The sequence below is a fragment of the Ipomoea nil genome, unplaced genomic scaffold (genome assembly GCF_001879475.1).
Source record: "Ipomoea nil cultivar Tokyo-kokei standard unplaced genomic scaffold, Asagao_1.1 scaffold0982, whole genome shotgun sequence".
Taxonomy (NCBI): Eukaryota; Viridiplantae; Streptophyta; class Magnoliopsida; order Solanales; family Convolvulaceae; genus Ipomoea; species Ipomoea nil.
Window position 1 is genome coordinate 400,330 of NW_017617410.1, and position 72,089 is coordinate 472,418.

At 37.2% G+C, this 72,089-nt stretch overlaps 3 protein-coding genes and 1 long non-coding RNA gene across 8 annotated transcripts in view; 3 read left to right on the forward strand and 1 right to left on the reverse strand.

Annotated features, from left to right (window-relative positions):
* Positions 1-90, forward strand: part of LOC109179984 — a 320-nt gene extending 230 nt beyond the window's left edge. The window contains exon 2 of the long non-coding RNA XR_002054031.1: positions 1-90. This exon is cut by the window's left edge and continues 137 nt beyond it. This is a non-coding gene — a long non-coding RNA (uncharacterized LOC109179984).
* A 3,887-nt stretch (positions 91-3,977) lies between these two features.
* Positions 3,978-7,073, reverse strand: LOC109179992. The gene is made up of 6 exons (XM_019329471.1): positions 6,214-7,073; positions 5,853-6,015; positions 5,541-5,717; positions 5,366-5,449; positions 4,766-4,847; positions 3,978-4,628 (listed from the first exon to the last, which is right to left on the reverse strand). Exons 1-6 carry the CDS (start codon positions 6,537-6,539, stop codon positions 4,189-4,191), a joined length of 1,272 nt encoding a protein of 423 aa, XP_019185016.1. The 5' UTR covers positions 6,540-7,073; the 3' UTR covers positions 3,978-4,188.
* Positions 7,074-27,375: 20,302 nt separating this feature from the next.
* LOC109179994 (U3 small nucleolar ribonucleoprotein protein MPP10-like) lies at positions 27,376-35,364 on the forward strand. 2 transcript variants are annotated; one of them, XM_019329472.1, is made up of 14 exons: positions 27,376-27,584; positions 29,748-30,414; positions 30,524-30,585; positions 31,990-32,098; positions 32,245-32,355; positions 32,453-32,590; positions 32,850-32,918; positions 33,095-33,136; positions 33,253-33,321; positions 33,749-33,820; positions 33,924-33,977; positions 34,084-34,225; positions 34,895-34,948; positions 35,072-35,364. In XM_019329472.1, exons 2-14 carry the CDS (start codon positions 29,761-29,763, stop codon positions 35,098-35,100), a joined length of 1,605 nt encoding a protein of 534 aa, XP_019185017.1. In that variant the 5' UTR covers positions 27,376-27,584; positions 29,748-29,760; the 3' UTR covers positions 35,101-35,364. The 2 variants fall into 2 exon arrangements, with proteins under 2 accessions (XP_019185017.1, XP_019185018.1); XM_019329473.1 differs by having other exon boundaries at positions 35,075-35,364.
* A 13,597-nt stretch (positions 35,365-48,961) lies between these two features.
* LOC109179986 (DExH-box ATP-dependent RNA helicase DExH12-like) lies at positions 48,962-57,418 on the forward strand. Of its 4 annotated transcripts, none has more exons than XM_019329460.1 (5): positions 48,962-49,143; positions 49,846-49,891; positions 49,993-52,973; positions 53,516-53,905; positions 54,009-57,418. In XM_019329460.1, the coding sequence occupies exons 3-5, from the start codon at positions 50,019-50,021 to the stop codon at positions 57,186-57,188; spliced, it is 6,525 nt and encodes a 2,174-aa protein (XP_019185005.1). In that variant the 5' UTR covers positions 48,962-49,143; positions 49,846-49,891; positions 49,993-50,018; the 3' UTR covers positions 57,189-57,418. The 4 variants fall into 4 exon arrangements, with proteins under 4 accessions (XP_019185005.1, XP_019185006.1, XP_019185004.1 ...); XM_019329461.1 differs by having other exon boundaries at positions 49,999-52,973; XM_019329459.1 differs by lacking the exon at positions 49,846-49,891 and having other exon boundaries at positions 49,999-52,973.
* The last annotated feature ends 14,671 nt before the right edge of the window (positions 57,419-72,089 follow it).

Consider the following 72,089-nt stretch of genomic DNA (forward strand, 5'->3'; position numbering starts at 1 on the left):
AGCTAGAGAAAGTAGTTTTTATGTCAGACGGCAAGAAATGGCTTGCCATTCCATTGAACTTTGTTGTAAACGTTCCTATTTATGTTTAATGAATTAGTTATGATGAGAATATAGATTGTGTTGTATTCAATCATAATGTCTGAGAGTACAGAGAGCGAATATATAGATACTAGATAGAATCCTAGTCTAACACGAATAATATAGTCTTAGTCTAATATGGATAACATAGTCCTAGTCTAATATAGATAACATAGTCCTAATACTCCCCCCCTCAAGCACAAGGTTGGCTAGCCAAAACATTGAGCTTGTCACGGAGAGAATTAAAACGAATAGACGAAAGAGACTTGGTGAAGATATCTGCTAGTTGATCCTTGGTTTAAATAAAGGGCACATCTAACTCCTTTTTGGCTACTTTATCGCGAATAAAATGATAATCAATCTCAATGTGCTTCGTGCGGGCATGAAACACTGGATTGGCACATAAGTAGCTCCCAAATTATCACACCATAGTCGAGGAGGAGACGCGGGTGGGATGCCGATCTCGTGTGGCAGAGAAACAAGCCATGTAACCTCAGCAGATACATCAGCCAGACCCTTGTATTCTGCTTCAATTGAAGAACGTCCTACTGTTCGTTGCTTCCGACAAACCCAAGATATAAGATTACTCCCCAAGAACACAGCAAAACCACTAGTAGACTTGTGATCATTCGGATCGCCAGCCCAATCTGAGTCAGAATAGGCGTGAATATCCATCGACGCAGACCGAGAAATACGCAGACCAAAATGCAGGGTGCCTTTGACATATCGTAGGACTCTTTTTAGAGAGGCCCAGTCCGTAGTAGTGGGGGCATACATATGTTGACACAAGAGATTAACAGCATAAGACAGATCAGACGACTTACCGTAAGATATTGGAGAGCACCAGCAAGACTTCTGTATTGTGTTGGATCGGCATAGGGAGTGGCAACATCGTTGGCGGTTTTCGCGGTAGAGACTGGCGTGACCACTGGCTTACAGTCCACCATGCCAGCACGTTTGAGAATATCCTTCATGTACCGTTGTTGAGATAAAAGCATACCACCAGATAACAGGACAGTTTCAATTCCCAAAAAGAAAGAAGGCACACCCATATCACGAACTTTAAACTCAAGTGCCAATTTATTAATAAGAGCAGTAACACGGTCTGAGTCAGAACCCATAATCAAAATGTCATCAACATACACCAAGAAATAAAGACGAACATTATCACGAGAATAGATAAAAAGAGACACATCAATCTTTGAAGGCGCAAAGCCCACAGAGACTAGAAAATCATGTAGCCTTGTGAACCATGCACGTAGAGCTCGTTTGAGACCATAGAGAGATTTTTTAAGCAAACACACATGATCAGGTAATGACTGATCCTCATAACCACGTGGTTGGCGCATGTAAACAATCTCAGCTAGCTCGCCATTCAAAAAAGCATTGTGAATATCCAATTGGCGAATAGACCACCCACGCGATACGGCTAAAGATAAGTGAAGACGTACCGTAGTGGGTTTAACCACAGGACTAAATATCTCAAAAAAGTCCTCTCCAGCAACCTGATTAAAACCCTTGGCCACCAATCGTGCTTTATGACGTTCTATTGAACCATCGGCCTTCAGTTTGGTTCTGAAAACCCACTTGCAACCAACAACATTCATACCTGGTTGAGAAGGAACAAAACGCCATGTATGATTATGAACCCAGGCATTGAACTCTGCGTCCATTGCATCATGCCACTCAGGAAACTTCACCGCCTGAGAGTAACAGGTAGGCTCAGACACCACGGTGGAAGTAGTGGTTAAGGCAACATGTTGATGCGGACCCGAGCTACGAGTGTTCATGCCATGCGACCGAGGAGGCGGAGTGGATCGCCGAGGACGCCCGCGCGGTCTGCCGCGCTGCTCAACTGCTGGTCCGAGACAGTCCGCTCACTCGATGCGGACTGCTCGTGACCAGCACCGTCACCATGGCCAAAAGCCAACACGGGCTCATCAATCTGCCGAGTGCCATCAACAAAGGTGGCCGAGACATCATTCCCTCGGCTCGTCACAACCGGTGCGGTGGCCCACGGTTCGGACCGTGGCTTAGGAACCTGCGAGGCAATAGGAGAAATAAAAGGAAACACAGCCTCATCGAACCGCACATGGCGACAGATAAAGACCTTGTTAGTGTTAGTATCTAAACAACGATAGCCACGATAAGACGGGGGGTAACCCAGAAAGACACACGAAGATGAACGAAATTGTAGCTTATTTTGATTATATGGACGCAAAACAGGAAAGCACAAACAACCAAATACCCGCAAGTAAGAGTAGGATGGGTGAGAACGATGCAAACGAAAGTGTGGTGACTCGTCAGACAAAACACGAGTGGACATTTTATTTATAAGATAGACAGCAGTCTCAAAAGCATAGTCCCATAAACGAGAAGGAACAGATGCTTGAGCCAGTCCTGTCTCAACAACATGACGATGCCTGCGCTCCACCCGTCCATTCTGTTCATGAGTATAGGCACAAGATTGCCTGTGACGAATACCTAGAGAAGAAAGGGTGGAACCAAGCTTCTTATATTCTCCCCCTAAATCAGATTGAAAAGAAATAACCTTGCGAGAAAAACAACGTTCAACAAGTGACCGAAACTTATCAAATATGCCATATAATTCAGATTTTGCACGCATCGGATAATACCATATATACCGTGTGTAATCATCCATAAACAACACAAAATATTTAAAGCCATTCGCAGAAAGTAACGGCGCAAGGCCCCAAATATCATAATATATTAATTCTAAAGGATGTGTACTAGTAGTTTCAACACGAGATAATGGAAAACGGGATGATTTTCTCAATTGACAAGAGGAACAAACATTGGGAAGATCTTTCGAATTAAAAGTACTTACAGACGAAGACTCTAAAATTTTGCGTAAGACTCGAGAGTGCGGATGCTCCAATCGCATATGCCAGACAAAAGAGGAACGCGCAGCAACGAATGCAGCTGGAGCAGGAGATGACGCAGGCCAGGAGTACAGGCCATCAGATGCATGCCCTTTAAATAGGACTTTCTTGGTCAAAATGTCTTTCACAAAGAAACAAAGTGGGTGAAACTCAAAGAAAACATTATTATCTTTGGCAAAACGTTGGACAGATAATAATGCACTAGAAAGATTAGGAACATGAAAAACATCATTTAACTTAAAAGACCTAGAATTAGTGGCTAACGAAGCTGAACCAACATTAACAATAGGCAAACATGTACCACTGCCAACACGAAGAGTCTCAGGACCATCATAACCCGTCGCAGAGGTCAACAATGAAGGATCGGGCGTAGCATGGTTGGTAGCACCAGTATCAGGAAACCACTCATATGGACCACCCGAGTTATCACCAGAAACGGCTATATTCGCCTGAGGAGCCGGGGAGGGTGAAAAACGCTGAGAACCCGGAGCCCCTAAATATCGCCGTAAACAATTGGCTCCCGTGTGACCGAAACGTTTACAAATTTGACACGGATCATCATAGCGCCAAAAACAATTAACTCCCGTGTGACCGAAACGTTTACAAATTTGACACGGTTCATCATAGCGCCATAAACAATTAGCTCCCGTGTGACTGAAACCTTTACAAATTTGACACGGTTCCGTCGCCGCCGAACAAGTGCTCATTGTAATTATGGAATCACATCAACCAACAATTGTAATTAGCGACACTCTGATACCAGATGAGAATATAGATTATTTTGTATTCAATCAATCATAATGTCCGAGAGTACAGAGAGTGAATATATAGATACTTGATAGAATCCTAGTCTAACACGAATATATAGTCTTAGTCTAATATGGATAACATAGTCCTAGTCTAATGTAGATAACATAGTCCTAATAGTTATTTCCAAAAAAAAAGGAAAAAAAATATTATGAGCTTTAAAAAAGTTTAAACTAAAATTTGTGATGATGAGTACTAGGAATCTACCATGGTTCTTTCATTAATTCTTTAGTGAATACAACCTATGGGATACATTCTCCTTGTCTAACTTGAGTAAGTTAAAATTATATGAGCCTTACTAGAGTAAGTTGGACTGGAATTCCCCTACCTACCATTATTACACCCCCTCCACTCCTGTTAAACTTTACATACAACAAACTCAATCCATGCAACCATGGCTTCAGCACCGCTTCCCAATCCCCGCGAACCTTCGCCCAACGCCAAATATAACGGCTTTAGTCAAAAGCCCGCGGTCAAGACTACAAGCCAGGGCGATCGCTCCACCAACAAGGAGCAATTTTGGCACGTTCCTCCCTGCTGCAGGCTTCTGTGGTGTATCCAGGTTCTCGACCTCCGCTAAACTCTTCTCTCCCTCCAATGACCTCAGCTTGTCGACGCTGAATTGGGTGTTGATTTGGGCCATGGATGCAGCGCGCGAAAGTGGAGCTTCCGAGGCTCTGTGCTTCTGGTATGCGCGTAGAGCAGGGTCTATCTTCTTCACAGCTCCCCACATGCCTTGTCGAACGCCAAGTTTAGCGATTTCCCAAGGAATGCCCATGTCTTCGTGATGAAAGAGTAGCACCTCGCATGCTGTCAGTCGCCCATCTATCTTCGATTCAACTGTATGAATTTTAAATAAAAGTTAGGATTTCAGATAACAAAAACCAACAGCTGTTATATTTAGAAAGTTTGTGTTAGACCGTAAAATAGACAAGGCTATAAATATACAGATACTTAATGACCGTGTCATAGCCTACCTGGACGAATGCACCAACTTGAATAATATACATCAACACGCCTTGGTTTATTACGCCGTGGCACGGATGAGCAAGGAACGCCCTGAAATATCATCAATCATATATTATATCATTAGAATTATGAATATATTTGGTCCATACACGAGACAAGTAACAAAAATGCATCACACAGACCGCCAGAAAGTGCAAGCAAGTCATGACACACCAAAAGTTCAAATCTTAACTATTTGTCTGTTTCAATAAACTTAACACTACTAGCAGACCGCCAACCTATGGATGTGCAAATAACTGGAACACATCGGTTTAAGATTTGATTAGCAAAATAATGTCTATTTCTGCCCGCATTTCACACCATTAAAACATTAAACATGACTAAAAGGGAAGATATTCTCTACTTTTTCGAAACCGAATGGAACAAGAGGCCAGACACCTTGGCTTCACTGTGTCAGACTATTTATCCACCAATTTGCTATGAAAAATATACTCCGTAACACTTTGTTAAAAAGTTGCTAAAACACTGTCATAATATCGGAAGAAAATTGCAGTCATAGCTGCAAAGAAAACCATACTTGGTTCAAATCTCAACATCAATTTGCTTACCTTGGTGACACAGTAATATGCTTGTCCTGACTTCCAAATTCGACGGCCAATGATGTATTCTCTATCACTACAGAAGAACGGAAACTGCGAAAAAAGGGAAAAGAAAAGACTAAGAAAATCCGCATCAATCAATAGAGTTAGAGCAAAAAAGACCATAGTCTATCGACTATCATACCTTGCGAACCCACTGAACCATCATGGTTCCAGTAGTGGGACATTCCTCCAAGGTTTCAGCATGTAAGAGCATGTCATCCCACTTTAGCCTAAATTCATCATCCCAAAAGAAATCCCTCACCATTTCTGGCGTGACGTCCTCATATACACTTCTACTGCGATACTGGGGAAGTCCACTCTACAATTTTACATTAAAAAGGCAATACAATTTAGATAACAGAAGACAAAAGGTGCTAGTTATTGAATTCCAGAACATATATAATCTTCTATACATTTTACTCCTAATTTCCTTTCATAGAAAGGGTGATTATACCTGAAGGTCTCGGCGCCAAGCTTGATAAGTCATGTTAGGTGTTGACCGATCCATCATTTGAATCCAAGCAGGGCCTCCATCGTTCTCTTCTACTAGTTGGGATAACTGATGAAGGTCATTATCATCAACAAGAACCGATTTTTCACTTTTTGGCTGCAATGAACTGGAAAAACAAATACAATCAGAACAAGCAAACTCAATTACTGCTAATCCCTATAGCCTCAAACCATAACTAACAGTGTAGTTTCTGAGATATGCTGAGAAAATGACTATTCCTATATGCAAAAATCTAAGCCCGGCTCAACAAATTGTCCTCCAAACGATTAAAAAACACAAAATAGTGAAGAAATTTTGAACCTACCACTGGTGAGGAATCGGAGCTGAAGTTTCCGCCTCAGAATTCCAAGAAACGCAGCTGGGCAATTGCGATTTCATGGAAGTTAAACCAGTCAACACGTTTTGCAAGCTAATCCGGGAAGAAAATGTCTTTGAAGAAGACAAGAGGGTAGAGTCAAAGCAATCTTTAACGCCACTCGTATTAGCCCAACTGGGCCTCCATGACCAACCCACCAGCACCCCAACAACAATCGCAATCCAAATAGGTGCCATAAACAGCATCATCTCAATTATTACATCCCCTATTGTGGGTTTTTGCAAAATACCCAACAAAGCCGATACCAAAACCATTGTGTTTACAACAAACTTCAAGAACAACCCACCCAGAAATGAATAAACCCCCCCTCGACCTTAAAGAATCGAGGGTTTACAGGTAATTATAAAAAAGAAGAGAAAAAAGATGGAACCCTAGAGATTCACAAAACTATCCCGAGAAAGGGAAGAAAAAAAATTGATGAAGAGGAAAAAGGGCTCTAGATAAATTATGAGAAAGGGGGAAAAACGCGTGTTCAAAGAGTCGAAAGAGGATAGCAACGGTGAGGAGAGAGCGTCTTCTTCAGAATTTCGTAGGCCCTGTTTTAATCCACTTCACTCCCTTGATTTTCAAGATTTTAAAGATTCTCACCCCCAAAAAGAATTATTCTTATGCACTTCCTGGCCTGCTATTAAACAGGAAATCAAGCTTAAACAAATAAAAAATAAATATAATTGATCAGACCCAAAAAAAAAAAAAAGCTTGTGGCTTTCAATGGCGGAAATAGAGAGATAAGGTGTACGGTGGAGAGTGATTGTGGTTGTGAGAAGAGATTTCAATGTGTATATATATATAATTTGGGAAATGGACGCCTTTGTTTGCAAGCTGCGATTGCTACCTACTACTACTACTACGTAATACGTATATAGTTTGGTCTGTGTTGGCCGCGTTCTCATTTTTCACGTTTTGACTCGACTCGGTTTCCTTTGTCTGCCTCTTTGAGTTTTGACTTGTTGACGTTCTTATACTATATTTATTATATTATACGGAGTATATGTTTTACTCTTAATTTGTTTAAAGTTGAATGAGTACCTTTCAACCAAAAAAAAAGTTGAATGAGTATGATTATGTCAATTATCATGTAATGTGATAGCATCTGGATTACCATTCTAAAACTAAATAGATGGTCTACATATACTATCTTATAAAAAATCATGAATATTTCAAAAATAGTATGATTAATGTGATGCAAACTATATCTTGTTTATTTCCTTAATAAACAAGATCATTAAGACCCCGACTATTTAACATTAGGCTAGACCTTTGCTTTTTGCGCAAGGGGTCTATTTAACATTAGACTAGACCTTTGCTTTTTGCGCAATAAGGAGCCCACTCACTGTCTAGGTTAGACCTTTGCTTTTTGCGCAACAAGCCCACTCACTGTCACTGGAGAGACTCGATCCCTGATCATACTTTTCAAACTTCACATTTATGACTGGTTGAGCTGCCTATGCGAACATCAAATTCTAATTGTGGAATTATAGGAAAAGTGATATTTTTTATTCCCAAATTATTTAGAAATATTACTATTTGTCACTCACTTATATATATATATATATATATATATATATATATATATATATATATATATATTACTTTTTGTCTCTCAATTGTCTTCGAAGTAGTTTTTATTTTGTGCCTAAGCTATAGTAGGGTTGGATTTAAAAAGCCACTCTACAGATAATTGAGAGATCTAAAATGTCACTCCATATTCAATAGAATAATGAAAATTGACGACGATATAATTGAAGGATGAAACATGCTATTTTCATATACCCGGGTTGGACTTCCATTTGGAAGGTTGTGAGTTCGAGTCTCAGTGGAGGCGTTATTAGCTCTTTGTGTTTCAGTAGATTGAGAAAGTATATGAACAGATACTACAATGTAATAGAGCTAGTAGCATTCAAAAAAAAAAAAAAAAAAAAAAAAGGGACGGAAAGTGCCATTTCCCATAAATTATATGAATACGTATATAACAAATTTTTTTACAATTTGTAATATATAAATGTACACCATTCTTATAATCTATTATTGATCTTTTAAACATGTTTTTGTTATTTATAATTTGTTATAATAAAATCATTGCAGTGCATCGCAGGGGTAGAATACTAGTTTCATGAATATTGTAGGAATTGGAACTAATTGTATTCAATGTTAAGATTAAACAAATAATTAAAGAATCTAATTTGTAAATTGGCAAAAATTTGTATGAGACTTTCATGATACGGGTCAAGATAAAAATTTAATACTTATATTATTATAAAATATAATACTAATTAAGAATAACATTTTTATTACTTATATAGGGAAGTATAATACTTTTGAGGAAATGTAATACCTTTTCATTTTGATCTAAAAGTATTGCAGTTTTTCACAAAAGTATTATATTTTCTCATAAGTAACAAACACTTGTCAATATTAACTTATAAAGAAAATTGTAATATATATATATATATATATATATATATATATATATATATATATATATATATATAATTGTAATACTTTTACATCAAAATGTAAAAGTATTACATTTTTCCTTATAAGTAGGGTGAGGGTTGGGCGCCGCCACCGGTGGGCGACTGTCAGGGATGCCGAGTGGTGCGCCACGTGCGCCCCATGGCGTCCCAGCCAATGGGCTTGGCGCCTTTCGCTTCTATTGTGACGGGCTTGGGCGTGGAGGAGGATGCGGGGTAGCGTGCATGTGGCATTTTTGCGGGTGTGTTAGGATAGGTTGAGACATGGTACACATGGTTGGAGGGGAAGGAGGAGGCTTGTATTGTGTACAAGTGGACGGCATCTAGGAGCCGAAGTGTAGTATGAAAGGAGAGGGTTGGCTTGTCAGGATATCATGGTCTGGAACGCAACTAGCCAATGACCCAATGGTCTCCAGTCTTTTCCTTCTACTTACTTACCAGTGCTTGACCCTAACCACTTACAATTCTGGCAAATTATATCGTGCACCAGGGCGCCTTGGCCAAAACGATGTTGTCTCCCGTTTCTGCCGTAACTTCTAAAAAAAATCTTTGTTTTTTATGTACAGAATTGTATAGTAGAATACATACAAAACTCCTAACATAAGACACATAATCTACCATAATACATAATACACATAAAATTTTAACATAATACACATAAAGTCTTACTCTTAACAGAATACACATAAAACACAAGTGTTAAAAAAAACTGTAATGGGATTGAACTGACGGAACGGTGTCTGTCACGTCAACTCCCCACACAACTTATAAAAACGACGTCGTTTTGTGGTAGGGCGCACAATGCATTGTGCGCCCTAGTGCACGGTATAACAATTGTACAATTCTAGTCCAATCATTATGGTCCACACAAGATGTGTGAACCATATTTTGTATAATGTAAAATAATGTACATTCAGTACAAAAATAATGTACTTTTAGTATATTAAAAATATACATTGTATTCAGGTGATGTACATTATTTGTGTATTGAGTGTATATTATACTGTATAATGTACTTCTTGTTTTGACCCACACAACACCGTGTGGACCATGGTCCACACAATAATTTGTCATTCTAGTCAGCGTTTATTATTTATCCTTTGGGCTGCCAAGCTTAGGCTGCAGGTTCTTGGTGTATATTCTTTGTGGGCCTAGGGCCTGAGCAATAATATTACTATTTTTCGTACTCATTCTATATCTCCATAAAGTACACACTGTTGTGTGGATCATGGTCCAAAAATACATAACATTATTTTATCCCAAAAATTGCATTATTCTAACACATAAAGTACATTATTCTAACTCAAAATATCCTTTCAAAAAAAAAAACTCATAAAATACATTATTCTAACTCATAAAATACATTATCTTACCTCAAAAATTTCATTATTCTAACACATATAAAGTACATTATTCTAACACACAAAGCACACTATTTTAACTCATAACATATATTATCTTACCTCAGAATATTTATTATTCTAACACGCGTGTGAAGTAAATAATTTTTTAATATTAAAATGACATCGTTTTGGACCATCATCCACACAATAATTTGTCCTATATCTCTATACCTAATTTATGGTGGACTCGATCCCTACAAAATCATCAGTACTATTTTAATTAATAAATTTATTACTTATTGCTTCAAGTGTTCAACATTAACATTTTGCTGTCAAAAAGGATACAAAAGAATTCAAAGCTTTTACAATACAAACTTATTATATATTCAACACATGGGCGTTGTCCGGTCTTATATATGAGCTGTGATGATGGTCAATTCAAACCGCTTCCATTTTAAAGCTTTCTACCTAATTCAACTCAAAACAATGATCCTATTATTATTGTTATTATTTATTATGGTTAATTTATTGTGCAGTTCTGATCTAATTATACATGTTATATACCACGTAAGTTTTTCGTCAAATAATACTTTGGTTTTCTATTTTTGCATATGTTCTACCAAATGTCAAACAAAACCAATGGAATACATACATATACGTATACTATAGACGACCAAAATGGGTAGTATAAACTATATATAAAGAACAATTTGCTTTAATTTGCCCGTGCTTTTGTTGTTTCATAGACATATGAGGATATCTATCTCCCATTTTTTACGCAAAAAATAAATAAATAAATCATTTCATGAATTCTCAATGGTTATCAACAACAACAGCAACAAAAAATAATAATAATAAAAACAAAAAAAAAAAAAAAAAAACAAAAACATTATTACAAAATACAAAATTTTGTATCATACAATTATTAGAACATTGTTGAAAAACTAAAAATTTGACGAATTTTTCCAATTACTCTAAAAATGGATGGAGATTTAGGGTATTTTTAAAAAATATTTTTTGATCATTTGTAACAAGTGATAAGATAACCAAGTTGGTCATGTCAACCGAGTCCGGTCTCTACTCGATTCAAGACGTGGTGTTATGGCTTACAACAACTGAATTTTGTGATCAAAGGTTGCGGCATAGCAGGTGCTGGGAGGTAAATTGTTGGGCGTCGGTTGAGCTCAGCCCTTGCTCGAATCGAGATGTGACGTTGTGACTTACCTATGAAGGGATGTTATTAAATGGTTAATGTCCACCTACTTATCACCAATTGATTTTAAGAATAATATAACAACTAGATAACCAAAGAACTGTCAATGACTTGGTCTTGTGGTTGAGTGGCATCAAGTTGCTCTATGGAGGATTGTGAATTCGAATTTCAGTGGAAATTGACTTTTCGTAGAGAGGGCTTAACTATATGTGTGTGTGATATCGACTTCGCCGCGTCACACATGGAAAAAACGTGATTCTCTTCAATCATCAATTCATCATATAAACTTATTAAAAAAGTGTTTTGTTTTAATTGATAAGAACATGCTTTCCAGTTTCCAATGTACGACTTACAAACTAGAAAGCAATGGCCATGCGGGCATGCGGTGAGGCTAGTACAGTGTCCATTTCCTCCATCGACTCTCCGGCCTAAAATAAGCACGTTTAGTTTAAGGTTTGGAAGAAAATGCTGAAGATACCAAAATTTGTCCTTATAGCACGCAAACCAAAGTTAAGGTTCAAAAGTCTAAGATCTGATGGTCGGTAGTTACCATGAATCCATGATGAGTGTAATCAACAGAATTGACTGTTTATAAAAATAAAATAAAATAAAAACTTTTTTTTATTACAAAGGGAGGGGATACCCAAACATACAAACTACGCCTCAACCGATGTTCGAACTCAACATCTCCCACATTGGGGAGCAAACGTGATAAAAAAAAAAAAAAAACCCTCTTTACTTCACTGATTTGAGGTTTTTTTTTTTTTTTTTTTTTTTTTTTTTTTTTTTTTTTTTAAAGAGAAACGGTAGGAAATATATTAAGTAAGGTCCATGGTTAAAAGAGGACCAATGGAAGGAAAGGGGACATAAGAAAAATCTGAACAGTCACGCATAGACAAGGCTTTCCGAGCTAACAAATGGGTAACCCTGTTTGCGGACCGTTTAACAAACGTAAAGCATAAGTGTGAAAATTCAAAATTTATTTTCTTAAATTCTATTTTATAAAATCCCAAAATAATTATTTTTAATCCTTCGAAAGTTTTTCTAAAATAGGTATATGAATTAAATATTTTAAATCGTGCTTTTTATTAATTCAACACCAAATAGTAGCTTATTTCGAAAATCCTAAGTATTGAGTATATTCATGTATCAAGTTTTGATCTAAAAAGTCAATCGGAGTGAAACCTGAGGGAAACTAGCGAAATTTGAATCATTCTCGCTTTTACTTAGGAATATCCTTATAAGAAACATATTTTATCTCCAAAGATTTATAAACTCATTTTATTACCCAAGCTTGGTCTAAAATTAGAAGCCTGATATTTCTAAAGTCAAAAGATTAATTTACCCCTCTCAACCAACAATTCATTCAAATGAGCACCTAGGGTTTCGTACCTTATAAAAGCAACATTATTCACTCTTGATGAATTCAATCCCTCCATTGCCTCCTTCACTCTAAGCAATAGAAGTCTGAGAGAAGAGAAAGAGAAATCACAAGAGTGAAGAGAACACCTAGCTTGGGGTCATAGAAGATAAGCTTTTGGAGCTTGAAGCTAGAAGCTCAAGGTATAAACCATGGATTCCCAAATATATTATTTTAGCCATATGTTGATAGATTTCTTGAGATTTGATGTTTAGAAATGAATGAGAATGCATGATAATATGTTTATTGTGTGTTGAGGATGTTAGATGATTTATCCATGGTTGTTTGGAGGTGTTTTGTTGAGGTCTGAGTTGAGAAAATGGAGATGGAGTCATCTGGTGCACCACAGAGGTGCACACTGCTAGAGTCCCCCGTTTGGCCTTGCGGCCCTAGCCAACGGATCCGAGAGAGATCCGTTGGCAAGAACCGTGAGCCAACAGATTAGAGTGATGGATCCGGAAGTTATCCGTCACTCCAGCCCGTTGCTTGGCGGAGCCAAGTGGCAGGGCCTCTCAAGGCCCGCCACCAAGCTCCTCCAGGTCAAAATAGGAGAGGCCAGGCCCTTGAGGCTCAGCTATGTGTTGTTTGGGACCGGGATTCGTAGGTCAGTGAGGCTCGGACACTCGAGCTCGTAACGACATGCTAGTGTGAGTTGTATCTGTATGATTTTTGAGTAGAAGCATGTTATCCAGACAAAGTATGAAATCTAGTCCTTGAGTATTTGATTGAATGTTGAGTTCAAAATTATGAAGTATTATGTTGGCATTTGCTTACAATAATTATTTGATTAAATGTGCTAATTGCATTGCTTAGCTCATGAATAGAAGAACTGATGAGATTATTGAGATTTCTTGCATAAGTCCATGTTTTCCAAACGTTGCATTGAAAAGTCTATTTTGCCACTTTTAAGGATTTATGTACAGTATAAGGCTTAAAGTGAAACCTTAAGCTATTTTCAAATCCTTATATATATTTTGGAAAATCTATATCTATGTGCATTGAGAAGCTTGCATGATAATTAGATTTCCAATATGAGAAAGAGAAGTAGAGAAGTTATATGATATATATATATATATATATATATATATATATATATATATATATATATATATATATATATATATATATATAATCCGGCCAGTTCACGTGAGGACCTAATCTTAGGTGAGGACGTGATGACTAATCTAGATCATTAAATTAGAATGATGTATGGCTGAGATTGAAATGAACAAATCACACGGATTAAGGAAACAAATCCTTTTAAAATATTAAAATATATAAATTTATGGGTAAATTAGTCTTATTAGAGGATGTGCATTCCTATACAAAATGTTGTGCATTCCTATACAGAGTGTTGTGCATCAATAACTTTATTGTTCTGCATTAAAGACCCGCAAAAAAAAAATCCTACAGTGGACATCCCAATGTCCTACGATGCACTGAACTATGTGCAATAATGCACAACTCTCCAGCTTACGGTGCACAACTTACAACACTAGGTTGCACAATCAGCACACACAGATGCACATTCGTACTACCCAGGCATTTGTATATATACACGACCATCCAAATATATGCAATATTATACTCAAAAGAACGAGCGAAAAAAAAAATAAAAAATACTGATTAGTTTGCATGGGCGAACACTCAATCAATGATGAAGAAATCGCGGCTCCAAATTGCAACGGTGATGACCCAAGAAAATAGGAAACCAATTTGGTCAAGGATTACATATACGTTCACACTTAAAAAAATAAAAAAAGACACTACTATCCAACTTTAACAAAAAAAAAAAATCAAAAAATCAATCCATGTCATCTTAAGAACTCAAATCTGAGTCATCCAAATAAATAAAAAAAAAAAAAAAAAAAACAAACGCACAAGATTAGTCCTCACGTCCTCACCTGATCCGGACTATATATATATATATATATATATATATATATATATATATATATATATATATATATATATATATATATATATATATATATATATAGGCGGGTTCAGGTGCGGCAGTGTCTTACGGTGCGGTTATTTCTTACGGTGCGGCAACACCAATAGTTCACCAAATATGCACCATCAACGTTAGGAAATACACCACACAAAACAGAGTAAATAGAGTCCTGCATCACCAAACACACACCATTAGGTGTGAGTAAAAACACCATACACTGTTCGGAAATACACCATTGGGGGTGGTGAGTTATATGGTGTGTTTTTTTGAGTCTGTGGTGTATTTTGTGATGTTTTATTACATTTCATTGGGGTGTGTTTTTATTACACTGTTGGTGCATATTGTTAACACTGTTGGTGTATTCTGGAATTTGACCGCACCACCGCACCGTAAGACCCCGCCGCATATGAGCGCTCTTCTATATATATATATATATATATATATATATATATATATATATATATATATATATATATGCATTTAGAAACTTGCATGATATCTAGATTACTAGCATGCGAAAAAGAAGTTGCATGTGATATATATGCTATTTATATTAAGTGAGGAAAATCTATGTTTTGGAGGTTCCCGTTAGGACTATGTCTTTTCGGAAGGAAAGAGAAAGAAAGAAGTTATGAGAAAAGAAGGAAACGGTCACAGAGGACCGACAGTTTATTCTAGAAGTAACTTGGTAGAACAATCTCGAGTTGCTAGGTTCGATACTACCCGCTAGGCTTGAAATCCTAGTTAGGGGGTGTGCACACTAAATGTACGATACCTGATTCACAGAGTTTTAAGAACCACGAGTACCGGTTATGTGGGCGAGATGAGTATTAGACCGGCCAAATTTTCAAGCCCGGATAGGTCCATTCACGAGTCGTGTATTAGAAATTTAGAATATATTAGCTAGGTGTGAATAATAAATTAATAGCAACAGCCAACAAATCATATGAATTTTTATGTACTAAACACTACTAATTTTGTATTTTTGTATTGGAATAAAGGTCAAATAGGCCATTGAACTACACACAAAAATGCAATTGAGCCACCCAACTTAAAAAAAACTGCAATTAAACCATTAAACATTAAAAAAATCTTGCAATTTTTCCAAATAGCAAGTAGCCTCCTAGTAATGCAGGTAAACATCTGACATGGCGTGTTAGGTGGATATTAATAATCATTTTTATATTTTTTTTTACCCTTTTCTTCTTCCTTCCTGAGATGTCGTTGACATCAAATACTCATACCCATCTTCCGGCGACGTGAAACTCAAATCAATATCATTAACAAGTTTTTATTCTATGAGACCTGACATCTTATTTTGTTTCATAGCTTGCCAGAAAAAAAATGTCTTTGTTTTCGTCAAAGAATGAAATAGCATATTCTGACTTTGTGATGCTAACTTCGGCAACTCCATCTGAACTCGGGTGAGAAGGAAAAACATAGCTACAAAATTGCTAAAAACAACATAGCACTATAACCGTAGGGATTGGGCTTTGGCCCGTCCTGTCCTGCCAAAAGAGCGGGGCAGGCTCGAGTTTTATAAGCCCGTATTAGAGCGGGCTTTTTAGCCCGCCCTCCTTAACCTGCGAGTTAGCCCACTAGCCCGTCTATTTTTTATTGGAAAAGGGTCAAATCAGCCCCCTAAGTGAACTGGATAGTGCAATTAACCCCCCTAAGTAAAAAAAAGCTCCGTATAAGCCCCCTAAACCAGTAAAATAACTCAATTAAGTCCATTTCTTCCCTACACAGCCGGTTAATGCTTTGTTGTCGCCACGTGGATAATACTTCATACTATCTTTCTTAAGTGGAATTTTTTTTTAAGAAAATAATAAAATCACACAGATTAAATTCTTACCCTAATTCTTCTCCTCTCTATCGTCGATCTCTCTATCTCTGTTACGCTCTCTCGCTCTCTCAACTCACAATCGAATTAAAACTCTAACTCACTCTCTCAATTCAATCGATCAGTACAAGAGACAGGAACTACAAAGCTATTGATAGTTAACAACGACTTCGCTTCCGTGCAAAGAGGTAAGAATTGATTAGAGCTCGATTTGATAGTGTTTATTTTATTGCATATTGTATATTTTAGATGGTATATATGTGGAAGCATTGTGTTGTTGTGGTCCTATGTTGAAAACAGTGTGTGAATGCTTAGGTCCCTCTCTATAGTTGATAATGGAGACATGGTGTGTTGTTGTGGTCCTCAGAAGTTTTTTTTTTTTCCAGTTGTTTAATAACTCAATTGTTGTTGTTGTCCTTCTCTGAAATTTGGAAAAGAAAAAGAAAGTGAATATGTAAAAATGAATATACTATTAACAACAATCATATATGATCAGAATATCACTTTAATAAAATAGTTCTTGGTGTATTAGCATCGTATAGTATTAGGTAAAAAGTATTTAATGGTTATTGTGATTATAGATTAAACAATCTACTTTTTACAGGTTCAGTAAAGTAAAATCTATAGATTAAGCATGCCATACTACTTTAAGCTTATATAACAAAAAACTTAACTAAAGTAAGAAGCAAAGGCAGTAAAGCAACCTTGATATTCTCACATGAAGATATTTAGTTGGTAATATATATATATATATATATATATATATATATATATATATGTATGAATTTAGTTGGCAAATTAATTGCTTGGCTGAGCCTGTTAACTACTTACATATAATGAAGACTCATTTCCATATTAACAAGAACTGTAAACTATCTGCAACCAAATAAATAATTCATTAACATAAAAAATTCATCAAAGTTGGTCTATACTAAAGTTTCTGTATATTTTGTTGTTATAGGATTTGAAGTAGCTGAGTTAATACTTCATCATGGAGGTACCTTTGCAAAAAATCCTAAGTTGTCATATATAAATGGTGAAGTAGAAGTCATTGACATTGGCCCAGATAAGATTTCATTTCTTCACCTAATGAAGTATATTAAAGAACAAATATGGACAAGTAGTTTCACTTCACTTTAAGGGAGTAGAGCAGTCTTTGGAGATGCTTGAACTATTATATGATGATTGTAGTACATTAAGAGCAGTTAATTTGGCGCGTAGATGTGGTAAGGTAGACATTTATGTTGACCATGGGATTCAAGAGCTAGAACTAGTTCCTAACTTGTTTTTACCTTCCTCTTTACCTGACTACTTATTGATGTTTTTTAAAATGTGCTTACTGCATTCTGATAGGGCAGTGTAATTTGGCAGGGCTCACACTAATGTGCTTACTGCTTAGTGCTTAAAATGTGCTTACTGCTCAACAAAGGGGACTACTTACTTGGTTAATGGTGTATTTTAAACTTTGGCATTCTGTTCATGTTTACTGCTATTCATATTTATCTTAGGAACTAATAATTATTAACATTGCTAAAATTGAAAATTAGCATTCTGTTCTTGCTTACTGCTTGCTTAACATTTATCACAACTGATATTATTAACATTGCTAAAAAAATTTTGCATTCCGTGCAGGGTTAACTAAAGTGATCAAACAATTATTTCCACAAGCAGAGCATAGAAACTGTGCTCGACATATTCATGCAAATTGGAGTAAAAGGCATAGAGGCATGGTGTTCAAGAAACTATTCTGGAAATGTGCAAAGGCAACAACTACATCACAATTTGATGAAGTTGTAAAAGAATTGACTAAGAGAGACCCTAAAGCAAGTGAGGATTTGCTGAAGTACCCACCCAAGCTATGGTGTAAAGCATTCTTTCGGACGAATGCTAAATGTGATGTTGTAGACAATAACATGTCAAAAGCTTTTAATGGCACTATTTTAAAAGCAAGATCAAAGCCTATAGTGCCAATGCTTGAAGATATCCGTGTTGCCACGATGAGGAGGATTGCTGAAAAACGTAAGTCTTTGGATACATGGAAAGGAAATCATGGTCATCTCATCTTAAAGAAATTAAACCAAAATGTGTTGGATAGTGTTGGATGGCATGTCGACTTTAATGGCGTTGATGGGTTTGAGGTAAAGCAAGGAAAACATCAATTCAAGGTTAAGCTATTGGAGAGGACATGTAGCTGCAGAGCATGGGATTTGAGTGGCATACCTTGTATACATGCTGTATGTGCAATATTTGATAGGAAAAAAGATCCAGCTGATTATGTACGCCATTGCTACAGTAAGGAGATGTACCAAATGACTTATTCTCATGCACTTGAACCAATCAATGGGGAATTATTTTGACCGAGAACAGAATGTGAAGAGATTGGATCTCCTATACCAAGGAGAATGACAGGGCGCCCCAAGAAAAAAAGGAATCGTGAGGAAACAGAACCACGTCATTCTAAGACCAAACTGTCTAGGAAAGGAGGATCAATTAGTTGTTCCATGTGTAAGGAGAGTGGACATAATAAGAGATTTTGTCCAAGAAAAACAACAGAAGCTACAAGTGTGTCATTGAACGTAAGTGTTACTAGAACTTGTATTCATTTTTTACACTAATTGGCTATTGAATACTTGGATAATTGAAACTCTATTTTTGGTATTTATTATAGGGAGTTTTTTCCACTTTTGGTCCCTCGACTTCACTTGTGGTGACAAATGGGATTCACGACTTTTATTCCGGACATAACAGGTGCTCAACTTCAATATTTTTTCCACATTTGGTCCCATCCGACCAAGAACCCGGCCAACCCACCGGAATTAGACTCAACCCTTATTATGTTAAGGGTATTCTAGTCTTTTCTAACCCATGTAAAATGTAAAATGATTAAATATAAGATTTATTCCGTATTGACACCTCAATCTCGTCTCTCTCTGTTCGAATCGAAGGAGCTGCGAAGAAGGAAGAACAAAAACCCTAGCCGTTCGATTTGTCTTTGTTCGAAGAAGGTGTGCCGTGCAAGATGAATGCAAATTCTTCAACATCTAACTCGACCGGTATGTACTATGAATATGGTGAATGGATTCCTGTAATACATTGTCGTTGTGGGTATCAAATGAAGTTGCGAACTTCCTGAACGAATGAAAATCCTGGGAGAAGGTTTTGGCAATGCCCAATGGCTAGATGTAGCTCAATGGAATGGTTCGACCCTCCCATGTGTAAGAGATCGAAGAAAATAATCCCAGGTTTTCTAAGGAAGATAAATAAACATGAAGAAGAGATTCAAAAGTTGCAGCAGGAGAAGGTGAAAGCTGAAGAAAAAAATAAAGTTCAGTTACTCCGTGCTGAGCCAATACAGTGGAAGATTCATGTACTTATAATGTTTGTAGCTATCGTTGTAATCCTACTTATTTGTAACACTGACAGTAGTTTAGTGGATTTGAAGCAGTTAATGTAGTATGTTGGGCATTTAAGATTGATTAATGTTTGCTTTGTTGGAATTCAAGTTGTTTGTGATGAACTGAATTATAAGTGTATTAGTTTGCTGTGCAGTTAAGTACTTCATTCAGTTTTTAATTTCTTTGTTAATATGTGAATGGGGTAGATGGAATGGGGACTGATGAGGGATTTGGAGTGTAACACACTTGACAGATAGTGGATTGCAACCAAACTAATGATTTCATTAATATTTTTGGGCAAAATACAAGTTGAATATATCATGATCATAATCAGTTTCACATACTACCAAAATGAAATACCAAAAGAGATTATATTACCAAACATTTGACCAGTTTCAATTGACATATTGTTTCAATTGCTAGCCAAAATCTAAGTTCCCAAAAAACAGTAGTTCCCAAAAAATAGTAGTTCCCATACATATAACAGTAGTTCCCAGCTAGGTGTTTAGTCAATGGTTAATGGATCATCAGAGTTTCCAAAGAACACAAACTTGAAAGTCTTGGAAGCCCTTGTCCTTCCTGCAATACCTCTCCTTCTTAAGATGTTTTTGTTTCTTGGCATTGTCTTTTCCCTTGCCCTTGTTCTTTGGTGATTGCCCATAACAACCTTCATCTGGAACATGGTGGTCTTTAGCTGGAACAGGTTGGTCTTGATGTGGAACAGGCTGGTCTTCAAATGGTGTTGAGAAATCAAATTGATTATAGAAATCAAGATCTTCTTGAGTCATTATTTCTTACTCATTCAGTGTAACTGGCTCAACTGGAATGTTAAATAACCCAATGTTATTTCCCTCCTCATAAACTGGAACATAAACTGGATCTTCAAGTGGAATATCAACTTCAGTTGGATCTTCAAATGGAACTGGAACAACAGTTGGATCTTCATGACCTATAACATCAACTGGATCTTCAAGAACTGTAACATCAACATCAACTGGCTCTTCATGAACTGGAACATCAACTGGCTCTTCATGAACTGGAACATCAACTGGATCTTCATGAACTGGAACATCAACTGGATCTTCATGAACTGGAACTGATACTGGTACAGAAGTTGGCTTGATCACTCTTTTCCTTGGCTTCATCTAAAACCAAAAAAAAAAAAATTAAAAAAAAAATTAAGTTAGTTTATGGAATTGACTTGAGTAAAATTTCAATGTATATAGAAATACCTGTTTATGAATTAGCTTTGTCTTTTCTGGAGAACTCCTGCAATTGTGACCACTCTTCCTACATATGCTACAATGCAACTGAATGTGACTCCTAGCAACGGATAACCCATCCTTGGTGAGCTGATTCTTAGCAACTGATACCCCATCCTTGGTGACCTGATTCTTAGCAACTGATTGACCATTCTTGGTGAGCTCATCAGCTGATCTTTTCCTCAATTTCTGTGGTCTACCTGGTCTAGCAGTGTATAGTGGAGGAAGGGGAGGTTTTCTGTCAGTTAATGGCCAATGTGTAGCCCCTGCCATTGGATGTATGGATCCCTCATATATTTTCAGGTAAGTGTCCCTTGAATAACATTTGTCAACATATTCATGAACTACACCTTTCTTTAGCCAAATAGCACAAACAACATGCTTACATGGGATTCCAGTTAAATCCCATTTTCTGCAAGAACATCTTTTTCTTTGCAAATCAACCTCTTGCTGGTCCCCATACATTCCTTGGATTTCAAACAGATGATAATCACTCTGAGTTGCCCTGTAACTTGCAGCTTGTTTTTCTATCACAGCTAACTTGTCCAAGATCCTAGGGCAGATACTCTGAGTCCATTTTTTTGCAGTCTCTCTCTTCTCATATATTTTCTTCATTAACAATTTCCTGATGCTTTCTAGGCAGCCAATAATGGGTTGTTGTCTTGCTTCAGATATCACACTGTTAAAACATTCACATATGTTATTGACCAACATATCACTCTGTGATGCACATGAGAAATGTGATCTTGACCATTCTTTAGGATGTTTATCTGCTAACCACTCAAATGCATTCCCATCTAACTCCTTCAAACGTCTAAACCCTCTATTGAAATCAGTGACAGTGTATGCTCTTGCACAAGACCATAATGCATCCTTAAGTGATTTACCTTGGAACCTGCAACCTTCATATTACCATGAAGGTGTCTTACACAGAACCTGTGCTCCACTTTATGTAAAATAGCCTTGCAAGCTTGAATTAAACCTTTCTGTTTATCTGAAATTAATGTGAATTCATCCTCATTCCAAGCAGTAATATCCAAGTCTGTTTTCATAAAGTCTAGAAACCATGTCCAGGATTGTATAGTTTCTTTCTCAACTATAGCATAACACAATGGAAAAATGCTATCATTAGAGTCAATCCCTACAGCAGTGAGCAACACACCTCCAGTAATTGTCCTTAAGTGAGTCCCATCAATTCCAATTATTTTCCTGCAATATTTGAAGCCTTTTTTTGCATGCATCCCAACACATGTAGAACCTAAGAAATCGTGTATCCCCATTCATTTCTTTCAAGTCACTCAATTGAACAAAACAACATGACATTGGATTTGTTCTTTTAATTTCTAGCTCATAACTCCAAAGTTTATTAAAGTTCTCTTCTTCATTTCCTTTCAGAATAGTTTTAGCCTTAGCAAGCACTCTATAGGTCTGCCTCTCACTCATATTGAACTTGTCATCATCATGAACTTTTTGTTTAAACTTTAACATCTTCCAATCAGGATTATAATTGATTTCCTTGCTCCACCTCTTGGCTATTTTAGTTGAATTCATCATTCTATTATCGAAAGCCCATGAACATCCATCATGCTTTTGCTCCATCGTTAAAATCCTCTATGACAAAGAGTTTATAACTTTTCTAAGACTTATTCTGAAAGGACACCCCTCTTGTTTACATTCTACAATGAATCTATATTTGTCATTCTTCACAAATTTCAGATCTTTTCCATTTTTAATGGCATAGTTATGAACAGCTTCTTTAAACTCTTGCTTAGAGGCAAATGTCATTCCTAGAGTGAATTCAGGATCATTCATATCTGTACTTGCCCTAAAGTTAGTCCATAATCCACCACTTATCTCACAATCACTATCTGATTCCATAATTGAAGCATCATCAGAAAGGTTAGGGTCAAATACCTCACTTTGCAAAGCCTTACTGCCCACCTCGTTTTCTAAGTTATTTATTAAACCACTATCTTCAACTCCATAATCTATATGTTCATCAAACTCTATGTCATCCTTATTTTGAACATTGTCATCATCACCACTTAGTTCATTATACTCACTGCCCTCAGTGTCACTGTCATATTCAACATTTTCACCTTCAAAGACAAATATTTACAATAAAAAATCAAATCAAATTGTAACACAAATTCAGAGTAGTGATATCACAAATGCAAAAAACAAAAATGGTTCCCACAAAATATGCATAAAGTGTATACAGAAATGGTATTCACATTTGCAGATGAAATAAACAAATGAAAAAGTAAAAATGGTTCCCAAATGGTCGAACTGGGTCCCAACTAAACCCTAATTTATACAGATATGGGTCCAAGCTAAACCCTAAAATATATACAGTCATGGGTCCCAATGAAACCCTAATATATACTAAAGTATTCAAGTTTATCAATATGCTCCCCTAACTGCATAAAAGCATCCTCAACATTCCAAAAAAGCAAATAATTTAACTTTTTGCCAGTGTACTTACCATGTGATGCCCAATCCGATGAAGAACAGCTTCGCTGATGAGAAGCCATATGCGGCATCAACGAACGATTTTACAGCTTGTGTTTTTGTGTTTCGCGCTGAATCCGAGAGAGACACTATAGTAGTCAATTACGCTAGGGTTTTTGTTCTTCCTTCTTCGCAGCTCCTTCGATTCGAACAGAGAGAGACGAGATTGAGGTGTCAATACGGAATAAATATTATATTTAATTATTTTACATTTTACATGGGTTAGAAATGACTAGAATACCCTTAACATAATAAGGGTTGAGTCTAATTCCGGTGTGTTGGCCGGGTTCTTGGTCGGATGGGACCAAATGTGGAAAAAATATTGAAGTTGAGCACCTGTTATGTCCGGAATAAAAGTCGTGAATCCCATTTGTCACCACAAGTGAAGTCGAGGGACCAAAAGTGGAAAAAACTCTTATTATAGGCTAGCCAAGCAGGGGAATGAGCTTGGACAGGATGAACTAGTTGCAAATGGTGTTGAAGGAGCAAGATTGGCATAATAGTAGTAGAACTTGTTCAATGTTCACTTTTTTTTGTATGGAATGTTTAATGTTAATTTTTTGTAAAGCTAAAATGTGGCTTGTTGCTGCCATAGTATGTAGTAGACTGGTAGAATATTCAAACACTGCCACAGTATGCACACTACCATAAGTGAACTATGCCTTTTTTGTATGAAATGTTCAGTGAACTATGCCATGAAAAATCTACTAAAGATGATGACAAAAATTAATTGTCTTTTTTGCCAGAAGTGAACTCTCATTGTGATATTCAAACACCTGCCAGAATAACATATTCAAACATTTTTGTGATATGCCTATTGACATTATTTTAATGTCAAAAATGAATTGCCATTATTTAAATGCCAAAAATTCCAGTATTTAAATGCCTTTTTTGCCAGAAGTGAACTCCCATTGTGATATTCAAACACTGCCACAATACACTGACGATATTTAAATGCAAAAAATGAACTGCCTATTGTGATATGCAAACACTGCCACAATAACATAATAGCATTTAAATATTTTCATTTGTAAGGATTTCATTCTCATTGCAAAGAAAAATATCACAATACATTAGCAATCATTGTCTTTGCAAACTCATACAATTAACCTTAAATCAACATAGGAACATATTCTAAAGAAGAACTATTCTGCTGTAAATTATGTAATAAATAAATTGCTACAAGTATTACACTAAAAATCATCCACATTCTCTTCATTTTCTTAATTTCCCATGATAGAACTTCCAAATCCTTTCGTAGGTGTTTGATTTCATCTTGCAATTTGAATATCACACTTTTCAACTCATGAATTGGCTGATTACTCACATCATTCAAAACTTCAACATCATTAACCAATATGTCTTCTTTCCAAACAAAGAAACCACATCCTCCATCCTGTAAAATAAATATTGTATAAATTCTACTACACAAATGAATTAACTGAACATTAACATCAATAAATTAAACTAATATAATTATAAATTTTTTTCTTTTGTCAGCTATATTATGTCAGTTATACTTGTGAAAATCTTTACTTTAGCATAAGAAATTTCTACTAACTCATTATAATCCAAAATCTATATCTGAAACAAGCACTTAAATCATATCTACTGCCTTCAAATACTTAAAAACCAAAATCCAATTTTAGACAATATAGAATTCCAAAACACACCCACTCATTATACTTTGCAATTCCAATTTTAGACAATATAGAATTTCAAAACACACCCACTCATTATACTTTGCAATTAGGGGATTGGGATTTTGCTATTGGCTAAGATTATTAGACATACAACATATAATTCTTATATGATATAGAAAAGTTCAAACCTTATATCTTTGACACCCAAAATTTTTTTGCTCATTATCTCGTGTACGACACAATGGAGCTTTTAACCCACAACGACAATAGATTGCTGGCTCATAATGGAGATTTGGTCTTAAAGAATTCGATGAAAATGGCGACCCACTCCGGCAGGAAGAAGACATTTCTTGGTGAGCAATAGAGAGACTCCACAATCCGAAGAAGATGAGTGTGATGACTGATCAACTGAGCTCTAGAATGTGAGAAAAGCAGATTATGTGTTGTGAGTTGAGAACGCGAGAGTGCGTAACAGAAATAGAGAGATAGAGGATAAAGAAGAGAAGAATTAGGGCAAGAATTTAATCTGTGTGATTTTATTATTTTCTTTAAAAAAAATTCCACTTAGGAAAGATAGTATGAAATATTATCCACGTGGCGACAACAAAGCATTAACCGGCTGTGTAGGGAAGAAATGGACTTAATTGAGTTATTTTGCCGGTTTAGGGGACTTATATGGAGCTTTTTTTACTTAGGGAGGTCAATTGCACTATCCGGTTCACTTAGGGGCTGATTTGACCCTTTTTTCTTTTTTATTTTATATTTATTTATAAAATAAATAAAGTTAAATATTTAAAGGCAATCCCTAATATGATATTTGGCTATTCTCCAATCGCAAAGACTCCGGCCGCCCTTGTCATTTCTCCGAGACTCTCTTAATCTCTTTTATTGTCCATTTGTTTAGTTGTCCAACAGTCTGCGCGGTCTGACACTCTGACATAGAGAGGGGTGGGCGAAATACCGAATCGATCCGATTCGGTTATGTATATTTCTGAAGTATCGAACGGTTCGATTTTTTATCGAACCGAACCAAAAACTATTCGTTTATATATATATATATATATATATATATATATATATATATATACATATATATATATATATATATATAATCGCACTCAGGTGCGAATATTTTGCCCAGGCGCGAAAGAGGATGGATTCTATCCGTCCACGTGTCCAGATCTAATGGATGAGAAACACTGATTTTTTAAAAAAAATGCGGTGGCATTTTTGTAAATAATTGAACATCGAAATGCAAGTAAAATGTATTACAAGTGCATGTAAAATGTATTATCGGTGCAAGTAAAAATTTACACTGAGCATCAATAGTTAGTTGCACCTATAGTTATAAGTAGTTGCACCTATAGTTCTAAGTAGTTGCACATATAGTTATAAGTAGTTGCACCTAGGTGTATGAATGTTTGCGAGTGGTTTTCAGGGGTATTACTACCCCCTGAACTCAGATCAATGAATGTTAACAAAGCAAAATTACATGCACTTATATGTGAAAGTAGGTGCACCCATAGTTATAAGTAGTTGCACCTATAGTTATAAATAGTTGCACATATAGTTATAAGCACACCCAGGTGCATGAATGTTTGCGGAAAGTAAATGCTAACAAGGCAAAATTACATGCACTTATAGGTGAAAGTTGGTGCACCTATAGTTATAAGTAGTTGCACCTATAGTTATAAATAGTTGCACATATAGTTATAAGCACACCCAGGTACATGAATGTTTGCGGAAAGTGAATGCTAACAAGGCAAAATTACATGCACTTATAGGTGAAAGTAGGTGCATTTGTAAGTGATTTTACTTGCACTTCGATATTCAATTATTTACGAAAATGTCACCGTATTTTTTTTTAAGTTATTAGATCTGGACACGTGTCGCGCACTGATTCGTTCGCATTTCCTTCCTGAGCACTTATTCGCACCTGAGTGCATCCATATATATATATATATATATATATATATATATATATTAATTAATATTAATATTATTAATATTAATAAAATAATACTCCGTAATAAGTTAAACATTCACAACCCTAACTCCCTACTCGCAAACGCCAATACGCCTTAGTCCATATTACTGCCATAGTCAATACTCCGGCACTCCACGCAGCCACGCACTCATTCTCCTCGCCGCCGACCACCTTAGCCCGAGCCCTGAAGTCTGAACGCCGTAGCCTCACCGCCGTCTACCACTGTTGAAGACTGGCCGGCGACCACAGAGGTAAGGGGCTACTTTCTTTTTATTTTCTACAACCTGTACCTTTTCCCCCTTTTAATTGTTTGTTGCCATGGGTTTTACCAAGTTTTGTTGTATGTTGTCCTCTATAGTCTATACAATGAAAAAAAGATTTGATTTTGTTGTCTGGGTATTTTGAATTTTTGCTTCTTTGTATGATTGGTTGAATTTGGTGGTTAACTATAACTTGTTAGCAATGGCTAATTACCTATTGAAGAACTCAAGAACTCACAATTCCATGTTGTCTGGGAACCAGTTTAATGTTTACTGGAATTAAACTGGTTCCCACCATTTTACTGGAATTAAATTCCAGTGAACCAGTTTACTAGAATTTAATCTCAGTAAACTGGTTTACTGGAATTAAATTCTAGTAACCAGTACTGGAATTTCATTCCAGTTTTCAGTATCAATTCTAATGTTATTTCATATTTGATAATTTGGACTATGTGAAAATCGAACCGAATTAATCCCAAACCGAAACTGAACTTTTCCAAATCGAGCCGAAACCGAACAACCGAATGGTATCATTCTCTAATACTGAAACACCGAAACCGAAAATCGAACCGTATCCCGTAATTCCCAACCCTAGTCTGGCAGGCAGCAGAGGGCAGCTGGCAGCGTCAGTAGGTGGCAGCAGGCAGTGAGGCAGGCAGCAACCACGACCAGGCGACCAGCAGTCCAGCTCAGGCGCAGTCCCATTGATTGTCCGGTTCTCCCAACGGACGCTCTCTCTGAGCCTCTCGCTGCTGTTTCTCTAGGGTCTTGACTCCGTCACTCCTTAAAGTCTTGTCGGTTGTTCCTCAGGTACTTTTCGATCGGAGCTCTAATTGGAGAATTGAGTGCCACCCTTCGACTTCATTTGATAATTTCTTTGTGTTTTTTACGAGATCAATGTTCTAGCACTTTGTTTCAGATGTCAGGTTTGAGTTCTTAGTATTTGTAAGGAGTTATTACTGCGAGCGAAGCGTTATTGAAGCGGATTCAAGCTCGGGAAGTGGATTTGGTGCTCGATTTTTTTTGTCTGATCGAGTTGTTGTTAAGTCTGTTTACTGTTTTTGGAGAGATCCAAGTTGAAACCTTTGGATTCTGATCTGGAGATTCTTATCTGATAGAAATATTGAATGCTTATTCACATATGGTGACTTATTATTTAGTTTCATTGGAATTTGAGATTTTTTTGTGTTTTACATATTATACTTTGTTAATTCACCATTATAGTTTAGAGTCGATGTTGGTGTCATGAATGACAATATGGACTGGTGTGATGGCTAAGTAAAAAAAAAAAAAAAAAAAAAACTGGCGGGCAGCCCGTCAAATCACGGGTTGGGTTGTAAATTCCAACCCGTATAAAAAATTGCCCGGCCCTACCCTGGCTGTTTTTGGTCGAACCTGAGATGGGCCGGGCTGGCCTGTTTTGACAGCACTAATTCCCAGTGGTGTTTGAATATTTGTTAAATAATATATATATATATATATATATATATATATATATATATATATATATATATATATATATATATATATACACACACACACACACACACACAATCAAATTGTTGTTATATTTTATAGTGTGGGGGGTTGAATCTATAGTTTTAAATGAATCGTATCAATAGTATATTATGTACTTACCTTGTTTAGTTGTTTATGAAGTGCTAATTTGCTGTAATAATCATAAGTGTTGATTCTTACGGTTGATTAAGTATTTGTTGTTACTGTTATATTATTCAATGAAGTGTTGGTTCTTAGTGTTATAATATTCAATGTTAGATACTTAGATAGTTAGACGTTACCTTGTTTACTTGTTTATTCATTGTGTAAGAGGATTCTGAATAAGAAGAGATTATGCTGAAGCCATTACTTGTTTCATTTTATGTTTGAATGCTATTATGTTTACATTGTTGTTATTGATGGATTTTCAAGACATTGTATTAAACTTATGTTAGATTTTTGTATTATGAACTTATAATTTTGTTGTTGTTAAACATGTGTAGTTGTGTTGGATTTTTGTATTACGGACTTTTGCTTTTGTGGTTATTAAACTTGTATTGTTGAATTTTGTATTATGACCTTCTACTTATTAAACTTGTCTTGTTGGATATTAAACCCTTTTCCACAAGCCCTACCTTAAACCTCTCCTGAATACAGGTATCGCCCAGCTATGGAGAACGATAGAGAGGTGGCGCTTCGCCGGCTGAAATCATCAGAACCACCACTCTACCTTTCACCGTCGCCGGAACTTTCGGTGGCCGCACGATTAGCTTGCAAATATCTCTACTCTTCCCTCAAACCCTTCACCCCGAAGTCTCCTTTTGAGCAACTTCTAACCGACGGGTTTGATGCGGAGCAGATATGGCAGCAAATTGACCTCCAATCGGAGCCTTTACTTTCAGCTCTCCGGCGCCGAGTCAATCACTTCGAGAAGAATCCGGAAAGTATATCAGAACAATTCAATGTGGAACCAAATGGGTTGGAGAAAAAGAGTGGGTCACTGGAAGCGTTAGACAGAAAAGGATATGATATTGACGATGTCGACTTGAATGATTTTGACGAGGATGAGGATGAGGAGGGGTGGGAGGAGGAGGATAATGAGGATGAGGATGAGGATGAGGAGGAGGAGGAGGAGGAGGATGATGGAACTGGCTTGGTTGAAGATGAGTTCTTAAAGATAAAGGAATTGGAAAAATTTTTGGCTGATGATGAGGCAAGGGAGTATGGTTACGAGAAGGATGAGAAAGCCAAGAAAAAGAAGAAGAGGAAGAGAGTTGAACAATCAGAGTCTGAGGAGGAAAATGCAGAAGAAGAGGATGAAGCGGTATGAATATTTATCCCCCGGTTTGAACTTTGATTAAAATTTGAAGCCTTGCTTAAAGATGTGTGCTTTGGAAGACTAGTACTTCTTATGCTTGTATTTATTTTTGCAGCTTGAAGATGTGGACCTTGAGGATGATACCTTTGATGCAAATGGGGACATAGAGAATGCCAGGTGCTGCAAAATGAGTTTCCTTAGTTTATATGTTATGTCTAACTGTAGTAATATTCATGTGAAATTGTGCATAACCATTTTTGTCACTCAATGCTTGCACTTCTCAATTCTGAAATTCTGAAGGGGCTTTTTGTAACTACTTTGTATGCTCAAGTAGCGGGCCAATACTTCAAATTTACTCTTTTCCCCAATGTCTTGGCCTCCTCTCTGACCCCCCACCCAGTTCCCTATTCCTGATTGCAAGTGTTCTCCTTGTCAACCCAACTCTTTGTTTAGACCCACTTCTCCTTAAATGTAAAATTGTAAATCACTTAATTGCTTCGAGTAGCTTCTTCGTTGGACGAAAAGATTTATCGTCTTTTCCAACATATCGTCCTTTATGTTCTCATTCCATATGTGCTTGGAGTTGATGTCTCACTCCTTGGATTGCCTATGCTCTAGTCACCCCCTTTATCTGTTTGTTGGAATAATTAACTCGACTACTTATTTGGTGGTGATTTTATTTAAATATTTAAATTTCCCTGCAAGCATGTTAGGTGAAGTTACTATCATTACTTATCACAAAAAGCAGTTCTAAAAATATACTGAAAATTATGTAGCAATTTTTATTTATTCTTCTTAGTGTAATTAGTGCACTTTGTGTCAGGAGTCTATACTTCAGTGTTTAGATGCATGGGCTGATATTTGGAGGCTATGTGTCGTACACGTCTTTTTAAACTCTTATTTTATTTTTTTGTGACTTGTGAGCACTGTCTTTGTATCATTCGATGATATTTTTTGAATTCGATGATATTAATTTTTCAAAAAAGGAAATGTTAGTGAGATAACCGTGCTCTGTACCTTTATTTTCTCAATGTTAAATTGAGCTGTCTTGGATTTGGCATGAACCCCTCTCTCCTAGATGTAACCTATAATAATTCGTGTTTCATTAAAAGGCCATCGTAGGCTTACCCATCTTTTGGTCTAAACTGTGGCTTCAATTGATGTAAATTATGTTCTACATTTATTTCAATATTTTGTAAAAAGAAAACAGGGAAAAATTCAGGTTGACTTTCATTAATTGGACTGAAAGCCTATTGTTTAGATGATATGGGGGAAAGGGAGGTTTTTTTGGGGGGTGTGGGGTGTGGGGTGTGTGGCAACAGTTAGACAAGCTCTCCATGTAGACCTAATAATTCAAAATTCTGACTAAAATAAAAACATATGTTAGGAGTATAAGGCTACCACAATACACGCTTCTATAGCTCTAGGGTCATAGTCATTGGAGTATCAAGAATCGGAGAATCTGTGTTCCTAGAATACAATACTCTGTTCCAAATTCAACATGGGGTCACAACTTCTTGATGTTACACATATATGAGCATGGACATTCACTTAATTAACCTGTGCTTACATGGTTTATAGGTATGAGGATTTCTTTGCTAGAAAGACGGATCACAAGGGAAAACGTAAACCACTTGATAGATCTGATCACATGGAAATGGATGAAGAAGTATCTGATGACGATAACCAGGTAGTGCATTCAATTCCTCTAGTTGAAAAGGAGATTCAATAATATGGTAGTGCACTCTATTCCTCTAGGTGAAAAGGAGAGTCAATAATATGGAATCTATATTTGAGTCAATAAATTACTCAGCCATGTCTATCTTTTTCTGGCAGGGGAACCAAAATCTTTCTACCCATGAGCAAGAGCTTTTAAAACTTCGCTCTACAATAGAGGAAATGGAGAAGGCAAACATAGAACCAAAAGCCTGGACTATGCAAGGAGAGGTAAACTAGTTCATCTATGGTTTCCTTTAATATAAAATTATAAATAGATCTATATGCATCACAAATTGTATCAATTGACTGTGGTCTATAATGCCAGGTAACTGCTGCTAAAAGGCCAAAAAATAGTGCATTAGAGGTTGATCTAGATTTTGAGCACAACGTGAGACCTGCCCCTGTAATTACAGAAGAGGTTACTTTGTCTCTAGAAGAATTAATTCGAAAACGGGTCCTTGAGGTGATTATCATTGCATATCTTATCTACTCTATGTTGTTACCTCAGTAAGCTATTTATCTTTGAAATAGAATCAATTCTTTAGATTGTTGACATTCAAGTTTGTTTTATATCTTTTGGTTGCTATATTTGTATGGTTATTTGTTTTCTTTTGAAGTTTGGGGGTTTGACATTCTGAGCCCTTATAAGAAACTAAAAAGGTTAAATATGAGAGGAACAACTAATATTCAAGTGTTTTCCACCCTTTTTTGTAAATCTGCAGGAACAATTTGATGATGTTCAGAAGCCTCCTAGTTTGCCATCAAGAGCACCGAGAGAGAGAAAAGAAGTGGTAATTTGTTTTTCCCTGGAATAATGCTTTTTTTTTTTTTTTTTTTTTTTTTTGGGTGGGGGGGGGGGGGGGGGGGGGGGGCGTATTCTATCAGTGTGCTTCTTTCTGGATCCTTTAACAAGTAAAAGTGATGTGAGAATCTGTGACCTTTTTTGTTTTATTTTTTTTTAATGCAGGATGATAATAAGAGCAAAAAGGGCCTTGCTGAAGTTTATGAGGTCAGTTTATTAAAATTTGTCTTGTAAAAGTGGTGCTAGAGATGTAGTAGGGCATTATTTCTGATTATTAACTGTTTGTTTTACAATTCACTGATGTCTATTGATTACTAATGCAGGAGGAATATGTCCAGAAGACTGGCCTTGTTTCAACAGCAATGACTTTTTCTGATGAGCAAAAGAAAGAGGTGTGAACTATTTGCTGCTCAGATTTTCCTTATCTTTCTTTCCCCAACAGGAAGAAGTCTACTAGAGTAGTTTTTGTCCTCTCATATTACATATCTATATCTTTAAAGTCGACTACTTTTATATTCTTACGGCCTGTTTGGTTCGTGGAAAAGAATTGAGGAAAAATTCTCCTAGACTAGATAAATATTTTTCAATGTTCTACAGTGACATTTGCCAGAAAACTATTTTTTTTTTGAGAATTTTGCCAGAAAACTATTAATCACCAGTTTGGGGCAAAATGTGAAATAGGAAAAAGGATGTGAGCACCTTCTCTTCTTACCTGAATAGAGCTCAGCTCTGGGGAAGAAATCCACAGCCCAAAGAAAAATGCTGATGAATAAAAGTGAAAAGCTGTGAATTACTGACTACTTTTGTACGTGTTCACAGGCAACTATGCTGTTTAAGAAACTCTGCCTGAAGTTGGATGCATTATCTCATTTCCATTTCACACCAAAACCGGTAAGGCTATAGACTGGTCTAGCTTTGGCAATAATTTGTTGTATATGGACTATGATGCAGTTTGTTTGTGCTTATATGGATCTCTATGTATCAACTCAAACAGGTCATAGAAGATATGTCTATTCAAGCAAGTGTCCCTGCCCTTGCAATGGAAGAGGTAATCTATTGCTTTGTACTTACAATTTTTTCCTCATCTCATAGGTTATCATACTTGCATTGTTTCAAATTTGTTGTGTCATTTCATGGTATTGGTTGCATGGCAGATTGCACCAGTGGCTACTTCTGATGCTGCTATGCTGGCTCCTGAGGAAGTTTTTACTGGCAAAGGAGATATTAAAGAAGAAACAGAGCTGACACAAGACGAGAGGAAGAGGAGGAGAGCGAAAAAGAAAAGGAAATTCAAAGGTGAGTTTTCAAATGGTATTTCTGATATTTGTTGTTGATCCCAAATATGAAGATCGAGATTTCTTTATTTTTTTAGTAGCCCTTTTGTTAAAAAATTGATGATATTACATACTGCCCAATATTTCTGAGTCTATGGAGAAAAATTAGAAAATATATCACACCCCTTAGTGTTGTTTCCAGATTCATTGATCTAGATGTGACTAAGTTTGGAGTTATATTTGCTTGATTTTTTTTATTTTTTTTTTAATATGTTGCTTTGCACTTTCATTGGCTAGTAGGTTTCTGTAGTTCATGTTTTGATCTGTCAAGGAATACGATATGATGTTATTTAATTGTTTTTATAATTTCTTCTGTGGCATCTTTTCACTCTGTAGTTTTCCTTCACCTAGCTTATAGTTTGTATCCTAGCTTTTACCGGTGTCTTGTTGGCTAATTACTACGTAGATTATTATTGTTGCAGCTCTTTATTTTCAAATCTCTTCACTAATTGTTTACATGATCAATGGAGTAGAAATCAACCTCATTTCTTTATTGCATGGTTTCATACCCATGAATCTACTCAAATATATTATTCAACTTCATGTAGATTTCTAGACTGGCAGTGTACAATATTGTGTACTAGATTTCACTTCATTTCTTGAAAATTGAGTGTGCATAATAATTTTTCAGCCGAGGCATCGAACAGGAAGGCACCTCAAAATACCTCGAAAACAGATTCCGAGAGTGAGTTCTATCCTTTCAATCACAACTAAGAAGCTTTTTCTGGGTTTTCTTATTTTTATTTTTATAATTATTATCAGCAACAGTTGAGAAGTAAAACATTGATTTTGTGATGCCTTGAAATAGCAGGCAAGGAAGTGAAGGAACAATCATGACTGTACTAGGGTTGTATTCTAAGTTTGCTGCTCCTTGAGAACAATATGCAAGTTCAAGCGAGAATTGGGCAACGCGAAGGAAGGTATAGGATTATGAGGCATTATAAAAATATAGTTTTTGTTTCCCGTACACAAGGTTATGGAGTATTGATTTATTGCTATTAGTTAATTACGGTGTATTTCTATTCTTTGAAAATATGGTTTTTGACTGATGTTTAAAAAACATTTTACTAAAATTTTCCTGGAAAGGAAATCCACAACTTATCCTTGTAGGTCATTTTCCCACCTTATCTGGTTAATGGTTATCACCAAGCACTTGGGGGGGGGGGGGGGGGGGGGGGGTAGTTTAGTTCGGAATGCTAGGTTATTGGGATGTTGTATTGGAATTGTGTTTGGTTAATATTAGTGTATGTTATATTAATATGTTTGGTTGTGTTATTAGAGTTAATTTCATTTTTTGTCTTAGATTTATAGGTGAGACGGTCTACTTTATTAGTTTAAATATCATTAAATACAAAGGTATTTCGGTCTTCAATAATGAATTTTTTCAAAAAATATAGCCGTCCAACATACTTTGCATAAAAAAGATTGAAATACATTTGTATTTAACAATTTTGTGGTGGTTAGTCTACTTTAATGGTTATGTTTGGCAAACCAAAGGTAGTTAAAAGTTGAAAAATGGCTGAAAGCTGAAAATTGAAGAGTTGTTAAGCTAGCTGATTATGTTAAAAGTGTTTGGTAATATTAATATTTTGATAAGCTGATAAATGTAAAAAAAATTAAAAATTACATTGTCATAAAATTTAAATAATTTTAAATTTAAATATGTTTTTGTTTACATATTAAAATTTAACATTTTGAAATAAAATTATTTGTATAATTATTATCTAGCATCTCATAATAAATGAACAATATTGTTATTTGAGAGGGGTAATGATGTTATTTATTTAAAATAATAATCATGACGGAAGAGGATGCATAAAAATATATGAGAAGAGAAAAGGTCAAAATGGTTTTAAAATAATGTGGATAAGGATAAAGATAGAAAAAAAAAAGTAGAAGCATTACTAAATAAAGCAAGCTCTTATTTTAACCTATTAGTTGATTTTAGGATCATTACCAAATAGAGTTTATATAGCTTATTAGTAGTTTAAGATTGCTTCGTAACTAATTGGGCAGGCATTTCCGCATTTCTTTAACAGATAACCGTTCCTTCAAACAATAACATAAACATTGTAAAATTTTAAGACGCGCACACACACACACATGCGCGAGTGCATACACAACATATATATACGTGCGTGTTTATTTTGATTTAGTTCTTATTACAAAATATTTGTTTAAACTATTACAAAATCATATGTCTCATTTTATGTGTGATTTAATATGAGACTTAATTAAAGTTATTTTTAACTTAATTTTTCATAATATTAAGATTAATATTTATTTTTAACTTAATTTTTAATAATATTAAGATTAATACTGGTCATGTATTTATTTAGAAACTACATAAAAAAATACTGTTAAACCAAAATTAAATTTGAAAATATTTTAAAAAATAAGCAAAAAAAAAAAAAAAAAAAAAAAAAAAAAGAGATACAGAGTAATTGATTTAATTAGTGAATAGTAAACATAAGTAAAATGAGACATAGGGAGGTAAATAGTAAACATAATAAGTAAAATGAGACATAGGGAGTATGTAATTTCTGGTTCGTTTCCATTTCTATATCTCAACCAAACTCTCTTAAATTGAAATTCCCATAACTCTATACATCAAGTCTGAATCCTACAGACGTGTATAATGTTTGGAAGCATGTCAAGAATTGTCCCCTCAATTGTTTTTTCTTCTTCTTTTTATTTGATAAAAAAAAATTATGATCCAAACATGGATTAAAAGTTACAATCAATCTCATACGATAATATAATAAAGAGAAAAATCTAGACAAACAACAAAACATATCCCATCGCCCAATGCATATATGTGTTGGTTTTACGGCCTAGGGTAGTCGCACGGCAGGCCAACACTACCGTAAAATATTTGAAGTGGAGAACTACAAATCTGCATGGTTCCATCTATAACTTATAATTGATTTCATAGCTTCAACGTAATTATGGTCTCTAATACATCAATGTTTCTCCATTATTATATTGATTTGTGTTTAAGAGTATGACTGGGTATGATGATATTGTGTGTTTTTTACCTGTTAGTTCTTGTCCGGAGGACAATCTGAAGTGGAAGCAACATTGAATCTCAACGCAATGAATCAAAGTCCAAACCCATGGCATGTTTCCTTCTCATACGCACGAGCACTGCAGAACGTACTCCGTGCTGAAGGTGTGGAAAGGGCAGCCCGAGAATGTGGAAGCTGCACAGAAGGCGCTCTTGGTTCGTGCAAAAGCTAACTCCTTAGCACAGCTAGGGAAGTACTCTGGTGATGAAGCTAAGACCGGAATGTTCGTGAAGGGTTATACCTACTAAGCAGCAAGTTGCGGTTTTAGTAGAGTTGTATCTTGACTGCTGAGACAGATTAAGAATACATGTTGTTTTTCTTTTATTAAGTTTCTTTTTGGTCTTGAGATATGTTCCTCTAGTAATAAATCGAGAAGTTTATTTGTAGAAATGTAACCCCGAATGGGGTTATAGTTTAAAGTTAGAAGCTATTCTATTTGAAGAGAACTTCATCCCCTATAGTAATGTGATGATTTGATTTTAGTTTTAGTTTATTTATGGAATTTCATTCTGATGCTTAAGTCAGAATCAGACTTATGTTTGGAACTATTTACTGCTGCTGTTATTATTTTTTTTTTTCTTTAAAGCCAAACCAAACCATTTATATTAACTTCTCAAACTTGTAATGGACACGAGGTCCAAAAATGATATTAATCAACTATGCAAATTCCAAAGTGCAACCATGCCACATTGCCACCAACAGAATACACTCCTTTAAGCAGCACAGAACTGGCTGTTAGAATTTCTTATGAAAAACCCACAGGCAGTTCCATCTAAAGATACACCACACTTGACCTTCATCAAGCCCTTCTGTGCTCTCACCCAACAATTCTCTGCCAACCAAAACCTTTAGCTTTTTTCATAATCACTGTCCAGTTGGGGGGAACCATCTTCTCATTATACACTCAGTTATTCCCTTCACCACTTTAAAGATGATTCTATTAACAGAGCATCTGCCCCCCATATTTACAGTTAGTATACTGTGTCCACAGCTCCCAAATAATCAAAATTCAAAAAATTTTGGTTAACTGTTTTTTAATTGAAATACTTCACTTTGGTCAATGGTTAAAGGTTTTCATAAAATTTTAATTATGGGTTTGAAAATACTGGTTAATCGAAAGACAACCCATAAAACCAGTTTGTGCTGCGAACTTGGTCGAAAGCAAACGCCGCAATAGGATGAACGATATCAGCGTCCATCCAAGAATCCAGGGCGGCAAGTGTGCCCAAGAAGAACGAAAAAGCACTCCCCGAAGAATTCAAGTTGAAAAATGGATTGAATTGGATTTCGAAAGAATTGTCGCCCAAAGTGGAGGAGGCTACCAACGAACCTGCAGGCATAATAGCTTTGGTAATCCTCCGAATTTGCAATCTTCCGTCTGTGGGGTATTGCAAATGGAAGCCGCTCATGTTCCTTATTGTCGTCGCCATTACCAGCCGATTATGTTTCTTGCAAAGGAGAGAAGAAATTACAATAAGCAGAGACTGAGAAGAGCTGAGCGCGCAAAGCAAAATAGAATTAGGAAACTCACCCTACTCTACTATAAATAAGTTGCGCCGACTTTAAGCCCCAACGGCAAAATTAAACTAGGCATGATATTAATTCCGGTTTTTTTTTTTTCAAAAAAAAAAAAATTTAAATAATTAATTTTTAAATTTTATTTAAAAAAAATAATTTGGGAGGATAACTTGTTGACCTGTTAGAAACCTACAAATTGAAAGAATTGTTTCAAATTGATTAGTCTAGGGACTCAATTGTTGATTTTTTTAGGTTCAATGGACTAATTGCATTATCGTGTACAGTTTGATGACCTATTCGACCCTTATTCCTATATTCAATGCTTAAAACGGCAACTTTTATGAAGAGTTAGCGTATATATTGCAACAGTAAAAGATTAAAGACTAAAACCGCTAGCAAAAAATAATTGAGAAACTAAAACTGCTAGCAAAGAACAATCGAGGACTAAAACTGCATCTTTTCCAAAGTGTAATTATACCTAGCTTGCTACTAGTAAGTTACTAACAACTTATTATTGAGTTAATGTTGAAGTATACTTTTATTATTATTTTTTTTTTTTGTGAAAACACTTTTATTACTTATGAAATTACTATGTGAACTCCCAAGTTCTACTCTTGAGTGCTACTTTCACTTTCAAATTCTAGAGGTAGACATTTAACTTGGACCAACATGATGAAAATAAGCCATCTTGTTTAATTTGTCACATCAGAGAGTAAAATTGACGGAGTAGAATTTGGATATACATGCAATAGAACTATATTACTTATTCAAAATTGATTTAAGGATAATTTGTCCGTTTAAACAATATTTTATAATTACAATAAAATTTTTAAAGACCCTTATAGTTCATATATGAGTAAATACCAGCCCTCAACTATTTAAAATTGTGTCTAACTTGATTTTTTTGGGTGGACTGAACCTTATAATGACATTAAAGCGAACATACTTTCATAGCTTTTATGGAATTCCCCGGCGAGTTAGGTACATATGATGAAAAGAGAAGCTAACTAATCAATTGGGACTCTGGGAGCCAATCACTAAAAATTTCTCTAGCTATCTTCACTTATTAGAGTTAATTCCATTTTTAGTCTTAGATTTATAGGTGAGACTATCTACTTTAATAGTTTAAATATCATTAAATACAAGGGTATTTCGGTCTTCAATAATGAATTTTTTCAAAAAAAATAAACATAAAATTATAGGAGTCCAACTTACTTTGTATAAAAAAGATTGAAATATATTTGTATTTAACAATTTTGTGGTGGTCAGTCTACTTTAATGGCTATGTTTGGCAAACCAAAGGTAGTTAAAAGTTGAAAAATGGCTGAAAGCTGAAAATTGAAGAGTTGTTAAGCTAGCTGATTAGGTTAAAAGTGTTTGGTAATATTAACTTTTTGATAAGCTGATAAATGTAAAAAAAAAAAAAAAAAAATTGATTTTTTAGGTTCAAGCCCTTCTAGCATTGTCATAAAATTTAAAACCTAGGTTCAAGACCTAAAATTGTTGATTTTTTAGGTTCAAGCTGATAAATGTAAAAAAAAAAAAAAAAAAAATTAAAAATGACATCGTCATAAAATTTAAATAATTTTAATTTAAATAAGTTTTTGTTTAAATATTAAAATTTAACATTTTGAAATAAAATTATTTGTTTAATCATTATCTAGCATCTCATAATAAATGAACAATATTGTTATTTGAGAGGGGTAATGATGTCATTTATTTAAAATAATAATCATGAGGATGCATAAAAATATATGAGAAGAGAAAATGTCAAAATGGTTTTTAAATAATAAGGATAAGGATAAAGATAGAAAAAAAAAGTTGAAACATTACCCAATAAAGCAAGCTCTTATTCTAAGCTATTAGTTGATTTTAGGACCATTACCAAATAGAGTCTATATAGCTTATTAGTAGTTTAAGATTGCTTCATAACTAATTGGGCAGGTATTTCCGCATTTCTTTTACAGATAACCGTTCCTTCAAACAATAACATAAACATTGTAAAATTTTAAGACACGCACACACACATGCGCGAGTGCACACACAACATATATATACGTGTGTGTTTATTTTGATTTAGTTCTTATTACAAAATATTTGTTTAAACTATTACAAAATCATATGTCTCATTTTATGTGTGTGATTCGATTAATGAGACTTAATTAAAGTTATTTTTAACTTAATTTTTCATAATATTAAGATTAATATTTATTTTTAACTTAATTTTTGATAATATTAAGATTAATACTGGTCATGTATTTATTTAGAAACTACATAAAAAATATTGTTAAACCAAAATTAAATTTAAAAATATTTTAAAAAATGAGCACAAAAAGAGAGAGAGAGAGAGAGAGAGAGAGAGAGAGAGAGAGAGAGAGAGAGAGAGAGATATGGAGTAATTGATTTAATTAGTGAATAGTAAACATAATAAGTAAAAAATGGGACATTGGGAGTATTTAATTTTTGGTCCTTTTCCATTTCTTTATCTCAACCAAACTCTCCTAAATTGAAATTCGCATAACTCTATACATCAAGTCTGAATCCTACTGACGTGTATAATGTTTGGAAGCATGTCAAGAATTGTCCCATCGATTATTTTTTTTCTTTTTATTTGATAAAAAAAATTATGATCCAAACATGGATTAAAAGTTACAATCAATCTCATACGATTATATAATAAAGAGAAAAATCTAGGCAAACAACAAAACATATCCCATCACCCAATGCATATATGTGTTGGTTATACGGCCTAGGGTAGCCGCACGGCGGGCCAACACAACCGTAAAATATTAGGGTTTGAGGTGGAATTAAGAGATGTCGAGAGTGAGACAGAATAACGGGATGTTATTAAGGATAAAATTCCGACCTTTTACACGATGACCCCGTGGGGGTATTTATACAATGAGATAAATTCTCTATAAGGTAAATATGTCAAAAAGGTAGAGCCAAATCAGCTATATAATCTACCATAATTAATGCGGTAACTACTTAAACTGAAAAAGAAGCTACTGCTAGACAAGGAAAGGAATCTCCGCCGAATCCGTCATTAATCGTCTCTGAGCGTGCTCTCGGTCGGGGACGCACCGACTGCCTAACAAGATAGCCCGGCTAGAGAGGCTAAGGCACCCGGACAAGGATACCCCGTCTACCGAGCTTGGTCGCCCGTCTGAGCTCTCTAGGAGCTCAGTCAGGGACGCATCGAATATCGAGCCTTGTCGTCGCCTATTTGAGCCAGCTAAGTACCCTGACCGGAAGCATACCCGCTTGGCGGCCTGGTCTCCCGGGTACTTTGCGCGGCTGGGGCTACGAGAGAAGTCTTTCCTCATGAACTGGTAAGTGTTCTACTGCACTCGAGTCCGACTACCCTTCATGCTCCCCAAGCTGAGTGCCTAATTTGAGGTATCTATCACCGGTCCCTCACTTTTTTTGGGTCTAGCCAAGCGATGACTCGAAAAAGTAGAAATAATAGCTAAGGGTGCCATGAGAAGTCCTGACTGCCTTGACATTGCCCTGTTTCGAGGTGAACCAGTACTCAGCCGGGAGCATGCGCTTCTGCTGGTCCTACTTCCATCATGACTGGTTCTGTGAAGTGGTACGATAGTTTCCAAGTAATTAACAACCCCTCAATTCTCGCCAGTTATAGTTTCGAGGCGCGTCTTTCCATAACCGTTCGATCAGGGACACGTGGCGCGATCTGGCCAATCGACCATATTTATAAATACCCAAGGCATTCCCCCTTTCTCTTCTTCCGCACTCTTCACTTCTTTCCTTTAAGTCTCTAGTGAACCCTTCTTCCTCACAGCCCCAAACTTTCTCCTCCGGCGGTCGGCGACCTTTTTTTTTGAGCCATTTCCTCCGTTGCTTCCTCTGGTCGTCGTCTTTTAATGTTAGCCCTCCCTTCTTCTTTCTTTTCTTGCCTTGTTTCTTAGGTTTTCCCATGTCTTCCTCGCAACCATCTTCCTCCTCCGCTGCCGGTGGCCGTTAGGGCCAAACTTCTAACCCTCCGGCCACCACCTCTTTGCTGGCAGCGGTCCCAGGTCCCACCTCTGTAGCCCCAGTGAACCTTCCTGTCGATCGGGAGTCGGGCTACTTTGATGACTTGGATTGGCCAGTGGGCCTCCGCTCTACCCTTCGTGAGGTCGATTTCCTACACGCTGGCGGTGGCTCGCTGCCTGGGCGACCGGCTAGTGACCGATCCCCCCACAGGCGGGTACATGGGGATCCACTACCAGTTGGTCCGGTACGGGTTCCGAATACCCGTCTTTCCTTTCCTTTCCCTTCTACTTCAGTACTATGGCGTCGTACCCGGTTAGCTGGTGCCCAACTCCTATTGCCTCCTCGTTGCCTTCCTCACCTAATGTCATAGTCTTGAGGTGCAGGCCACCTTGCCATTATTCCACCAACTCTTTCGCCTAGCAGCGGTCGCTCCAAGACACGTGCAGATACGCTCTCGGGACAGTCGCAAATTTTTGGACAAACTGGTCTCCTCCCATAAAGGCTAGAAGGGGGAGTTCCTTTTTGTACGCCTGGCTGACCATCTCCTGGCATTCGATTTCCCGACTGCCTGGCAGACATTGTATTACCGTCTTGATGGAAGACCAGTTTGCCCAGACGACCTGGTTGATCTGGTCTAACGGATCACCAGGGGCGAGCTCATCTTGGCTCAGCGCTAGTCGCGATTGGCAGCCATGATAAGGGTTGGCCTCTTGCTGGATGGCGCCGCCAGGACAGGTTTACACTCTCTCTGTTGGCTGACTGCCCGCCCTTCGTGTACTTTGTGTTTAACATTTCCTTCTTTCTTCGCAGGGAACAATGATACCGAGGAGTTCTTGGAGGAGTTAGAGGAGGACGAACTTGGCGAAGAGGAAGTGCCAGCTACTGCACCTGTTCTCGTTGAAGCAACCTTCGAAGACTTCGACGCGTCAATGGTTGATCGTCGCTCCATTCTTCGTGCCTCTGGTCGGGCCCGCCTGACTAACGCATATAAGGGCAATGACGCAGCTATTTCTGCCGACTCCACCCCACCGCAAGCTGTCTGCAGCCGTTTCGATCCCCACGGATGATGCAAATGTTGGTTTTACGGCCTAGGGTACTCGCACGGCGCGCCAACATTACCGTAAAATATTAGGGTTTGAGGTGGAATTAAGAGATGTCGAGAGTGAGACAGAATAATGGAATGTTATTAAGGAGAAAATTCTGAACCTCTGCACGATGATCCCGTGGGGATATTTATACAATGAGATAAATTCTCTACAAGGTAAGTAGGTCAAAAAGGTAGAGCCGAATCAGCTATATAATCTACCATAATTAATGCGGTAACTACTTAAACTGAAAAAGGAAGCTACTTGCTAGACAAGGAAAAAAATCTCCACTTAATCCGTCATTAATCGCCTCTGGGCGCGCACTAGGTCGGGGACGCACCAATTGCCTAACAAGATAGCCCGGCTACAGAGGCTGAGGCACCTAGACAAGGACATCCTGGCTACCGAGCCTGGTCGTCCGTTTAAGCTCTCTAGGAGCTCAGTCGGGGACGCACCGACTACCGAGCCTGGTCGCCCGTTTGAGCTCTCTAGGAGCTCAGTCGTGGACGCACGGACTACCGAGCCTGGTCGCCTATCTGAGCCAGCTAGGTACCATCACTAGAAGCATACCCGCTTGGCGAGCTGGTCTCCCGGTGCTTTGCATTGCTGGGGCTACGAGATAAGTCTTTCCTCATGAACTGATAAGTGTTCTGCCGCACTCGGGTCCGACTGCCCTTCATGTTCCCCAGGCTGAGTGCCTTATTTGAGGTATCTATCAATATAAATCAGAAATCTCAATTAAAACCCAATCTTTATATATATATATATATATATATATATATATATATATATATATATATATATATATATATATATATATATATATATAGTTGTGTTCAAATAGGAACCACCTTTAATGTGAGAACATGATGACTAATCTTGTGCGTTTATATTTTATTTGGATGGCCCAGATTTGATTTCCTAAGATGAAATTGATTGATCTTTTTTGTTAAAGTGGGGGTAGTAATGTCTTTTTCTATTTTAAAGTGTGAACACATGGGTAATACTTGCCAAATTTGTTTCATATTTTTTTGGATCATCACCGTTGCGATTTGGAGCCGCAATTTTTTCATCATCGATCGAGTGTCTGTCTATCGAAGTGATCTTTAATGTTTTTTTGTCTGTTCGTTCTTTTGAGTATAATATTGCCTATATTTGGATGTTGGTGTATATGTACACATGTCTGGATAGTACGGTTGTGCATTCAGGTGTGCTGGTTGTGCAACCCAGTGTTGTGAGTTGTGTGTGCACTTAGTGTGGTGCATCGTAGCTCATTGGGATGTCCATGTAGGATTTTTTGGCGGTGTTTGAATGCATAATCAGTTGGCGTTTGGTTGGAAGGAAGGACTTAGCCGGGAAAGGAATTATAATTCGGGTGGAAAAAGAATAAGGTGTGAATAAAGTATGAATTTAAATTACGTTGTTTTTTGGTTAGGAGAAATAAAATTATTGAAATTTAGAAGGAAAGAAGTGGTATAAAGACTAAAATACTCATTGTGTAATAATAATAGTAATAATAGTAATAATAACCAAGGGTAGTAGTGTCATTTCATCTACTTTTCCTTTCTCACATCCATTAAAATTGCAATTTAACAAAGGAGTGAATTGGAATTGCAATTCCCTCCAACCAAACAACGTAATTGAGGCCTCCATTGAATTCCAATTCAACTACAACTAAATTACAGTGAACCAAACATGCACTTAGAGGTTATCGATTATTGATGCATGACATTATGTATTGGAATGCACAACTTCTAGTAAGATTAATTTACCCTTACTTGTATATTTTTTAATATTTTAAATGAATTTGCTTCATTTATCCATGTGATTTGTTCCTTTTAATCTCAATTGTGCACCACTATAATTTAATGGTCTAGATTAGTTCTCACGTTAAGAGATGTCCTCACATGAACGGGGTCTATATATATGTATGTATGTATATGTAATATACATATGTAAGTTTTTTCTATGTGTACATAAAATTTAGAAGTTCGATGTTTGAGGGTTGAATTTCATGGATATATATTTTAGAGAAAATAATTTATAAAAATTATTTGAGGGGAGTAGAATTGAAATCTCACGGAAAGAAATTACTAGGAAGATTAATTACATTGTTTAGTTGGTATAAAAGAAATTATAGAGAATATTGATTACATTGTTTGGTTAAGGTTGGAATTGTAAGAAATAATTAGTATAAAGACTAAAGTATCCTTACACGATGATAATAAAAGTAATAAGGACAAAATTATTCAACCATGTGATACTTTCTACCCAACTTCAATGGAAAACAAAATACCAACCCTTCACCTTGGAAATTTTTTTCTCCAAAACTAAGGAAAACATTTCTATGTGAAAAAAATAATCCCTGAGCCAAATAGAAAAAAAAAATCATTTTCCTAAAATTTAAGGAAAACGTTTTCCATCCAACCAAATATGCTCTAAGTGTTCAAATTTTATTGGATGAAAAAAAAAGAATGGATAAAAATTATGATCTCTCCTTATAACAAGTAATCAAAGCAAGCCATTATAAGGAGTAGAAAAATGAGAGTACATGTAGAATTATTAAAATGTTCATAAAGAAAACCTTACGTTATTATATGTTATAATTTTATAATTATATAAAAAAAATTAAAAGTCAAGAATAGTAAAGTATAATTTTACTATGAATAAAAAATGTGATGGTGTAATTAGGGAACGTTAAGCTGTGAGCACATGCCCACCTTGTAAGGTGGACACGATTCCATATCTATAATTTCTATATTGTAGATTCATCATTTCTATATTGTAGATCCATAATTTCTATACTGTAGATTCATAAAATTTATACTTTAGATTCATAATTTCTAAATCGTAGATTCATAATTTAAATATAGTAGATTCATAATTTCTATACTGCAGATTCATAATATCTGTACTGTAGATTCATAATTTCTGAACTGTAAATTCATAATTTCTAAACTGTATAGTTATCAAATTATGAACATATAGTTCTTTGATTTGTGAAAACAGAGTTCAACAATTGGAATCTAAAGTATAAATTTTATGAAACTACATTATAAAAATTATGGATTTATAGTATAGAAATTATAAATTTACAATATCAAAATTATGGATATGGAACTGTGCCCACCTTACAAGGTGAGCACGTACTCACAGCATAATTTGCCGTGATACCCTATTAATTATACATCATACATTTATAATTATTTTTAATTTTACCATTTTTTCCCCCTCTCGAGTTATTAATACTATATACGGAGTATTAATTATTAAATAACATTTTTGAATATAATAACTTATATACTGCGTTCACTTGTTTGTACCCAATTGTACATTTGTAATTTTATTTTTTTTTTACAAAGAAAGCAGGACACCCACATATACTATCTACGCCTTCACCAATGATCGAACTTAAAACATCCCACATAAGGGGCCAACCGAATACCAGTGGACTACAAGCCACTTGGTTACTTGTAAATTCTTTTTAATCTTTGATAATGAACAAAGTATTTCTATTATCTTTTCCTCTTTATATTATAATTATAAGATTATAAGATTTATTATGTGCTTTTACATTTATTTTAATTATATAATTTTACTTTATTTTTAATTTTATTGGGAATATAAGGGTCAAATAGGTCATCCAATTGAACACGATAATGCAATTAGGCCACTGAACCTAAAAAACCAACAATTAGGTCCCTAAACTAACCAAATTCATGCAATTCTTTCAATTTGCAGGTTTCCAATAGGTCATCTTAAATTAAATTATTTTTTAAAAAATAAAAAATAAATTTTAAAAAATAATTATTTAAGATTAAATTAAAAAAAAAAAAACAAAAAACAGAACTTTCGACCGGAGACAAAGAAACTTAGAAACCGTCTCCTGCCGGTTTCTTCGTCTCGGTCCAGACGAAGCTTCGTCTCCATGGAGGCATGGACGGAGACAAAGAAACTCTTCGTCTCCGGGGAAGAAACTCTTCGTCTCCATGGCCGGAGACGAAGAAACTCTTTGTCTCTGGCCATGGAGACGAAGAAATCGTCTCCGGCCGGAAGATCTATTTTTTTTTTTAATTTTTAATTTTAATTTTAATTTTAATTTTAAATAATTATTTTTAAAATTATTTTTTTAAAAAAATTAATTTGGGATGACCTGTTGGAAACCTGCAAATTAGAAGAATTGCGTGAATTTGGTTAGTTTACGGACCTAATTGTATGTTTTTAGGTTCAGTGGCCTAATTGCGTTATCGTGTGCAGTTCAATTGCTTATTTGACCTTTATTCTATTTTTATTATTACGACGTGTCTTGAGTAGGCCCTAACTGCACATTTAAATGCGGCCCAATTAATGGGCAAAGTGCTGGTTATATTGATTTTTTTCATACGAGAGGGGATTTAAACTCTGGGCCTCTCTTAAAGGACAAGAGTGTACGACCACTCACACCAATTGTTATGCTGTGGAACTATGTCCACCTTGCAAGAAGGTGGACACGGTTCTATGCTCATAATTACTGAACTCTATGTTCATAATTATAAAACTCTATGTTCATAATTTTAGAACTTCATATTCACAATTATTGAATTCTATATTCACAATTACAGAACTCTATGTTCATAATTACTGTACTCTATGTTCATAATTATAAAACTCTATGTTCATAATTTTGAACTTCATATTCACAATTATTGAACTCTATATTCACAACTACAGACTCTATGTTCATAATTATAGAACCCTATGTTCATAATTTTTGAACTTTATATTTACAATTATAACAATTTTAAAACCGTGTCTATCTTGCAAGGTAGACACGATATACTTTTTTGACTCACGCCAACCAAGCTGGGTATACCGTTTTGTAATTAGTAAAAGTATAAATATTGAATTTAGTTAATGGAACAAATTTTGTTAGATTTCATCTGTTGAGCAGCCCAGGAGTCCAGCATTCCATCACGGGCCCAATATATTTAACCCGACCCAACAGCCCTTGGCCTCAGGCCTGTCCCCTCTATCTTTCTTCTCCAGTAAGGAACATTAGCCCTAGCTGGCGAAAGAAAATAAGAAAAGAACAGAATGGCGGTTAACGGATAATCCGTCGCTTACATAATACGTGTAGCCCCGCACTGAACAGTCATTTTTCTCCCTTTCTCCCCGCTTTGTGTCGTAACCTGAGAAGATAACTCAGAGCTGCGTTGGAAATCGCGGCGAAACACGTAAGTGCATCTCAAACTAACAACTTTAGGGTTTTACTCATTCTACTTTGATAAGTCGCTAGGTTCAGCTATGCCGCTCATTCGAGTAGATTTGATTGTGTATAACCTAGCACTTCCTGTTTGGTGGTCTGGAAGTTGTTAGTGTTTTCCCTTTTTCGTGATTACTTGAACTACGGGGTACTTTTTGCAATTTGAGAGCTTAGCTTAAACAGTGAGCCGAACTTCGAACTGCTTCTTACTTGAGTCTTCTGCTACTACTATTATCTTTCTACACGGTGCTGATTGGTTCTACGCAAGTTCACAAATTCAGAAATAAAATTTGGAAAAAACTTGCATTCTTTTGAACACTAGAATCAAATCTATGAGTATTACTGTTAAAATTCCTCTTTATCTCTTGTAGTTATAGATCCACCATACCACCAACTGTATTTTCTCCAAATCTATATATTTTCTGTTAAAAATACAGAAGTTACATGTGTTATTGAACATGGATTTTCGGGTAGTACTGCAGTAATGCATAGTTATGATTTTAAAATTCATGTAATATTTTGCTTTTTGTTAATTGTGTGTCTCTGTATATTTATTACTATCAATTATTATTATTAATAATTAATTATTAATTATTATTATTATTACATCATTATTATTATTATTATTATCATAATCATGTTGTCCCTGCATGTTGTGACTCCTATTTTTGAGGATTATGCACCCCATGTCCTTCCATGCCACCTAGCTTACTTTCAGGGTGCTCAGTTGCATAGTATTTGTTAAAAGTTTTTATTTAAACATAAATTCTAGTGTTTTCATACTAAAGTAACTCAAGTAATTTTGTATCTCCTTCTGAAGTTTCAGGTTCTGATTTCAAGTTTAAGATGTCACATTTGGGGGGTGGTGCAGAGGCACACGCACGCTTCAAACAGTATGAGTACAGAGCTAATTCAAGTCTTGTCTTAACTACTGATTCTCGCCCTCGGGATACCCATGAGCCTACTGGTGAGCCAGAGTCTCTTTGGGGCAAAATTGATCCTAAAGGTTTTGGTGATCGTGTTTTCAAGGGCAAACCTGCTGAACTTGAGGAGAAGTTTAAGAAGGCAAAGAAGAAGAAGGAGAGAGAACCACTTTCATCTGAACCCATTCCCTCTAGACAGAGCAAAAGGAGGCGGCTTCAGGAGGAAAGTGTGCTTACAGCCACCGAAGAAGGTGTTTACCAACCAAAAACTAAAGAAACAATGGCTGCATATGAAGTAATGCTCAATATTATCCAGCAGCAACTTGGAGGGCAGCCACTGAATATTGTCAGTGGAGCTGCAGATGAGATTCTAGCTGTTCTAAAAAATGATAACATTAAGAATCCTGAGAAGAAAAAGGAGATAGAGAAGTTGCTGAATCCGATCCCAAACAATGTATTTGATCAGTTGGTTTCCGTTGGCAAGCTCGTTACTGATTATCAAGATGGCAGTGATGCAGTGGTGTCTGCTGCTGCCAATGGTGATGATGCTCTTGATGACGATGTTGGTGTAGCTGTCGAGTTTGAGGAGAATGAGGAGGAGGAGGAGGAAAGTGATCTTGATATGGTGCCGGAAGATGAAGAGGAGGATGATGGATTGGAAGAGAATGGTGCTGGTGCTATGCAGATGGGTGGAGGAATTGATGATGATGAAATGCTGGAAGCTGATGAGGGTATGGCCTTGAATGTTCAGGACATTGATGCTTATTGGCTACAAAGAAAGATCTCTCAAGCTTATGAGCAGCAGATTGACCCGCAGCAAAGCCAGAAGGTTGCTGAAGACGTTCTTAAAATCCTTGCCGAGGGTGATGATCGGGAAGTGGAGAACAAGTTGCTGTTGCATCTTGATTACGAAAGATTTAGTCTCGTTAAATATTTATTGCGGAACAGGCTTAAGGTAGTTTGGTGCACTCGCCTAGCAAGAGCTGAAGACCAAGATATGAAGAAGAAAATTGAGGAAGAGATGATGGAGTTGGGGCCAGATCATACTGCTATTTTGGACCAGTTGCATGCCACCAGGGCCAGTGCAAAAGAGAGACAGAAGAATTTGGAGAAGAGCATCAGAGAAGAGGCCCGCCGGCTGAAAGATGAGACTAGTGGGGATGGTGATAGGGGACGGAGAATGATTTCTGATAGAGATGTTGAGAGTGGTTGGTTGCAGGGGCAGCGACAATTACTTGACCTCGATAACCTTGCATTTCATCAAGGTGGGCTGTTGATGGCAAACAAGAAGTGTGAGCTCCCACTAGGGTCCTATAGAAATCATAAAAAGGGGTATGAAGAAGTTCATGTTCCAGCTTTGAAGCCAAAACCATTGGCTGAAGATGAAAAATTTGTAAAAATATCCTCCATGCCAGAGTGGGCACAACCAGCTTTCAGAGGGATGACCCAGTTGAACAGGGTCCAAAGCAAAGTATATGAGACTGCCCTCTTCACCCCTGAGAATATTTTGTTGTGTGCTCCGACTGGAGCAGGGAAGACAAATGTTGCAATGCTCACTATACTTCAGCAGATTGCATTGAACAGAAATGAGGACGGGTCTTTCAACCATAACAAATACAAGATAGTTTATGTAGCACCAATGAAGGCACTTGTTGCTGAAGTTGTTAACAATTTGAGCAATCGTCTGCAGGAGTATGGTGTCAATGTGAAAGAGCTGAGTGGGGATCAAACATTGACTAGGCAACAAATTGAAGAGACTCAAATTATTGTAACAACACCAGAGAAATGGGATATCATTACCAGAAAGTCAGGCGACCGCACCTATACACAACTTGTAAAGTTGCTTATTATTGATGAAATACATCTCCTACATGACAACAGAGGTCCAGTTCTGGAAAGTATTGTTGCAAGAACAGTGAGGCAAATTGAAACCACGAAAGAGCATATTCGCCTGGTTGGGTTATCAGCTACTCTTCCAAATTATGATGATGTGGCAGTGTTTCTGAGGGTTGATCTGCAGAAGGGACTTTTCCATTTTGATAATAGCTATAGGCCTGTTCCATTGGCTCAACAATATATAGGAGTTACTGTTAAAAAGCCATTGCAAAGATTCCAATTAATGAATGATGTGTGTTATGAGAAGGTAATTGCTGTGGCTGGCAAACATCAGGTTCTTATTTTTGTCCACTCAAGGAAGGAAACAGCTAAAACTGCTCGTGCGATTCGTGATGCTGCTCTTGGTAATGATACTCTCGGTAAATTTCTGAAAGAGGACAGTGCAAGTCGCGAAATTCTCCAATCACATACAGAGCTGGTCAAGAGCAATGATCTCAAAGATCTGTTGCCCTATGGTTTTGCAATTCATCATGCGGGGTTGGTCAGGGCTGACCGCCAGATTGTTGAGGAGCTTTTTGCTGATGGACATGTTCAGGTTTTGGTTTCTACAGCAACTCTAGCTTGGGGTGTAAACTTGCCTGCTCATACAGTGATAATTAAAGGCACCCAGATTTACAATCCTGAGAAGGGAGCTTGGACTGAACTCAGCCCCCTAGATGTCATGCAGATGCTTGGCCGTGCTGGAAGGCCTCAATTTGACACCTATGGGGAGGGCATAATTATAACAGGACACAGTGAACTGCAGTATTATTTGTCTTTAATGAATCAGCAGCTTCCAATTGAGAGCCAATTTATTTCCCAATTGGCTGATCAGTTGAATGCTGAAATTGTCCTTGGTACAGTGCAAAATGCAAAAGAGGCTTGCAAGTGGCTCCTCTACACTTACCTCTGTATTCGCATGGTACGAAATCCCTCTCTTTATGGCTTGGCAGCTGATGCTCTGAAAAATGACATAACATTGGAAGAAAGGCGAGCTGATCTGGTAAGCACAATTTACTGTGTAATTTATCATGTTAGCATCACGTTAATTTGCACGGATGCCACTTAGGTGTTTGTACATCTGGTGGATAATTTGATTTTATAATGTGCGTATTCTTTGGTAATGCCTAGTGGAAACCCTTCTTTTTATCCCGTGTGCCTTTTAGTTACTTCTCTAAGTATTCTAAGCATTAGTGTTATAGTCTTTATGATCTCTTTGCTGAATTACTCTATCAATCCCATTTTACCTTTTCTATTTGAAAGTCCAAAGTAATTATTCTTAGACTAGTTCACTTTGTTTCTTTGATATTTTCTTATTGAGTGTAATACAGGTTTTAATTTAGTTTCTGAATGTGTATATATTTTTTTGTTATTACTAAGTCGATATAAAAAATTGAATCATAAACCACACGTGTCAACCTTTATTAACTGTATGTATACTCGATATATAAATTGGGATTGAGGGAGTATATGTATTATCTTGACCTTAGGACCATGAATGATAATTTTGAAGTCTTATAAGGAGTGGTGTATCTTGTTTGGCAGGTTCATTCAGCAGCTACACTGTTGGACAAAAATAATCTGATCAAGTATGACAGGAAAAGTGGATATTTCCAAGTTACAGACTTGGGTCGCATAGCTAGCTATTATTACATAACTCATGGGACAATATCAACATACAATGAACATTTGAAGCCTACAATGGGTGATATTGAGCTTTGTCGGCTGTTCTCACTTAGTGAGGAATTTAAATATGTTACAGTTAGACAAGATGAGAAGATTGAATTGGCTAAGCTTCTAGAACGTGTTCCCATTCCTGTCAAAGAGAGTATTGAGGAGCCTAGTGCCAAGATTAATGTTTTGCTCCAATCATATATTTCACAACTGAAGCTTGAAGGGTTGTCTTTAACATCAGACATGGTCTTCATAACTCAGGTTCTTTTCTATACATTTCACCTTTGATATACCGTAGATATCCACATACATGTGCTTGTTATTGAATGATCTGGTTGTTCATGTTCAAACTTTCCTTTTGCAGAGTGCTGCACGCCTTATGCGAGCGCTTTTTGAGATTGTTCTGAAAAGAGGTTGGGCCCAGCTAGCTGAAAAGGCTTTGAAGTGGTGCAAAATGATTAGCAAGAGGATGTGGAGTGTTCAGACTCCACTTCGCCAGTTCCATGGGATTCCTAATGAAATCTTAATGAAGTTGGAGAAAAAAGATTTGGCTTGGGAGAGGTATTATGATCTTTCCTCCCAAGAGTTGGGAGAGCTCATCCGTTATCCAAAAATGGGACGAACACTTCACAAGTACATTCATCAATTCCCAAAGCTTAACCTTTCTGCACATGTTCAACCGATCACTCGCTCAGTCTTGAGGGTGGAGCTAACAATAACACCAGATTTTATATGGGACGACAAAGTTCATGGATTTGTAGAGCCTTTCTGGGTTATTGTGGAAGACTGTGATGGGGAGTATATCCTTCATCACGAGTACTTTATGCTGAAGAAGCAATACAGTGATGAGGACCACACTTTGAATTTCACAGTCCAAATTTATGAGCCATTGCCTCCTCAGTATTTCATTCAAGTGGTATCTGATAAGTGGTTAGGATCTCTGACTGTTCTGCCAGTTTCCTTCCGGCATCTTATTTTGCCAGAAAAATATCCTCCTCCAACAGAGCTATTAGACTTGCAACCCCTTCCTGTGACTGCTCTGAGAAATCCTGCATATGAAACCCTTTATCAGGAATTTAAACATTTCAACCCAGTCCAAACTCAGGTCTTTACTGTCTTGTACAACTCTGATGACAATGTATTGGTTGCAGCACCAACGGGTAGTGGGAAGACCATATGTGCAGAATTTGCCATTTTGAGGAATCACCAGAAAGGATCTGACAGTGTCATGCGTGCGGTGTATATAGCTCCAATAGAGGCTCTTGCTAAGGAGCGTTATAGTGATTGGAAGAAGAAATTTGGTCAGGGCCTAGGTATGAGAGTTGTTGAACTCACTGGGGAGACAGCTACTGACCTTAAACTTCTTGAGAAGGGACAAGTTGTCATTAGCACACCTGAGAAATGGGACGCTTTATCTCGTCGTTGGAAACAGCGGAAACATGTACAGCAAGTCAGCCTTTTCATCATTGATGAGCTCCACCTGATTGGTGGTCAGGGTGGTCCAGTCTTGGAAGTGATTGTCTCCAGGATGAGATATATTGCAAGTCAGCTAGACAAAAAGATCCGTATTGTAGCTTTATCAACTTCTCTGGCCAATGCCAAGGATTTGGGAGAATGGATTGGGGCTACCTCTCATGGACTTTTCAACTTCCCCCCGGGTGTCAGGCCTGTGCCCCTTGAAATACACATTCAAGGTGTTGATATTGCCAATTTTGAGGCTAGGATGCAAGCTATGACAAAGCCCACATATACTGCAATTGTCCAGCATGCAAAGAATGGGAAACCTGCTATTGTTTATGTTCCTACAAGAAAGCATGCACGACTTACTGCTGTGGATTTGATGACTTATTCAAGTGTGGACAGTGGAGAGAGACCGATGTTCTTATCACAATCTCCAAATGAGCTGGAGCCTTTTGTTGAAAGCATCAAGGAACCCATGTTGAAAGAAACATTGAAGTATGGGGTAGGTTACTTGCATGAGGGCTTGACTAGCACTGATCAAGATATTGTGAAGACGCTGTTTGAAAATGGATGGATCCAAGTATGTGTCATGAGCAGTTCGATGTGTTGGGGAGTACCCCTGTCCGCACACCTGGTGGTGGTTATGGGAACACAGTACTATGATGGCAGGGAAAACGCTCATACTGATTACCCAGTCACTGATTTGTTGCAGATGATGGGTCATGCCAGTCGACCTCTTTTAGACAACTCAGGAAAGTGTGTCATTCTTTGCCATGCACCACGGAAAGATTACTACAAGAAGTTCTTGTTTGAAGCATTCCCTGTTGAGAGCCATTTGCAACACTATATTCATGATAATTTGAATGCTGAGGTGGTTTCTGGAGTAATTCAAAACAAGCAGGACGCAGTTGATTACCTGACCTGGACTTTCATGTACAGAAGGCTCACTCAGAACCCAAATTACTACAATCTTCAGGGTGTTAGTCACAGGCACCTGTCTGACCACCTTTCAGAGTTGGTGGAGAACACATTAATTGATCTGGAAGCCAGCAAATGTGTTGCTGTTGATGATGACTTCTTACTTTCACCAAATAATCTTGGGATGATAGCATCATATTACTATATTAATTATACAACTATAGAACGATTTAGTTCTTCTTTAACATCCAAAACAAAGCTCAAGGGTTTACTGGAAATTCTGACTTCGGCTTCAGAGTACCAACAGCTTCCAATTCGGCCAGGTGAAGAGGAGTTGATAAGAAGGTTGATTAATCACCAGCGTTTCTCTTTTGAGAACCCAAAGTACTCAGATCCCCATGTCAAGGCTAATGCTCTACTGCAGGCCCACTTTGCTAGGCAGGTGGTAGGTGGAAATCTGGCTTCTGACCAACAAGAGGTGCTTCTTTCTGCTAATAGGCTTCTTCAGGCTCTGGTGGATGTTATTTCTAGTAATGGTTGGCTCAACCTTGCACTCCTTACTATGGAAGTGAGCCAAATGGTGACTCAGGCCATGTGGGAACGTGATTCAATGTTGCTCCAACTCCCACATTTCACTAAAGATTTAGCCAAGAAGTGTCAGGAGAACCCCGGCAAGAATGTTGAGACAGTTTTCGATTTGCTGGAAATGGAAGATGATGAGAGGCGTGAGCTGTTGCAGATGTCTGACTCTCAGTTGATGGACATTGCACGCTTTTGTAACCGCTTTCCTAACATAGACTTGACATATGAAGTTGTAGAGAGTGAGAATGTGAGTGCTGGAGGGGACGACGTGAGTGTGCAGGTAACACTTGAACGGGATCTTGAGGGGAGAACAGAGGTTGGACCAGTTTTTGCACCAAGGTATCCCAAGACGAAAGATGAAGGATGGTGGCTCGTGGTTGGTGATCCCAAAAGCAACCAGCTTCTTGCTATCAAGAGGGTGAGTCTCCAAAGGAAGTCGAGGATCAAACTTGACTTTGCTGCTCCTGCTGAACCTGGTAAGAAGACATACACACTTTATTTCATGTGTGATTCTTACCTGGGATGTGACCAGGAGTATACGTTTACGGTTGATGTGAAAGAGGCAGGGGCTTTTGATGATTGAGATTGAGATTGTGATTGACCAAGAATGAACTAAAACTCTGTTGTTTTGCAACTCTTCCAGTGATAAAAGGAACATTGTATTTGTATATTTATTGCAGTCTCCGTTTCTTTTGTTGTCCTAGACTAGAAACCAGTGGCCTGCCAGTTTCAGGTACTACATACACTCTTTCTTTCTATCAATCTCCTGCACGACTTATTTTGAATGCCAGTTTTACCTCTTTTCTCCTTGAATTCTCGTGTTGATTATTGAACGCATAATGACTTATGTGAGTTCATTGATATCAGGCTGGGAATGAGTGTATTTTGGATGAGTATAGGCAAAAGTGTGATCCTCATCTCAATTCTCAAAGACTCAAACCTCCCAAGTCTTTGCCCAACTTGTGCATATAATGATGATGTTGTCACAACTCACAATACTTTATTCATTGGCTGTGGAATTTATTGCAACTCCTAAATCGCTATGTGACAAATTGCTGACACCAAAATGGTGATTCATTTCAATGCATCACCTATTACAATATTCACAATGTGATAGATACTTGTTCTTCACAATAATCTCAAGAGTAATGCTATATATTTTTTCTTTATTTTTCCTAGCCTCTTACCTTCATAATATGACATCATCTGATTGATTTGATTATTAAACTTCCACCTTTTACTCGTATTCAAATTTTATTGAAGGAAAAAAAGTAATAGATAAAAATCATGAATCTCCGTTATATTAAGCAATCAAAGAATGCCACATTAGGTAGTAGAAAATGTGAGTATAGAATGCGATTACATGTACAATTACTCATTAACTATATTTTTTAATATTAGTGGTGGGGTCAACTGATTCATGAGGACCTCAATATCCGTTTGTTTATATATATATATATATATATATATATATATATATATATATATATATATATATATATCACAAATAAACATATTTAGTTGCATGATCGGCGCATCTTATGATTCTACATGTTTAAATCATTAGAAATTATTTAAATGCCGTAAGTAAGACTTCTATGTTATGTTTATATTCATGTGAATTTCATGCTTGTAGCCTCATTATTTGGTATGTTTCGTTAGTACAAAGGTTATAGATATAAGGGTGAAGTCAAGTGTGTCGATTAGGTATAAGAATTTTTAAGTTTGATCGTGCAACCAACCGAATTCCCTTCCTTTCCCTGACAAACCAAAAACCGTACCTTTGGGAAATCCTTTCTACCACTTCAAGACTTCGTTCTTGATGCCTCCGTTCAATCAATTCCGTGCAAGGTAGCAACCTTATTCCCCAAGTTGCAATTTTAATACCTTTGATCCTATCCCTGTTTAAAGTTGTCCTCAAATTTGAAACCCAAAATCTCATTCTCCTTTCTCTTTTGGAACCAAATCTTCCCAAAACCTAGTATATTTACATATATTTTTCCCTGTAAAATACTTCCCCTATATACTACCATATTAATTCTGACTCTTTATCCTCAAATCGATTTCTAAGCTTCGGGGACGAAGCTTCTTGTGAGGGGGAGGGTGTAACACCCCGTGTTACGACCTTCAAATCAGGATTAATTATGAAATTAATTCCGTTAACAAATAGTTAAAAAGAATTTAAGTTAGTTAGAATTCCCTTGATTAATTAATGTGGTCCACAATGGACCATGGACCCTTATCTCTAATTAAGCCTTTAATCCTGTTAGGAATAAAGAAAGTAGACCTTTTACTGTTCAGATTCTAATTAGGAATCCTAGACCTATATATCTGTTAGGAATAAAGAAAGAGGGCCCATTATTAATCAGATTCTAATTAGGAATCCTAAACCTCTTACCCAGTTAGATTCGTATTAGGGATCCTAACCTATATAAATGGGGGATTATAAGGCATTAGAACCCTATCAACCATATCTCCCTCTCCCCACACGAAATCCCCTCTAGGCCAAGGAATTCCCCATCACCAAGCTTAGGGAAGATCGATTGAGGAAAGACCTTAGGAAGTTGTAAGAAGTTTTAATTAAAACTACCAGGTAACCCATGTCTTACAAAACCTATTTTCCTTGTTATATCTTGATTATTGGCTCCTTTGATGTGTGATTCTGTGATTGAGTCTTGATAGAGCTTTGCCTAGGATTTATATTGTGTTTATTTGATAATCTTGATGATCTTGATGTTGTGATTGATTATATGTGTAATCTTGTATTTTAATTATGTCTAGAGTTTGTCCCTAGGGTTTATATCGTGAATCTCGTTGTGGTGATATCCTTGGTATATTTGGGTGGATTTATGCATGATCGTGTGTTGAGTCTAGCCTAGGATTTATCTTTAGGGCTTTACATATAGATTTCTTGACGTTCTTGAGGTTCCGGATGCTCCTGAACCGTTATATGATTAATGTGAAGTCTTGGCATGTTTAGAAATCGTGTTAGAATGTATGTGGAATGATTCTTGATTTAATTCAGTTAATTGAAGCCGTGGTATTGTCGTTATGTGTTGGAATGTGTTTGGACATGGTTTCGGGTTCCACGAGAGATCCCGAGACCGAAAAATTATCTATATACCAGTAGGGGGTAGGTAGGGGGGATGACCACCCACCACCTACCCGCTGCCCGGCGTGCCCAACTCCAGCGGGCAGCCGGCGGGCAGTGGCCTGCCCGCCAGCCACCCAATGGAATCATGGCTGCCCGCCGGTGTGTGGCTGGCGGGTGGTCCTCCACCCGCCACCCACCCGCTGGAAAGTGGGTACGGGGCATTGTGTTTTCCCCCGTTTGTTGTTTCCCCGTGTTCCGTTGTGTCCCGTCTGTCGTGTATGAGTCTCGTTTGATGTTTTGAGTATCGTTCTATGAATTTATGTGTAGTACGTGTCATGCTGTTATGTCTTGGTTATTATTGATTGTGTGTGTGTGTTGATTGATTGAATGATGATGAGTATCATGGTCATTGCACAATGATCGGTGTGACTGATGATGATGAGATTGTGATTGGTGGAAATGAATTGTTGGCGGTTGGCACAACTAGTGCCCGGTCATTGTACTAAAGGTACAGACCTAGCAGTTACTCTGCTAAAGGCATAAACCCACCTTCGACTAGCTTGCCGTTGAGCATGAGTCAGGTTATAAGTGCTGCGGTGCCATGTCGGGGCTATACGCGCTGACCCCTTGGTATTGGTACTAGAGGTACGGATCATGCGAATGGCACTGCGACGCTATCTTGATATGTTGGTGGTTGGTAGGTGGTTTGTCGGTGGAGGCATGTAGTTGCCCGGAGGAATAAGGGAGGTGATATAAGGGTGGCTTGGAGGTATAGGTTGGAACTGATATAAGGACGGAGGGGAGCCACAAGGTTGGAACTTGGTATAAGGTTGGAAGATGGATTGTGTGGCTTGATGATTTCTTGTTAAATGGTTGTCTTGGATTCCTTGTTGTCTCTATTTTCTATTTATACGCTTATCTGTCTATCATGTCTTGTAACGTGTTCTTAGGACGTATGCTAGTTTTTATGATTACTCTGTAATGTTGTGTCTGTTGTTTTGTCTTGAGTCTTGATCTTGGATTTAAATTAGAGTCTCGTAAGTTATATATGTATTCCAGTTTCAAAATGATTTTCTTATATCTACCTATATTGTACTTAACGCGTTGGAGTGGGTTACCAGCATTATTCGCTGACGGTTTTTCAGGTACAGATTAGTAGCTTGGAGTGTGCTAGTTGGATCCCCCAGAACTAGTCTATATAGTCTTAGATTCAGTTAGTCGGCCTGCGTGCGTTGATTTGTACTCAATTATGAATTTATGGATTTATGTTTGGTTAGTTAGTATAGCCTGTGCATCTAAGTTCTCCAGCTTAGATGTGGAATAGCACCCCGACTACTATGTTTCGTTTATGCTCTGTTTGAGATTTAATAATAGATTCGTCTTTATTTTATAAGCTTTTAAGGCTTTAAAAATTAGGGGTGTAACGGTGTTACATGAAGTGTTATAGTTGTGTTCGAAATGTTCCTTTTTTTTTCTTTCTTTCTTTTTCTTCATTTGATCAATTATATGTGTACAATCATCATCTTTGAGTAGAAGTGAAGGATTTTTGGAGCATTTTGGATACATTCAGAGCCAATGGGAGCCATGGAGAAATTAAGGAGATGGATGCAACACTTCTTTGTGAGCCAAAGAATGTTGTTTGCAACAATCTTGATCATATGGGCAAACCAAGACAAAATCAGAGCAAAAGATCAAAGAGTTGCAATTCTTGCACAGCTCGTCCACTACTTAGTATTTCGATCATATATCTCAACGTAAGAATATCCAAGTTAAGTGATTCTTGCGTCATTGGAAAGTTAACTTGAAGGTATATAACTTCCATGAATACAATCAAAGCCTAATTTTGATATTACAATGGTAAAAAATAATAAGGAATAGATTCTGACGGGGATGCACGAGGCGCACCGTTGCTCTCCCAGGTGGTTTTCTTTATGTTATCCATGAGGTCACTTGCACGCCCACGCCTTAGTTAGTGCACACACACTTTGTCACTTTTTTGAAAGATAAATCGAGATATGTATTAATCAAGCAAAGCCGTTACAAAATCAGGAAGCACACCTTCCCAAACCATAGAGTTAGCCTGCGAACAAACGGCTGCTGCTAATGAATGAGCTAAACAATTAGAAAAATGAGGAACATACGTAATAGAACATGAAATAAAAGTACTCATCAAAACTCTACATGCTGAAACAACTAATCCATCGTAGGAATGATAATCCGATGTAGACGAAGACAGAACCTGACAAAGGTTCGAGCAATCCGACTGCAAGACTACATCCATAACATCCCGGTCACGAAGCCACGAGAGAGCTTCCTTTCATGCAAGAGATTCCTCCATGAATGGACTAAGACAATGCCGAAGTCGGCCGTTCTTGGTCGCGACGAAACCTCCACCTGCATCGAAAAGGATACCGCCGAAGGAGCCCACGCCGGAGTTGGCGTTGTACGCAACATCAAACGCGCACACTGGTGTGACACCTCCAGGCTGCTGCAGCGGTTGTGAAGCCGATGGTACCATACGCCGTAGGTGGGCAGACTGTCGGGCAGCAAGTGAGGCAGAAACAGCTGTCCAAACACGCCGCGACAAATCAAGCTTCGCATCCCAGAGGGCCGAATTACGCTGTGACCATAAACCGTACAAGACTGCCACCATTTTCTCCATATGTGCTGCATCAACCTTGTACATAATCTCCTCCAACCATCCACTAAAGACATCTCCCACCGTACACTACACCAATAACCCAGAAACATTCCATACAAACTTAGAATATTCACAAAAGACTAGAGTATGCATGATAGTCTCATTATGAATTCTACACATAGGGCATGCAAGAGGGACCTCTACCCTCCTACTATATAAATTGGATGTGGTAGGAAGCACATTACTCACAACTCTCCATAAAAACGACCTCCACTTGGGGGGGATCTTCAGCTTCCATATTTTATTCCAAGAGGAAAAACCATTCGGGTGCGGTGGGGCATCACCCATAATGTCGCGGTAAGCATCTTTAACCGTATAGACCCCTCTTGGGTCCCCATACTAATACCACTGCTCCACAAAAGTCGGGCTAATAGGGATAGCCAAAATACGCTCTATATCCCCTATAAAAAACAGTTCATTCAATAATGGTAAATCCCAAGATACTGTACTAGGATCAATTAACCCAGATACCATGAAATCATCCTGAAAGTGTGGCCTGACTGTCTGGATGAAAGGGTTCGAGTCCTTCCACACCGCTGTAGAGGCTCTATCCCCAATCCTGTGTCTGATTTTACGACGAATTAGTTCCTGGGTAGCTAGAATACTCCTCTAACAAAAGCTAGGATTACTACCCACAGTAGCATGCAAAAAATCTGTCGTTGGAAAATACCTGGCCTTGTAGACACGGGAAGCTAAAGATTGGGGATTAGTAAGAAACCTCCAACCCTGCTTTCCCAACATAGCCACATTAAACGCCTTCAAGTCCTTGAATCCCATCCCACCAAACTTCTTTGGGACACTCAGTTTATCCCAGGCCAGCAAAAAGACACTCATAGTGAACGTAGGCATAGCCTGCGCCACCGATTTCAAGAGAATCTCCCTACTTGCCCGTGACAAGAACTTCTTATTCCATGATCCAATTCTTTGCCTGACCTTGTCTTCAATATACGAGAAAATTGCCCTTTTATTTCTTCCAACAAACGCAGGCAATCCAAGATATTTCCCAAAATTCGCTGCCTGCTGAACACCGAAAACTGCCGCCACACCAGGTCCCTGTCAATGCTTGCAGTATTCTTGCTAAAACAAATACTTGACTTATGATAATTAATCACCTGACCAGAAAGCTCCTCATAAGTCTTCAGGCACTGCTTCACCACCCTTGCTTCCTCCACATTGGCTTTAAAGAAATTGAGGCTGTCATATGCAAAAAAGAGATGCGAGAGGGGCGGGGCGCCCCGCGCAACTCTAATGCCAAGGATCGCTCCCCTCTCCTAGGCCCTCTAAAGCAACAGAGATAAACCTTCTGCACAAATAATGAATAAATACGGACACAGGGGGTCCCCCTGGCACAAACCACGAGAAGGGATTACCTGTCCACCACTAGCACCATTTATCATTACATTATAAGACACAGTAGTGACACATTCCATGATCAAATTGACCCAGCTCTCCTCAAAACCTAGGGCTAGAAACATTTTCCTAAGAAAGGACCATTCCATCCTGTCATAGGCCTTTGCCATATCCAATTTCAAAGCTCCCCACCCAACATATCCCAGCTATTTCCTGTTCAAGAAGTGGTCCACCTCTACAGCTACCAAAATATTATCAGTAATAAGCCTGTTCGGGATAAAAGCACTCTGGGTCTCAGAAATTACCTCACCCAATAACGGCTTAATACAATTTGCTATTAGTTTGGCTATGATCTTATATACCACATTACTCAACGCAATTGGCATCAAATCAGCTACAAACTCAGGACACTGCTTCTTAGGGATCAAGACAATATTTGAATCATTCAAGCTAGGAGGGAAGGTCCCCGTATTCAAGCATTCTAATACAAAATCCGTAACATCCCTCCCTACCACATCCCAGAACTGTTGATAGAAACCCGAATTCATTCCATCCGGTCCAGGGGTCTTATCAGGGAACATAGAAAATAAGGCAGTCTTAACCTCCCCCGGCTCGTAAGGGCAGTTCAGTCACACATTCTGTGACTGGGTAACACGCGGGGGGAATTGAGGCGAAAAAATCTGACCCATCAACCACAATAGGATTAGCAGTAAATATCTCCTCATAATAATTCATAATGATAGGTTTTAATGCTTCCCCATCTACCCAATTCCCCACACTATCTTTAATTCGTAAAATAATATTTTTACGCTTGCGAGCAGAAGCATACTTGTGGAAAAAGCGAGTATTCGCATCAGCCCCACGTAGCCAATGCTGTTTCGCCCGCTCCCTCTAAAATGCATCCTCCTGTCTCTCCAGTTTAGCCAACTCCGCTTCCAGACGACGGAACTCCACTAAGGCCTGTGCACCTCACAGTCCTGCCACCTAATTTGCTCCTTTTTTAGACTAGCAATCCGTTCCCCAAACTTATGGAAGCGATCACCACCCCAACTCTGTAACCTGGCCCCACATCTACGCAGCCGATGCATCAAATCTGCATCACCCCCAGCCCAGACTCCCTCCACCACCTCCCTACAACCCTCATCTAGAAGCCATGTCATCTCAAAGCGAAAACTACGTCCCCCACCCTGTTCCCGGTGCCTCAACGCGAAGATATCCAGGAAAAGGGCAGAATGATCCGAAGTCCTCATTAATGCATTATAAATCCTTGCCTCCATTGCCAACATACACCATTCCTCTCCCGCCACCATTCTATCCAACTTCTCCTCCACCCAAGCCGTGGTCCCCTGACCTCTTTCCCATGTAAACTGATAGCCAACCGTGGGTAGTGACATCAGTCTACAGTCCTCCAGCGCCTCCCCAAAACCCCTCAGCAATGACTCAGGATGCCGCACCCGACCCCGTTTCTCATGCTGAAATAGGAGATCGTTAAAGTCACGCAGAACCACCCAAGGTAGAGTTGAGTGAGACTCTAGACTCCTCAAAAAGTCCCACGACGCTCCTCGTCTGCTACGTTCTGGATAGCCATAGAAACCAATCATTCTATAAGGCGCCAGACCAGCTATCCGAACCTCCACATCAATATGGTTTATGGAGTAGCTAATCAGGCTAACAATATGATTCCTCCTCAAAAAAAAAGGGCCAACCCACCGCTCAAACCCACTATCTCGACATAAAAAAGGCCATCAAACCCCAAAATACGAACCCTAGTTATCATTCTACCTTTCCTTTCATATTTTTAGGTTATATTAGGCTTAGATTTAGGTTAATTTCATAATAATTGGAAATTTTGTAATCTAGGATTTGAAGCTTGAATTTCAAGATTGTTAGTTCTCTCATTTTCAATAGCTAAGTTCTCCTTTCTTTAATATCTTTCCTTTGCAATATTTATGTTATTTGTGCTTTTGCTTTGTTTATGTTTAATATGTGTCAATAATTAGTTTATGGACTTAATTTAGAGTTGTATTGTCTATCTAGCTTGATGCTATATTCTTTATTATTGCAAAAAGAAGAATATGTCTAACTTAGGGTTATTGGGTTTATGATGAATTTGTGATTGTATCTTGATAATGGTTGATAGATGTATAACACTCATTAGCATGCTTTCGGAGATTTCTTGGCTACAACAAGAGTTGAGTCAAGATTCTAAGTCACTCCTTGCATAAACTCGATTTCTCTTTATGAAAATAGGAGAAATTGGGGTCTTTGATGCTTTGTGTGCTTGAAGAATTTAGATTTGATGCGCTACAAGAATGAGACAATTCATTTTTCTAATACTTATTTATTGACCACGAGAGTGACTTATAGATTAGGATTCATGTGTGTATCCCCTCAATGCATTGGTTGGTTGATTTTCCCAAATCCTTAGGTTCTATTTTGCATCTAGATGATAATGGTCCCTAACTTGAGTCATATTTATCTTATTTTTTGTTTATCTTTTGTGTATATGTGTTAGCCTTACTTTGTTAGTTATCGTTGCTCACTACTTGTTGTTGATTGATTAGCTTCTTGTTAATTTCCTTGTACTAGTGATTGGTCCTTGTTATCACATATTACGTGGCATAATTTTCAATCCTCTAAGGACGACATTGCACCCGTGCACTCTTTATATTTACATAAAGAATTGGCACCATTGCGATTCCTCCCAATTGTATATATACTATTCATATATTAACAAAATACTACGGAGTATAACAAAATACTATTTTCAATAGATAATTGAATTAAAGAAGTTGTTTAGTTGGATTGTTAATCATTTGAGTGTCGTGCACATTTTATGCCTGAATCTTGTTGAAACTTGAAAGTAGTCGTACTTCTTTTTATGTATTGTTATACATAGATTTGATATTTTAATTGATTTTGTAGGTCCATTTCAAGGATCTTGATGAGAGTGTGAGATGGTTTCATAGAAGTCCTAGAATTTTTTACCATTTGTCTACAGTAGTATAATTTTCTTCTTTTTAAATTTTAACTCAATCATGGCATCCTAGCTAATAAAGCTACATTATGACATTTTTCTAATCTGATTAACGTGTGGTGGATACGTCATTTTACAGGTAATTGATGAATTGTTTTTTAAAAAAGTATTTTCATTTTTAAAATTAGTTTTTTTATAGATAATGGCACGTTAAAAATTAACATTAATAAATAATTTTAAAAGGAGAAAGAAATATTTTCCTTAACTAATTAAAAAGATAGAAAGCCATTAGTCATATATATAATATTTTAAGGATGCCTAACCGATATTTGTTCTGCATGATGCCATGATATGACCTATGGTCAGTGGCGGATCCAGAAATTTTTTTCAGTGGGGCGAAACGCATTAAAATAAAAGAGATAATTTGATAAAAAAATAAAACACTTAAAAGTATAGCCATAAATATTGTTGGATGTGGACGAAAAATAAAACACATCAAAACTTTATAAAAAATATTCATAACAAAATATGAAACATAATTAATTTGATAAAATAATTCGAATAAAAAATACATTATAAACACATCTCATTATTAATATAAAAGAAAGTTATATATAGTGTGTAAATTTCACAATTAATTAATACAACTTGCACGCCGTGCCACCTGATCTACTTAACTTTTGTTTACCTTTATCTATTTTATTGCATTTATACTAAAACTTATACTATATATACATATACATACAAGGGTTATATATGGGGCGGGGGTGGGGTGAGGGGGGGCAGCTGCCCCATGCTGGGTCCGCCTCTGCCTGTGGTAATACTTTAATGTAATGTTTGGTATGGTGAAATGACTTCTGGTCTAAATATATATAATCTAATGTAGGATGAAATTTTGATTATGAATTGTAATGCCATTTCCATTTTTTAAAAATTACATGTCAATTCATCTGTTTTGTCTCCTACCTCATCGTCATTCTAAATTATGTTTTGTCAATCATTTCACTCCAATTTGTTTCAAATTTTTCCTAAAAATATATCCAAAAAATGATTTACGCTATAAATATATTTTGCATTAAGGCCATTATCCTTGTTTAGTCTATTTTTTAGCATGTATTTTTTTTTTCCAGTTGTAGTTATACTAATAGAATAATGGGACAGACACCCGGCCCGAAATCACCCGAAAGAGATCCACGGCTGCATAACGGAAACATTTACTCAACACTAGCCTATTCAAGGCGGGAAAATTATGGTGAACAATGAAGATTTGACTCTTCATTACTATGGTACCGTTACTTAAGCAGAAGAACGTTGGAAACATTAGTATAAGTAGGGGACTCTTTGATAAGAAGGGACACGCTGACAAATCTTGGGGATCTAATTGATGCCATATAGACGCAATAAGAGAATTATCAAGAGGGGAGTGCGAGGCCCCGCGCCTCTTCATTTTTGGACAAGTTATTGACACTTGTGAATTAGAAGATGAGGGGTTATGAGTATAAGGGATTGAGGGAAAATCGTCAAAGAGGGGAGAATGGTCGCCATCAGGAAAATACTCCTCATTGTCGGAAGGAAGGTCATCATCATCGATTGAATACACCACATCTATTTAAAAATAGGAAGACTAACCTGGTCAACAAGCAAGTGGAAACACTCAGAGGCAAGTTGCCCTCTAGCAACAAAATAAAAATTTAGGAAAAAATAAGAGTTTTTCGCACTTTTAATTTGGTCCCACAACTATAGTGGCACTATCAGGATTGATCCACGACTTTTGAACCTTGCAATCTAGGTCCATGACTATTGTTTTTTTTTTAATAGCAAAAATGGTCATTCCGGCGCATTTTCTATCAATTTCTCACCGGAGAAAAAATTACCCCTTTCAAGCAAGGTTAAAAATGTCAATTCCCTCTGGTGGTCAGCTCCCTCTCATGACTCTTGTAGGCCAAGATGTAACCGATTCCTTCATGGCCTACCACCCTGTAAACACAAAAAATATCAAAATTGTATATATTCACAAAATCTGTTTACAGTGTGTAGTTCAAAATGCAGGTACAAATTCTCTGTGTAGTCCTCTAATTCTTCACTAACGTTATCTACTGAAGTGCCTCCAGGATTCAAATAGCGTAGCCTCCGGGATTCAAGTGGCGCGTGCCTCTGGGATTCAAATGGCGTAGCTTCCGGGATTCAAGTGGCGTGATCTTCAACAGCAAGCAAACGTCAAGCTTCAAGCCAGTCAACTCTGCAAAAGCTTCAAAGTACCTGCAATGGCTTCAAAATCTTCAAAGCGGCTTCAAATCTTCAAATGCCTTCAAGGAGCTCTCAATTCTTAAGTCTTCAAGTTGTTCTCAATGTATTTAAGGTGTGATTTAAAGAATGAAATTGTGGCTCTATTTATAGGGAAGTTTGTAACTAAAATCCCTCAACAAACTCCACTAATATTTATTAAATTAAATTAATTAATTATCTACTAAAATGAACCTTGCCAAAATCAAGTCTAGGTTCATTATTCTATCATCTAATTCAAATTCAAATTAAATTATAATTATCTAATTCAAATATAATAAAATCATATTATATTTAAATTATAATTATAATTATAATTATAATTCAATTATGAAATGGGCTTGGGCCAATTAATTAATTAATTCAATAGTCCAAATCAAATTTACTTGGACTAATTAAATTAATTTAATTATCATAGTCCAATTAATTAAATTGGACTAATAATCAACCCCGAAATTAGGCTCGATAATGATTTAATCGTTTCACTTGTCGGCTTCAAATTTTCTGTGTCTACGAAGACATCCTGATCAACAAAAATTTCTCGGAGAAGTTCTTTGTCCCATGTACCATCTGCATTCAACAAGTTACAAACTTTAGCATCTTTTAGTTTCTCTGGAGGACTCGTAATTAATCTAGGATCACCCGTGTCGGCTAACCACGGCCAGCCCCACACTAAGGTCTCAATGCCACTACCCACCCTCCGAACCACACCTTCACGCAAAATGGATTGCACGGCTAAAATACTACGCCATATGTAACTTGGATTATGACCAAGAGTGGCATCTTGAAAATCTACATTTGAATAGTATTTAGCTTTCAAAGTCATGCTAACAAGAGAGTTAGGACTTTATTAAAAACTGGTTGACAAATATGGTTACTAAAAATCAGAGCTTACATAATGTCCTAAACCAATTAAACTGGTTGAAACAGAAAAAAAAAATTAGATGGATGCACACGATTTATTCTCACGTTCTCACTAAGCAAGCTTTCTCATTGGAACCCTACTCTCTCTCTCTCTCTCTATATATATATATATATATATATATATATATATATATATATATATATATATAGATTTAGATTCAGGTAAAAACACATGTTAAGATACAAACCTGTGGACAATTTGGGGCCGTTGGATGTTGAGTTTGGATGGTCCAGATGGTGTCTAAGATTTAGTGCGTGCGGATCTTGTTTTTACGTTAAGTGGAGTGTTTTTTTGTGTGTAAGGGGTTATTTGTGGTATTTTACTTATCTTTGAGACCTAGTCACGTTAGACCACATCTCCTCATCTCCCACGCGCATTACACCTCTCTCTCTGCATCCGCGCTTCTCGCTCTCTGCTCCTACGTTGGCCACACTTCCGAGCTTCGCGTCGGTCTTGCAGATTCGTCCGTCGCTTTTCGCTTACACGTATAGATGGTCAGCTGTGGGGACCGGGGCACATCCAAGAGGCAGGGACCACTGGTGGCAGGTGTCGGCCGAGGTATTCATCGCCGTTTTTTGTCCTTTTTTTTTTTTTTTTTTTTTTTTTTTGTTTTTGTGTTGGCGGGGTTTTTGCTTCTGCTTCATTTTGTCTTTTTCTGTGGGGTTTTTTTATTTTTTATTTTTTATTTTTTTATATATGTATCCTTTGTGTTTTTTGGGGTGTTCAAGGTGTTTGTGGCCGGATTTATGCGGCATTTGGGAGTTAGGGTTTCGGGTTTTGAGGGGGATTTGTTTGGGTGGTTCAATTTCGTTCTTATTTTTAGCATTATGCCTACATAATGTTTGTTTTTAATATTGATGCATGTATAATGCTAGTTTGTTTGGAAGTTAGAGTTCGATTTTTGTAGTTTTTGAGTTTTATTTTGCAAAATCTGGAGAGGGGAATGGCAGCTGTGTTCGGTGTTGTTTCCGTTTCTACTTTGTTTTGTTTTTTTTTTTTTTTGTTTTGTTTTGTTTTGTTTTGTTTTGTTTTGTTTTTTTTTTGTTTTTTTTTTTTTTGTTTTTTTGTTTTTTTTTTTTTTTACATGAATTCTGCCGTGTTGCTGGGGTGTGGGGATTGTTGTTGGTGAACGGGGTGGGTTGGGTGTGTGCTTTAAGCGATTTTTGGGAGCTAGGGTTTCGGTCTTTGGGTGTATTTTAGCATTTGTTAAGATGGTTCAATTTCGTTGTTATTTTGAGTATTAGGGCTACATAATTTTAGTTTTTTGGTTTATTTTTAATTTTGATCCATGTATAATGCTAGGTTGTTTGGAGGTTAGTGTTCAATTTTTGTAGTTTTTGTGTTTTCGTTTGCAAAATTCTGGAGATGGGAATGGTTGCTGTGTTGGGTTTTGTTTGCATTTTTGTTTTTTTTTTTTTGTTTTTTTTTTGTTTTTTTTTGGCGGTAAATATGCATTCTGCCGTGTAGCCGGGGGGGGGGGGGGGGGGGGGGGCGTAGGTGTGTGCTTGTGTTTGTCTTGGTGTTTGCGTTCCAATTTCTGCTAGTTGAATGTGGTGGGTTTATTTATTTTAGGTGAATGGGGTGGTTTGAATGTGTGCATTCCAGTTTTGTTTGTTGGTTGGGGTGAGTTTAATTCTGTTTATTGATGGTTTTTTTTTTGGTTTTGTTTTTTTGGTGTTTCGTTGTCTGTGCAGCGATTTGAAGGATATTATTCTTCTGCTTTCTAGGTAAGAAGGTTAGGGTGTTGCGGTGTGCTCCTGGTGGTGCTCAAAGTTGTCTGAGCGATGATGACTTTGTGTCACCACCCTTGGCTTTCTTGGCGAGGTTGGAACAAACTTGGTGTGGAATGCCGTTGATGATGCCCCTGTGGATCATTCATCTTCTGGTGAGGGGTCTGGTGGTGCTGTGTCTTTTGAACAGGAAGTGGAATTGCCTAGTGTTAACTTTCGGGTACAAGCTGGTGTTCTTGTTGATGCGCTCGTGGACTTGTCAACGCGACAGAAGGAAGATATTAGGAGTTTGGGATTTGGGCCGCTGTTGGATTTCAAGGTGTCTGAGTGCCCTCCGCGTTTGTTGCATTGGCTCTTAACTAAGTTTGATGGCCGGACGAGGACGTTTGACTTGGTGGGTGGTAGATCCTTGCTTGTTTATGAG

What these genes read in the sequence shown, in the direction of transcription:
- LOC109179986 (XM_019329460.1), top strand. Translation starts at nt 50,019, where the DNA reads ATGTCACATTTGGGGGGTGGTGCAGAGGCACACGCACGCTTCAAACAG. An exon ending in AAGAAAGGCGAGCTGATCTG is followed by an intron (nt 52,974 to 53,515) that starts GTAAGCACAATT and finishes CTTGTTTGGCAG; the next exon opens with GTTCATTCAGCAGCTACACT. An exon ending in ACATGGTCTTCATAACTCAG is followed by an intron (nt 53,906 to 54,008) that starts GTTCTTTTCTAT and finishes TTCCTTTTGCAG; the next exon opens with AGTGCTGCACGCCTTATGCG.
- LOC109179992 (XM_019329471.1), bottom strand. Translation starts at nt 6,539, where the DNA reads ATGGTTTTGGTATCGGCTTTGTTGGGTATTTTGCAAAAACCCACAATA. An exon ending in GCTCCGATTCCTCACCAGTG is followed by an intron (nt 6,016 to 6,213) that starts GTAGGTTCAAAA and finishes TTGTTTTTCCAG; the next exon opens with TTCATTGCAGCCAAAAAGTG. An exon ending in CTTGGCGCCGAGACCTTCAG is followed by an intron (nt 5,718 to 5,852) that starts GTATAATCACCC and finishes GTAAAATTGTAG; the next exon opens with AGTGGACTTCCCCAGTATCG.
- LOC109179994 (XM_019329472.1), top strand. Translation starts at nt 29,761, where the DNA reads ATGGAGAACGATAGAGAGGTGGCGCTTCGCCGGCTGAAATCATCAGAA. An exon ending in CGAGAGAGAGAAAAGAAGTG is followed by an intron (nt 32,919 to 33,094) that starts GTAATTTGTTTT and finishes TTTTTAATGCAG; the next exon opens with GATGATAATAAGAGCAAAAA. An exon ending in CTGATGAGCAAAAGAAAGAG is followed by an intron (nt 33,322 to 33,748) that starts GTGTGAACTATT and finishes ACGTGTTCACAG; the next exon opens with GCAACTATGCTGTTTAAGAA.